Genomic DNA, 72,089 nt, shown 5'->3' with positions numbered 1-72,089 from the left:
GCAGTGACATCAATAATGAATCCTTATATTAATAGTACAGAACATTATTAAATACCCTCTACTTTACTGTGGAGTATTGCCATCTAATTTGTCAGCTGAGATTTTAACACATCAGCTTTTACACTATTTATTGGGGGGTGAAAATAGAAGTATTTTTTCAAATACATAATATCAGTCCCTACTAAGGTTAAGTAGAACTTTGTTTGGCAAACTTTAGTATCTTTTATTGGCCTATTAGGAAGAATTTTGTTCAGTAAAGGACATTGTTTTAAGCAGGAAAAAAATACTGCAAATGGGAATTTTGTTGCTTAAAAAAATATTGTAAAGGTTCAAGGTACAGCTTCTAGACTGGGCCTCCTGGGGTGACCCCAAGAACTGCAGGCATGGATCCACTGAGGCTGCTCCCACAAGAATTGTCCTGGACCTGGCGGCGTGGCCTAGTGGCTAAAATCCTAGCCTTGAACGCCCAGGGATCCTATATGAGTGCCGGTTCTAATCCCCAGCGGCTCCACTTCCCATCCAGCTCCCTGCTTGTGGCCTGGAAAAGCAGTCGAGGATGGCCAGGACTTTGGGACCCTGCACCTACATGGGAGACCTGGAGGAAGTTCCTGGTTCCCGGTTTCGGATTGGCACAACACCGGCCTGTTGCGGCTCACTTGGAGAGTGGAGTGATTTATCGGATGGAAGATCTTCCTCTCTGTCTCTGCTCTTCTCTGAATATCTGACTTTGCAATAAAAATAAATAAATCTTAAAAAAAAAAACTGTCCTGCGAGGCGAGGCAGAATCCTCCCAACATTGCTGTGTCCTCCTCTGTCCATTTGAGAAGCCAAACATGGACACTGGAAAGAAAGGACAGAGAAGAAAAAACCAACTCTTAACTCCTGATTCCTGATACCTGGGAGTGGAGAGAGAGTGGAACACTGGATCAGGAAGACCTCCTGCATATATAATAAAGAGGCAGGGACACAAGATAATATACACTAGGGGTGTCCCTTGGTGGCCACAGGATCCCTGTAAATACCAAAATCCTTGCATGTTGAAGTGCCTTCTATTAATTGTACTTGAATATAATGTACACACATTCTCCCATACATACACTTGATACTATCCCAAAGCATTTACAATAACTAATACAACATAAAGTTACTAGCTATTATACTATATTGTTAGAGGAAAAAATGACAAGAAAACAAATATGTATCTATTGAGTACAGAGTTTCCTTTACAAATATTTTTCCAATCTACGTTTAATTCAATCCATGGACACAGACCCCATGGTAGTGAAAGATAACCTTTCATGTACACATTCAAATTGAATATGCTAAAAACACAATGCATTCTGATAAACCAATACCTCTCGCTTTATCATTTTTTGAGGGAAACCAAGGGCATGTGCTGTGGTACTCCAGTCCTTAATATTATGCTTTCGGATTGTGCTTTCAAGTTCTGATTTTGTGCCTTCAAATACCTTTTATGTATTCAGAAAGACAGCCAAAGATATCTCAGAATAATGCTCCCAAGTCTCCAATGCTTGACTGCCCTACTTGTCAGTTTTACTTAGCTGCCTAAGTTTGTCTTTAAACTTCAAAACTCGGTCTTTAACCTTTATTGTTTTGCAAGACAGGCAGAAATATACACTCAGATAAAACATGATGTGAAGCTGCCATTTAAGATACCCATTCTTCTGAAAGCATCTCATTCACAATAAAAACTGATGCCTTGAAGCAAGCAAAGTAATTTATTATGTGGTTCAGTGGTCTTATTTATGCCTCTGCAGGAAGTCAAGAGACCACAACACAGATTTGAGAAAGAACGAGCCTCTGTTTTTGATTAGACATGTACCACTTAAAATAATAGCACGTAGAAAACAAACCAAAGCCGAAGTATATTGTTAATTCTTATAAGCATTATTTTTCTGAGCCCTCTAAGTAATGAAAGGTTTAAGCATAGTAACAAAGGATAAAAGAAATTCAACACAAGTGCTTCGGTGAAAAGTGCATTCCGCAGCAGTTTTCATTCCTATTTCTTTATTAATGCCTATAAATTTTATATACTCAAGAAATAAGCTGTATCTTGGAAGGTCAACCCAAAATAGTTTATTATCTACATGACTAAAACATGTCTAAGCTAAATCATTGACCACACAATATTTACTTGGTGGAACTTCAATGGAAGGAGTCTGAAAAAAAGAATTATTCCTTGAAAGTTGTGAGTTTGTTCTGGATTGAATTTTCATCTTTATGAGTCACTCACTTTTGAGTTTACCACAGCAAATATGCTGGCTTCAAAGGCTGCAGTGAGGGGATGCACAGGTGGAAGGAACCTTCGATATATTATATATGGTTACGTATTTAGAAGGAATCTGAGATGTGTTATATCTAGTGTAATTCTTCACATAAACATTCAAATTAAAAGAAACTAAGAAGGGGCTCTTAATTGTAAATGAGATTGCTGGGATTGGTGAACGCTTCTCCAATCAAACTCAATGTAATTTGATTCTCCTCAGAAATTGGACACGGAACTGACAGAGCTGATTCCGTACATCTTGAGGTTTTCATACGATCATGTGATATCATATGGCTACGGTCTTTAGCTGTATTTCTTATGACTACTGGCTGCAAATAGACAAAAACCAGAATCAACAAAAACAATGTAACTTGTTTTAAGGGTCACTGGGATAACTACTGAGTTACTGCTGTCCAAGTCTTTCTCTGACAAGTATGAACTTATAGCTGTAGTTTAATTACATTTTGAAATTTCCCTCCTCCCCCCAAAGTAATCAATAGCATTTTAGTCATGTTCTCGTGCCCAGTGGCTTTATTTTTCTTAAATTATTTTTCATTTTCTTCCACAATACATTTTTGTAGGTACTGGTTTTCAGACATGGTTTCTCAAAGCTACTTTTCAAATTTCCAGTCCAAACTACTGATATTGATTTAATCAGTTTTGTGTTTTGCATAAATTTGAAATAGTTGTATGAATTCTCAGTTTAAAGGTGATTTTGAGAATGTGGACATAGTCCATAGTGTCTAAGGTTCTGACAGATTGAGCTATTTTTCCAAAGGTATTTGGGTTAGATAGTAGAAGCAAGATTAAAATAGAAATATATCCAGAAAGAAATTCTACATAGTGCCATTGATAATATGTGTTATGATCTCAATGTGAACCTTATTATTTAGTGCAATAGGATTGGGTGAGAAATAGTGACTTTTGGGGGGAGATTCAATCATGAGGCCTGCACTCCCACAATTGGATGACTGCCATGGGGCTCGGTAGAAAGAACAAGGTCTGAAACTTGCCTATCCCATTCCACTCACTGCGTAGCACAAGACCCCAAGCAAAAACTTGTCATCATCTTGTATCCCAGCCTCCAGAATTGTAAGAAATAGAAATCTGGTTTTGGGCCCAGAGTGGTAGCCTAGCGGCTAAAGTTCGCGCCTTGCATGTGCCAGGATCCCATATGTGCACCAGTTCCAATCCCGACAGCCCTGTTACCCATCCAGCTCCCTGCTTGTTGCCTGGGGAAGCCATCGAGGATGGTCCAAAGCCTTGGACCCTGTACCCACATGGGAGACCTGGAAGAGGTTCCTGGCTCCTGGCTTTGGATCAGCGCAGCTCCAGCTGTTGCTGCTACTTGGGGAGTGAACCATCGGACGGAAGATCTTCCTCTTTGTCTATCCTCCTCTCTGTACATCTGACTTTCTAATAAAAATAAATAACTCTTTAAAAAATCTGTTCTTCAAAACTTAAAAATAAGTAAAATTCATGATTAACAAAAATGCTCAATTTTGTAAAACTGATTAAAATGTAGGTACAATGTCCATAAGGTTGAAAATCTCAGCTGTCTAAACAACTAATCATTTGTACTGTGTACACATCAAGCTGTCATGCCATTCACTTAGACCAAAGTTGGAAAATATTGGCAGTTCTTTGAATAACTAGTCATCAAATACAAGTATTTATATACACTAACATGGGTATATATTTTGGTTTTATTTTCCATGTAAAAGTTTCCTGTAGGAACATAATTTTAGTTTCCTTGAATATGAGGACATTTCAAAAAAGGTTTTTTGGAAAATGGAATCAATAAATATGCTTATTTGATTACTAAATATTCTTGAAATTCATGCAGTTTCTCATACTATTTCTTTTTCATTATCCGTTTCAAAGACTTCTTGCATGCGTGAATACATTGAAGAACAGAAAAGCACTCCACTTCTGCCACATTAGAAAAGAGTACCTTTAATACTCTCTTAAACAAACTGTTTCTGTTCTTCCCTCACTGAAATACTTACAGTGATTAATCTAAATATTTAATTTCTAGAAAGGGGGAGACTTGCAACAAGCATGCATTATCACTTGCCTATTTTATTCGGTGTTGTGTTGTCCTGCCTCTCTCTCAGATGTTTGGAATTTTCTGGAACTAACTTGATTGGCAATAACAAATTTAGTCTCGTTTGAAGGGAAGATAATTTGGTCTACATGATATGAATCTCTGACTGGTTCAATATTTACAGTTTTAAAGGGTCCCCTTTTGGGGGCCTCACTGAGCACAACATAATACTTACCTAACTATATATATATATGAAACTCCCAAAACTCTCCAGCTGGTTTTCCAAATCCATGTGCATCTGTCAAAAGGATTCCATCTGAGTGCATAACTTCCTAGGGTCACAGTTTCTATGTTTTTTTTCTTTTCTAATGAAGAAATTAAAATGGAGATGGGAAGTCATTCAAGAATGTTCCCTAAAACCCCCAGACAATCACCAGCAATAAAAATCCCCACTTCTTCCTATGGCAACATAATCCAGCAATTTATACTGTAGTCTCTTCCTCTTCTTACTCATGAAATACAGAGAAAATCACCTGACTGCCTCTGAAGCCAAAACCAAAAGTGACTTAAATAAATAACACATACTTACCCCCTCAAGATTAATCACTGTGGATACAAAACTGTCAACCCAGACTTCACAACCACATCATCTAAAGCTTATGTGGCACACACCTGTGGAATTCTAAGCAATCTACATGTTGACCACTTCATACCACCTCAAGGCCAAAGAAATTGTCCATGTAAGTAGTTTCTCCTTTGAACAATTACACAACAAATGATTGTTCTATCTTCCCAATGAAAGAAAACGGGGTATGTATCTGAATAATTAGAAATCCTAAGGGCTCCTTGACTGTTAACCCATGAAAATACACTTCTGCTTCATTGAATTTTATCTGAATTTCTGGATTATGTGTTCATATTTTTATACCTGGATAGCTTTAGTCAAAGGAAATGTTCCTATCATTTCAAATCATTCACTTACAAATATGGGGGAAAAACAGTGAAGCGGGGGGGGGGTTAAGAAAGGGAATCCCTCTGCCTTTGGAATCATATCATAAAAATAAATTTAAAATGTAATTATTAAAAATTGACATTTTACGTGGAGCTAGGGACACACCAACACTTTCTCACCCCAAGTTTCCTTCTCATTGAAAGAGGAAGATCAGCAAATTAATAGGTAACCTCAAGTGTTAACAAGAGATGTGGGGTGCTACAGAAATTTAAGAAAGGGTATCTAACTCAGTGATGCGACTGGGGAAAGCAAGATAACACTTGATGCTTGTTTTTGATGGAAAAATAGAAAAACAATGAAAAATGACTTGCATAGTTCTTGTAGGGCAGTAGAAGCATAAAGAGGAACTCAGGGTAGTAGGAAATAAAGTGAATCGAAAGAAGTATATATAGTTTGGAAATGTTTGCAAATGATTAGCAGATGGAGCCCCCCTGGAGAAGCAACCACGAGCAACACTTCATTTTGGTGCCTGGATCATTGACACTTATTCTGATGGTAATTTTTTGGTAGTGAAAATGGAGATAATTGCTCGGTTTTGACAGTGAACAGGAAGAATAGACTTAAATATGGCTTGGGATCTAGAATGATGGGTAGCCTCTTCTATAGCAAGCCGGCAGGAGGTGAATTCTTTATCTGAAATGGGATATATAGAGAGGAGTGGGCTGTGCAGGGAGGTGGTAACTTCAGTTTTTGAATGTTGCTTTAGAGTTATTAGATTCCCATGTGAACATATACTTTGGGATCACAAGTTGAGGGCTCAAAATGAGTTTCAGCTGGCAAATCAATCCCATTGCTCTGCCTGAAGGAAGGAGTTACTAAATGAAAGCTAATTTAAGGCTGTCATAAAACTACACCTGAGGCAAAGTACTGCTGCAACTTGTTGGTTTTTGTTTTCTTTTGTTTTGTTTAATTGGAAGCCATTTCTTTGAGAATTTCAGAAAATACACTTGATTTAATCTAGGTAGGCATTAGTCTGGATAGATAACAGATTACCTTACACAGTTAACAATTTTCACCATATTCAAAGATCAAAATTCTCACTGAATTTGACAAAGGTGGTTATATTTTTATTAAAGGGAAAGAAAAGGTTGAAGCAGGAGATTTTCATACAATCTATTCCAACATGAAAATACACTGGCAAGTGGGGTCTGGGATAAACTGGAGAGATATACATGGTAGAGTGGCAAGTCCTTACCGTATTGAATTTGGAAAATAATATCAGTGACTGAAAAAAAGCACAGAGTTTTACACTTTATTCTGCATTTATTATGAACAATCACAGCTTTTATCATTATTTTCCAAGTCCAACATCTCCTAGTTTTTCCAAAAGGTATGGTCTAAATGGATGTCATGATTGTCTGACTACTCTAGTCAACCTTTCTCTCCTAAGTGATGAGTTTTTAGGCTCTCATCCATGAAGACTATTAAGTGTATCCAATCCACTTTGCTCATGAAATACAAAAGAGACGATGAATACAGTTAACACTAAAAATAAGAAACTGTTGTCTCCAATAATAACTTGCGCAAAAATTAACCCTAGAATCAACCCTCTCTTAACTTCTCATCACCACAAGGAAAATACCTAAAGGAGCTAATTTATCAAGGAAAAGATTGTTTGGCACACAACTATGGAGGTAAAGAGCAGACCAAGTATCCCAGTTAGTCTGGTTTCTGATCAGGATAGAGGCTAACAATGGTGAGGCACATACAGAGCAGTCACTTGTGAGACAGAAAGTACAGAGACAGGGAGCATGCTCACTCATGCAATCTCTACGATGACATAGGATTCCACTACAAGATTCCAACTTAGAAATCTAATACAACTGTCACTTCCCATTAACCCTCCCTCAGATGCTGCAAATGAAAATAAATTTCCCACTCTCTCAACATAAGACACTGATGATCTTTAATATATACGCTTATGGGGAACATTTCAACTAAATCCTAAGTGAATTTTGAAAGCTGAAAATATTGACTCCAAACTCATTGATGCTAAGCAATAACTTAACTCATACAGCTAAAGATTGCATTCCCATTAAAATACAGAAAAACTATGTGCAAGAAGATAATTGCACTCATTTTAATAGTAGAGAAGAAACCAGGTTTCTATACTTTTAAATCTTGTTGCACACAAAATCTAGTCAAGAAATGAACCTTCTTTGGGGATGAGTATTTTCTTATTCTCAGTAAAGACTCAGTTGTGGGAAATATGAACACTCAACAGAGAAGTAGGTAAACAGCAATCTTTGTTTCCCTCAAAAGCCCTTCTCTTGACGTAAATGCAGCTCCTTGAGCTTTCTCAATGCAATCACAGTTGCATGAAACCATATAATAATTTTTAACGACAGGAAATTTAGGACAAACTATGAGCAAACTATTCTCTTAAAACACATGCTATTTTTGAGTCGTTATCATTTATTCAACTTCCTGGAAAGAATAACAAGTCCTCATCATCCAAATCCAAAGTTTGGGCTTCTAAAACGCAATTAAAGAAATGCCAAAGTAATTTTAAGAAAAGCTTGCCAGATTCACTTTCTTCTACTCACAATTTAAGACTTTGTGTATCATCTCATCACCAGAAGAATTGCCCTAGAAGAAAAAATGGATATGGAACAAATAGTTGTCATATATTCTAATGAGCTTATCTTTCAATGATATTCTTCAGATCATTAATAACAAAATTCAACATGCCATAATCTGCTACTGCAGCTATATCATTGCTTAATGGATAGATGAACTAATGTATGTTATCTCTGATGTGTAGAGGATCTGTATGCCCTTGCCATTATGCAGAAGATAGGCTGAAGCCCAAGAATCCTTGGTGAGAAGTCTACGCCCTCACAGGGAGGCAGCTATGATGGCTGATACAGGCAGTATTTTCAAATGAGTATTTTGTTTTGAGAAGCAAACTAAAATCTCTCATCATGTGAACTAAGGATTATATTCTGAAGCACAACAGAATATTTTAACTATTCCCAATCTCATCTGGGGCCCAAGGATGTACATAAGACAGTGAGTTCTCTCCTAAGAAGCAGAGAATCAACAAAAAAAGAATCCAATTCCATCCAGGACACACAGTGATGGCTTTGAGAAAAAGGTGGTAAACCTCCTGTGTAAAAGAGGAAACAATAAAGCTTTTTGGTTTTTAGGGACAAAAAGGAAGCAAAACATTATGTTGGTGCTTATGTAATGACAGAGACACCAAACTTGCACAATGATTTTGTTAAGAAAATTCAAAATGCAACAACTATGAAGTGGTTAATAGTATTCGTCTACTTGTGAGAAGAATTGAAGTTGGTTTCAGAAGGAAGTGCTTCTCGATGAAGCACTGATGAATTTCGGAGGTAAAAGCAATCCGTCCTTCATTTCCTGCAAACAGAGGTAGCCTCTTCTGAGTAATTCAAGCAAGTGATAATTTTTTAGCTGAAATGCGTGAATTGTCTCCCAAACTGCCCACATTTGTTGGAATTCATCAATGTTATGTGCTTTCAGTTGTTAGTTAATGAGTAAATTATATCTAACAAATTCTTTCCTTTCACACACACACAAACACTTAATTTTAAAAAAACGTTTAATTAAGCTCTGCAACATTGTATTGAACACAATTATAACACAAGGCTTTATCTCTTCACACAACAACATTATTAGAATAAGCATTGAGTGAGTCATGATTATCTTTTGATTTGTGCTGTTGAAAGACAGACAGAATCAACCATCGATTCATTCCCCAATTGCCCATGATGGTTGGAGTTGGACTGTGGAAGTTAGCAACTCAATATCAATCCACTAAATGCATGGCAGGAACTAAATTGCAAGAGTTACAACTTCTGCCTTCCAGAGATTTCATTAGCAGGAACCTGGAGTCGCCTCCAGGTAGGTGTCCAACCAAGGAACTCTGTTGAAATGTTGCATATTTGTCTTAGCTGGTGTCATAGCGACTTGGTCGAATGCCCACTGAGCACCATAATATCTACCTGCAATTACTAGGGATACATGAGCAATTCTCTACTTCTTTGATAAAAAAAAATTTTGATTGTATCATATTGACCAAAACTTAATGTGCTAGCCTCAATAGCAGAGAATGCTGAGAAATAGGTCATTGTCTAGAACAGTATCAAGGGTTTTAGTTACTACAGAGGAAGCTGCAACTGTGGCTTTGTGTGCAATTAACATCTCTGACACAAGAAGGAGACCTGTAAAACCCATCAGGGATGATACATCTGTGAGAAATCGTTCTGCTGTTACAAAAATATGTTTTTACGCAAATATGAATTGGCGGTTCCTGTCAAATGTTAGGTAATTATGTAACTGAATCACAAGATGTTAGGAAGTGAGGTTTACCATGCTTACTTATTCCATTAACCAAGAAATTCAATCTCATTTTAGCATTTTCATGTGCCATCATATTATAACCATCATGTAGTAATAATCTGAGAACATGAAAGATTACTTTAAGATTAAAATCAGCGCGTTTTCAAAAGTCCACGTAGTGCCGTAAAACTGAGCACTGGAGTCACTGGAACTGATGCATGCTTCAGGAAATTCTCCCAAAATTTCTTCCAGACTTGTGATAAGGTGAAAGTAACAGATGGAAACAACAAGCAACCTAGAAGCAACTAAATTCTCAGAACCAGAGATGGGAAATTTCTGAAGAGATAATAATTGGCAAAGCAGAGACAATGACCAAAAAAAAAAAAAATAACATTTGAGACTCTTCCTTAAGCAAAGAGACATGAAATGTCAACAGCATCTTGAAAGTAGAAACATGCTCATGCCAGAAAAGGTTTGAAGTTCCCACAAAGTCAAGGAGAAGATCTAGACGGAGTTAAGTTGCTTCAGATATTTATTTCTTTTCTGTAAAAATGAAATTTTTAGATGATTTTAAGATGATACTTAGAGATGTCTGCACTTTGGAGCGGTACACTTTGAGGTTTAATGCCTCTTTCCCACCAAAGATTTACTGCATGGCCAATTGAACATGAGCTTTATACATGAAAGGATGTTATTGATGTGTTGTCCTTCCAGAAAAAAGTTGGGAAACCAAACAAAATACCTTGCAGGCATCAATAAGTGGAAATGGAAAAAACACCCTCAAAACATGTTTTAATATGACATTTTTTAATTTGTTTAAACAGTGCATTTTTACACAGAACAACTTGGAAGTTAAGTAAAGTTTATTTCACTAAATTATGTCATGTATCAGAATGTACCCTCCTTTCTCCACATTGTGACCATTGTCATGAATCCCACATCTTCTGATGTTAGTACACTGTTTTCAAGAAATAACATCATGCATGGACATGTATAACATGCATACATATGAAGTGCATATGAAGTACATTTGGCAAAATGTGAAGAATCTTAAATTTTAAACTGAAGTATTTATAAATGAAAATAACAGCATTTCTAATCATAAGAAAAATGATTTTTAAGATTTATACCTATCATTGGGCTATTTAATATTGTAACTATTACTGTACCTGAGCATGACTGATAAACACTTGGGAAATGAACAATTCCATGCCCAATCGTTAACCCTGGGCCTGAATGCAGATTGGGCTCTTAATTCTTTCCTGAGACACTCATCTTGTCTAACAAATGTACATCTTTCCATTAGGAAAAATATGACTGGGCCTGGTGCCATAGTCTAGCAGCTAAAGTCCTCGCCTTACACGTACCCAGATTCCATATGGCAACTGGTGCCCCTGTTTCCCATCCAGCTGTCTGTTTGTGGCCTGGGAAAGCACTAAAGGACACCCCAAGGCCTAGGGACCCTGCACCCACATAGCAGACCCAGAAGAGACTCTGGGCTCCTGGCTTCAAATTGGTACAGGTCCAGCCATTGCCGCCACTTGGGGAATGAATCAATAAACAAAAGATCTTCATCTCTGTCTCTTCTCCTCTCTGTATATCTGATTTTCCAATAAGAATAAAATAAACCTTTAAGACAAAATAGCTTTTTCCAATGAAATGAGTCATGTAGAAAAATGTACAGCAAAAAGCATGTAAAATAAAATATGTAAAAGTGAAATAAAAATTTCCAGCAATTTTATATTTTAATATATATTAAAATAATCACATTTTAATATATTTATATGAGGCTCTCATCTATTGTTCACATTATGTTGTTGACATAGCTTATTTATACTTGCATTTTATGAATTCTTACTGTACATGTTAGTTGATTTTATAATAGAAAATTTAATTATTTCCAAATACTTTTGTTAAAAATCTAAATAATTATAATAGATGTAGATGAGATTGTATGTGAAACCCAGGTAAGGGTATAGCCTCTTGTGCCTTTCCATTTCTTCCCACATGCAAATTAAAGGAACCTAGGTTCTTTCTCCTTCCATTATGACCACCAAAATGCAGATTGAAAAATGAGAGCAGAGGCTTAAGAAAACAGCCAACTTCGCAAGTCTGAGACAGCTCTGAGACGAACGTTGGCCTTCCCTCCGTACCAGGGTACTTTGCTTCTCATCACTCTTCTACAGTTGCATTCTGCGCTGTCTCCCAGCCTCTAAGCACAATGTAAAATTGTTCTCTCCAATAAAGAGAAGACTTTTTTTTTAAGATTTAGTTTTTATTGCAAAGTCAGATATACAGAGAGGAGGAGAGACAGATAGGAAGATCTTCCATCCAATGCTTCACTCCCCAAGTGACTACAATGGTCAAGGCTGCGCTGATCCAAAGCCAGGAGCCTGGAGCTTCATCCTGGTCTCCAATGCAGGTGCAGCAACCCAAGACTTTGGGCCATCCTCGACCGCTTTCCCAGGCCACAAGCAGGGAGCTGGATGGGAGGTGGGACTGCCAGGATTAGAACCGGCGCCCTTATGGGATCCTGGCACGTTTAAGGTGAGGACTTTAGCCACTAGACCACAGTGCCGGACCCAAGGCTTTATGAATGGAACAGTGTCCAGGTTGATTTGAAACTGTACATGCAATTATGAAGTACCTATGAATAAAGTTTAAATTTCTCTTTTTCATTTCAACATCACTGTATGTGATTTTATTTTAATTTTTCATGATACACTTCCATAAGCTCAGGAACTTCCTGTTCCACACTCTCCACCCGCACTATTTCCTCCACGTGGGTGCAGGGTCCTAAAGCTTTGGGCCATCCTCAACTGCTTTCCCAGGCCACAAGCAGGGAGCTGGATGGGAAGTGGAGTGCCGGGATTAGAACCGGTGCCCATATGGGATCCCAGCGCGTTCAAGGTGAAGACTTTAACAGCTATGCTATCGCGCCGGGCCCATCATTTTTCTGCTTCATATTTGTTTTTTTCAATATTTTACATTTTTGAACACTTACTAAGAGTACAGCAACCTATGTATTTTTTTCATTATTTTGTATAAGAACCTATGAGGTAAAATTAGACTCACTTGGTTTCAAAATTAAAACTATCTGTCAGTAATGTCACACTCTTTGCTTGAAGACTACTGAATAAGTCAATTGATAACCTCCCTATGCACCCCAATGGAGGACTGATATCTGGATTCTTACAAATGAAACCATAAGCTTCTTTGCAAAGTGTTTCTCAAATCCATTCATTCCACAGAGACAATGCCAGCAATGACTGAAATTTCAGAAACATCTCTCTTTTTTATCAATATGTATATAAATGAAATACATATATCAAACTATATATTCTACATAAACAGTAAGAACTCTTCCTGTGTTGGGTGGCATTATGTTCTAGAGTGTCAATCATGGCTACGGGGTACTTGTACATTCCATCTAAGCCGATGTTTGGAAATGCCCTGAGATCGCTATATCACCCTTCATCACTTGCACACATAAGTTTGATGAAGTAAGTTCAGATCATCATTTTGCAAATACCTCAATTCATTTTAAGTTAGGGTATTTTATTTCAGGTAATGGAAATCTTATTCAAGATAAGAACCTTAAAAAGGAACTCATATCTAGGACCACACTGGCATAATCCCTAAATTGGAAGGAATAACCACAGAAACTACAGCCCTTCCATCCTGTATCTCCCACCTCTCTCTTCCCAGTTCTTTCTGCAAGCACCTTCTCTGCCAACAACTTGGCACCAACTCCCTAAAAAGAAGGAGAGGTTCCACATGTTGACATTCGACTGAAACATTACCCTGCTTGTTCCTACTTCATACATATGACAACCATTGGATTGTGATTTCTCCTGAAATCATGTAAGGAAGACACTCAGACAGGGGACCTGCAGAAGCCTGAGACACCAGACTAGGCTTGTCAGGATCTGAGAAGACAGCATATTACACTCACTCAAAATCTGAGTGCTAACCAGTTGATTTGTGAAATGAGACAGTATCCACGAGTCGACCGCTGATGATTCACATCATGACTCATACAACATCCATTAGACACAGATTTTTAAAAGTCGCAGAAAAACAGGAGATGGAATACCAGCTATAGGGATAAAATAGGCTATGATTGCATCCTTTGTCTCCATTCCTGTTCAAGGGACTTCTGTAAAAAGAATTAAGTTTTGCTTTTGTATATTTCCATTATATTATCACATATAAACTATTTCTGCTTCTTAAATGTTGTGGAGGATCTGATTTCCTTCCATTACCTTAGATTTTCAGAGATCATTAATTATAACAGATTTGACTATTCCCTTCCCATTCTTCCCCCAACTCCCACCCATTCAAAAGTCCTGTCCTTGGGGCAGTGGGATAATGACTCAATCCCAAACTTGTGGCACAGGCATCCATGCTCCACTATTGAACCAGCTCCCAGCTAATGACCTGGGAAAACAGGGGGAATGGACCAACTCCTTGGGCCCTGCACCCACATGGGAGACCTAAGAAGAGGCTCCTGGCCCCCAGCTTCAGACTGGCCCAGCTCTGGCCATCATGGACATTTGGGAAGTAAACCAGTGCATGGGAGATTCTCTCTCTCTCTCTCTCTCTCTCTCTATCTCTATCTCTATCTCTTTCTCTCTCACACTGTAGGGGGTGTATCTATCTTCTTTTCTCTATGTAACTCTAATTTTCAAATAAAATAAATAACTCTTTTTAAAAAATAAAACAACGAAAAGCCTTATCCTCAATGCTGAAGGAACCAAATTTGGAAAACACTCCTGGAAGCCACAAGTTCTTTGCTGCCAGAGGCTCAAGGACAAAATGGTGGAGAAGCAATCAAGAGTGAAGATGGGAGGAGACAGAGCTGACGGTAGTGGTAACTCTGTAGTTCGTCATTTTGTTTTTGCTTTCCTCCCCTGTGTAACCCCATCTCCTCTGTTGCATGTGATCATGATTTCCTCAGACAATTCCAATGTGAGTTACTTACCGAATAACATGTCTCACCTTTCCTTCTTCTCATGTCATAAAAGCAACAAATGAAGCAAATGGGAAACCTTACTAGGGTAATTTCTCTCTCATGTATGTATCTACCCTATTTTGGCTCATCAAAAATGTATAATGCTTAAAGGAAGTTGAAAGAATGGGTGTGAGGGGAAACATGACCATTGTCGTAAGTTTTCATTTCTAAGACTCCCATCTTCCTCTTCTCCACAATCCTCATGGAGCTTTGGCTGACTTAACCACTTTATAATATGAGCATTTCCTATTCAAAATTTGCCTCATCTTCTAAGTTATTTTAGTCTGCTTCGTTGGGATCAGGAAGACTCAGACCGGAAACCAAGAATAACTTGTGGTGTCATTTAATAAAGGACACAAGAAGTTACGAGAGAGAAATTATCCCATGTAACTGTGTTTATGCAAATGTGAACTATATTTCAGAAAAATCCATAATCTTTAGAATCCCTTAAACCTAGCTGAGATTTATAAAAGACGTTATGAAAGACATGTTCACTAAAGATAAACAGCAATAACATAGGCCATGCTTGCAGTACTAATTCAAAACTCAGAAATACTGTGTTGTGGTAGTGCAGATGAATTCCTCAGCATACCAGGGCTTTGGGAGTCAGAGAGCTCAAGGCAAAAGCTACCAACCCTAGATCAGCAACTGCCAGTGAGTCAGAGTTAAGATTAAGGGCTCAGAGCAAAGCATGCAACACATATCAATGATAAGTCAAAAGCAGGAAAATGGAAAAGAGTCTTAAAAATATAACTCAACTCTGAAGCCAGGGATGAAAGCAGAAACGTAGGTCACAGCTGGGAGAAATGAAACTGAACGTGGAGGAGCATGGAGCAGCTGAGTCACCAGCTAAGGAACAAAAGCCAGAGCAGAAAGCATGGGACAACATGAGTCAGACCATCCTTGGGACATCAAGAGAAGGCCATGGAAGAGACGAACACCAGGGAATGCTCAACAGCATGGCTTTAAAGCTCCATATCATAAGAGACTTAGAGCTGTGTTGGGGTCTGCCTCCAGACATGGGGCTCTGTGGGCATGAGTAGCACAAAAATATTTCCCACCAAGGAAAATGAGCAGCTTTATTCTAAAATGTGCTGTAAAACATAAATAAGTTTAACAGGCAAGTAGGCCTAAGTTGGTGAGGACTGGCATTCCAGGTTAAGGTTTAGGTTACAGAATTCACTAAGTTCTTCTAAGGAGTGGAATAATATTATGGAAGCAAATCATGTTCAAGAAGGAAAAAGTGTTCTATTTTACTTTGAATTTCTGCTTCATTTGTATTGCATAAGACTGACTTAGTACTGCACACTAATGTAAAATAATCAATAGAATATTTATATTACATAGAAATTGTGGAAAAGAAAACTTAAAGTGATTGATAAAGAATGATTGTTTTTCCAACATTTCCCATATTATATTTCATAAATTACTAATGTACCAAGAATTTTCACAAATTTCATGAAAACTCATATTAAGAAACACTGTGCATGGACTTAAAAATTGAAAGACTTGTTCATTTGAAAGAATTTCAGATATAGAGAGAAACAGATGTAGAGATCTTTCCATCCACTGGTGCATTCTTCAGACACTCATAATGGCCAAATCCAGCTTAGGCCAAAGCCAGCAGCCAGGAGCTTCTTCCAGATTTCCCATCAGCAGGGAGATGGATCTGAAGTGGATCGGCTGGGCCGTAAACCAGAACCCATACTGTATGCCACCTAAAGGCCAGCCTGGATTTCAGAGCATCATTTTGAAAAGATCCTCTGTCAGAGCAATAAGAATTCTGCAAAGCTTACGGCCACAGTCTTGTGGGATGCTCAAAGCACTTGACATTGGTTTTTAGAAGACCAAAGAACAGTAACCTCTGCTGACTGAAGAATCTTGAACTTGAAGAGGCTTATATTGAGAGATAGGGTATAAAACATTTTTGCTTTTTAACCTTTTTATTTCATTTCTCATATTTAGAAAAGAGAGAAAGTAATTTTGGATGCAGTTTGTTGGCATGGCAGTTAAAACACAACTTGAGATGCCTGTATCCTGTAACAGGTGCCTGACTGATGTCCAGCATGACCTCTGATGGAACTTCCTACTGATGCACACTTTTGGAGGCAGCAGTTAATGGCTTGAGTACTTAGATCCTTGTGAGACCTGGGATGAATTTCGGGATCCTGGCTTCAGCCTGATTTACCCCACTGTTCTGGCCATTTCAGAAGTGGACTTGCAAATGAAATCTCTTTAAACCTCTCTTTCTTGCTCTCTCTCTCTCTAGCTGGCTGTTTCTCCCTGTCCCTCTCTGTATCATTCTGTCAGATAAAATTTTAAAAAGAAAGGAGAAGGGAAGGTAGGAAGGAAGAGGAAGAGAGGGAGTCATGAAAGGAAGAACGAAGGGAAGCACAAGCAATGGAATAGTTCGGGGTCTTGGACTTTACTAACATTGCCCAAGACACACTTCACTGAGTCGAGTTTGGAGGGTGTAATGTAGAAAATTGCTCTAACACTCTTTATTCATCACTTAACTTACTCAAGGAAGTATAAGTATTTTACAACCTATTCAGTTACATGAAATGGTAGTAATAAGCATATTTTATGTGAAAAATATATTTAACATCATTATGAGCTTTGAGATTTGATCATTGAAATATATGATCAACCAAACACATACTCTCTGGATACACATGTACATGAAAAACAAAGTTGCATTAAAAATGGACAAGTCAAAACTGCTGCAGATTTTTATTGAACTTGCAAATATGCTGTATTAATCTTCCTCTGTGTTAAACTGGGATTACACCTTCTATCTCTAATTCCTGATAAGATACATGGATTTTTCCCTCCTAAGATTGTATTTTTCATTGTACCACATACACGTGCTTTGCAGTGATTCATCCCTGCTGTTAGCTGTACTTTCTCATCTACCACATCCCTCTATAAAACTGCTATGGTGCAGTAAACGGAGAGAACTGGGCAGAATGTCTATGACACAAATATAGACTCATGGTTGACCTAAGCACAGGTTCTGAATTTTTATACTACTCTGAATTAGCAGCATGTTGTTGATGCACAGTGCCTTTGTCTTTTCAAGTTAAAATGCCCACATTCTGAATTGAGATCTCAAAGCTTAATAATTAAAGTGAATCTACTATTGAAAAGTGTCACAACTGAATGTTAAAAACAGGTGCCAACAGTTAAGTTCACTGATATATACCTAATTTCTAGTTTATTTTTCCTGTTGATTTCTCTCTCTCTCTCTCTCTCTCTCTCTCTCTCTCTCTCTCTCTCTGTGTGTGTGTGTGTGTGTGTGTGTGTGTGTGTGATAAACGCTGGTGGCTTGACCAAAAGAATCCTAGGAAAGAAAAACTTTCAACATTTACAATTGGAATCTAAAGCAAATCCATAAATACATGAAAGTATATTTTAAAATATCTGGCTTAAAGCAAAAAAAAATTTCAAGAGAACAATGAGTAACTGGAATACAAGCTTCTCTCTGAGCTTATTCTATGTTTTCTAAAGCTAGGAAAATAAAACAAAATCAGAATATATAAACGTAGGTATTTCCTTTGGATCATGTCTCTGATTTTCATGCCATCATGAGTGAGTGGGCAAAGCAAGAAGATGCTGGAGTTTCTTCAAAAGAATGATGCAAATAGCAGGAAGAACATTAATAAGCAACAGATGCATGCAGAAGTATTTTGTGAAACTGGCTGTGAGTACATCATGTGCTGTTTTGTTTTTACATGTTTCCTTAATATGTGCACTATTTGTAGCTGTAGATATTGTACAAACACCACCATCACGACAGTCTTAGTTTATGAAAGCCACGGTTTTACCACAAAATAGGCAAGAAATATTGAGAAAAATACATATTTTCCTCTCAATTACATACACTCTTTCCTTCAAACACACAGGGAAAGTTGCGATAAGAACGCAAGCCATGATCTGCTAAAAAATCATCGGATGTATTTGATTCTGAGGCAGTTAAGCATGCAAATTACTTCCATCCACCATTACTTAAAACATTTGCCTCTTCTGTATGGAGAGGAATTTTCCAGAAAAAGTCCTCTGTTAAAATAGGAACACCAATATATAATGTCCTTCCCTGTCCTTTTTGATGTGTGTCAGATTAAAGTCCACATCATCTGAAATTAAGACAGCTACCCCAGCCTTTTTTTCTCGTCCATTGGCATGAAATATCTGTTTCCAACCTTTCACTTTCAGCTTCTTTGAATCTCTTCTGGTTAGATGTGTCTCTTGTAGGCAACAGATAGTTGGGTGCTGTTTGATAATCCATTCTGTTAATCTATGCCTTTTGATTGGTGAGTTCAGGCCATTTGTGTTGAGAGTTAAAATTGAGAGGTTGTGATTTTGCCCTGCCATACTTGTTTTTGTGGGTGTTGATATCTGTGTTATTGCCCTTCCTTGTGTGGACTTTAGTGGGGAGACCTTCCTGTTTGCCATCTTTGCTTATGATTCACCTCCTTTTTTTCTGGAATTAGTGCATTTCTAAGGAGATTTTGTAGAGCTGGTTTTGTGCTGGCATATTCTTCTAATTTCTCTTTGCTGTGGAAGTATTTGATTTGGAAATCAGTATGGAGAATATTCAAACAACTCAAATTCAACATACCGTATGATCCAGCAATAGCACTCCTAGGAATATATCCAGAACACTTGTTCTATGAGAAACCAACATGTACTCCTATGTTCATAGCAGCACAATCAGTAATTGCAAAAACATGGAAACAACCAAAATGCCCATCAACAGAGGATTGGATAAGAAAGCTATGGTTCATCTACTCCATGGAATACTACTCAGCTATTAAAAAAAACAAAATGCAGTTCTTTGTGGCCAAATGGGCCAAACTGGAAACCATAATGCTAAGGGAAATGAGCCAATCCCAAAAGGTTAAATACCACATGTTTGCCTTAATTTAAGATGATATGATGTTATGTATAACATGTTATGTTTTGAATGTTATATGTTGTGTATAAACTAAAATTGAAGTATAGGTGAGGTGGTCACAGAAGGTGGCTGGGAACCCGCATTTACTTTTAACATATTGGTTACTCATTACTATGTCAATTAATTCCATAATGATGTAAATTTTTGCTGATGGTATGTTGGAGCTTTCAATTGACTGGGATGATACTCTGCTGGCTCTGTCATCAGACCAGAGAGGGTATACCTAAGAAACCGTTGAACTTGACGGGACAATAAGATGCTGGACTCTATGTTTGGTATACGCTTGCAATGGGGAAATCTCAACTGAACTTGAGCTGTGGTTATGCAATAAGGTGGAGGAATCCACCATGGTGGGAGGGTTTGGGGAGGGGTGGGGAGAACCCAAGTATCTATGTAACTGTGTCACATAATACAATGTAATTACTGAAGTTAAATAATAAATAATTAAAAAAAAAAAAAAAAAAAAAAAAAAAATAGGAACAGGCTATTTCTCTACACTCACTGATTCTTCTGTCTTTTCCATGTCTATCCACTTTAAATGCTACTGATAATTAAGAGTTGTTGTTGGGTTGAAAACATTAATCAGACTGAAAATGTTTGTGTCTATGAAACAAGTTTGAAGATTTAATTATCTTCCTCCTACATTATTCTTTTATCTATTTTATAAATATCTAATAAATGTTTACTGATTGCCACATACCTAGTTTTGAGGGTAAAGTGATGAGAATGAGTGAAATATTTCCATTTTCACAGCTGGTGACCTAGTTGATCAAAAAGGAAAGAGGAAAATATACTCAATAAATTAGTTCTGAGCTCTGGACACACTGTAGCTCCTAATTCATTTCTTGTACATCATTCATTCCTAGCCATTCTTATTTATATCAGATTATGTTAAACTTTAAGTTAATTATAAAGAAATGAAAATATCAGTTCCCTAAAAAATTTCCATCAGTCTTACGAGACAGATGCATGGAAATGTAATAATAGAGTGAGTTAATACAAACATGTACTGATACAATTCCAAACACACAGCAGGTGCAAAAAACACTGTTCTTGATCTGACAAAATTAAGGCCAAAGAACTATAGTGCCAAAGACATGTTGACTAATTCCTCATTTGGCACAATGAATCTAGAAAAGTTTCCACAGAGGAAATGACATTTGATTTGGTTTTAAGTGACAGATACATGTTTCCCAGATGGTGAAGCATAAAAAGACAGTTCTGTGAAGCAGAATGATGACATTTGAAAGTACAGAAAACTACTGAAAATGTCTAGAATATTCACTCATGCCCATCTCAAGCTCTAACATCCTGGTACAGATGGATTTACTCTGTGCATAATATCCTCAGGGAAACTTTGGTTTCCATGCACATGGATTTATGCTCCTTCCTGCTGTAGATAATTAGGGGAAAAGGAACTTAAAAGTTGAGAAAAGGAAGTAGCAATAATTCATGAAGTAAAGAAAAAAGACAAGCAATGCAATGAAACTGTAGCAGAGGGAAAGGGAGCTCTTAGAGGATTATCCCAAACCTTGCAAAGGAGGCTATTGGTTTATGAGTGGAAATATCCCTGGGGTTACACAAAGGGAGGGTCTTTGTTTTGCAGTGATAGTATGTCCAGAATTAGCACCACTGGGTACTTCTCTGGGGAACAGAGGTGGAGAAATAATGAGTACCCCAAAGTTGTTTTCCATCTCCAGCATTCACACAAATTTGTGTGGAAATAGGATGAAACCACACTGATGAAATGTAAATTCAAGGCATAAAATCAGAAACACATTAAAAATCTAAGTAGCATCCAGAACTAGGAAAACATCCACAATGATATAGAGTCAAATAAAAAGATGAAATTTAAAACCAATTTTCACACAAAAAAATTCAAAATTTATGCATAGTGTTTTTTGAGAATACGTTTCCCCTAATCTTTTCTAAATATCGATAGGATTTGTTACAAAGTTTCTTTTGCGCCATGGATGGCATGGAATATTTCTACTCTGTCATGAGTTACCAATTGAAGGTAAATATGAGATAATGATTCTCATTATTTGCTGGGTTATATTATGATATTCCTTTAAGAAACATAAACTTTGCACATCAGAATTTTGATAAAGTTAGCTCATAATCTGATTTCCTCAGACCAATTATTCCTCGTTGGGTTGTTAATTTCTCATATAAAGATTTCAGGTGTCTCTTTCTATCTGGTGAGCAAGGGTTGCAATGACATGTCCAGGGATACGTTCCAAGTGCTATTTAGTGGTGTGCTTAAGCATGTTCACAAGAGAATTGTAAGAAAAAAATTTGGAAACCACAACCAGTAATAAGAAACCTCAGAAAAATACTGGGTACCCTTGTCTTATTTTTTGTTACTGCTATTTTGCTATTTTTTGTTATTACTTACATTGCTATTGAGAAGTTTTTTTCTGCATCCTTTTTATTTGCTTGTTTTTAATGTCATCCATAAAATTTACAGTGGAAATTCCATCATTTATTGAATACATATGTACTAAGGGTAAGATATTTAACAAGTATAAGTATAAAACACAGCTAACAGAGTCTGAATCCTTAAACGCAGGAAATAATCAACTTTGGAATTACTAAACAGCAGAAGAAAGAGAGCTTGTTTTGGGTTTTTTTTGTTTTAATTACCTGCATTACAATTGAAATTAGTTGTTCATACTTGCCAAAGATTTAACATTTTCACACCTGAATCAAAATTCCAAGTATGCAGAAGATCAAAAAAGTAGGGAGCGGGCATTACATACCAATACAGTAGTGATATCCCCAGGAAGGCTTAAGTCCACATGGAACCAATGCATACCATTTTCAAAACCTTCAATTTGCTCCATGTTCATCAAATCTTACAATATTTAAAGTGTTTTTTTCCTCTCTTGTGCTAAGGAAAGTATCTTATTTTTTAAACATCAATTCAAATTACTGAAGGGAAGTAAAATGTGTATTTTGCTCTTTTAATAGTAATAGTAATTAATACTATTGAGGTATGAATTGTTGATTTTAAATATGCTCATATGTTCAGTGTACCTTCATTAATAACTAGATCAACCAGGCTGTAAGTAGGAAATGAAAGACATCCTCAGATTGAATCATTCCATTAGCACTTAACAAAAAATTACTTCTATTCCTGTACATTTTTGGTTCTGTAACATGCAATATCCTCTCAGTTCAAGAAATGTAAAGTTTCTGGATAGTTTGTATCGTCTCTGAGAACGGCCCCAGGTCCCCAGGAATGAGGATGAACCTTCAACAATTTAGTTTCTGACAGACCAGTTGTTTAATTTCCTTGGCCACCAGATAACCACATCTTGCCAGGAAGTTAAAGGTACTAGTCAAATGCCCAAAACTGCAGTCTCAGATTTGGGAAAAGGGTTAGACAATTATTTATATTTTATTTTCCCCATGACAATCTTTGCACGTGATCACCACTAGGGATCTCACACTAAGGTTGCCAAGCCCAGTCTTTCAGGGCAGGCAAATCTTAGACATGCTAAACACTGTCCAAAGGGATAAGGACACTATGCTATGCTACATTCTGAATGTTATTCTGGGGGCAAGCTGTACAAATACAAAACTATATTCACTGTTTCTTGACTGAAACAAGTGGTTCCAGGATCAGGCCAGTCAGAACTGGAATGGCTGACCCAGAAGTGGGTTGTGGAAATCCTAGCCTTGTCTCACCTGGCACTGCATTTTCCACATTGCCACTGAATCTCTTGGGATCATTTGTTCGTACTGCATTCATTCATTTTGTTTCTAAAAGAAGACAGCTTTCCAACTCCATATGTTCATGAGGCAGGTATTCCAGCCTATCCTGCTGTATGATGTGACCACTCCTTTGGACCACACAAGATGATCTTTTTTTCAGGGTAGCCCCAAACACCCAGAACAAACAGCAAAAGAAGAATACAGGTAACCAGCATCACACTCTCAAATGCCTCCCATGTTATTAAGAAATACAAGGTAGACATTTATCTATTCTACCAACATAACTTTATAGTTTGCTTTCCCTGAGAAAGAGTAGACAACAAGATGCACATTAATCTTATGTGGTTGTAAGGGGCTGTAGAACAAAACTAGAAGTGATTATGCAGTTGAATAAGGAAAAATGTGGAGGCAAGCCTTGAAGGAGACTAGCATTGTACATCAAGTGCTTTCCCCTTGTTGGACAACATTGTTAGGTGGATTCCAAGGGCAGCCTTGGAGGCTCTATCTGCATCCTGACATCCATGGCAGCTCAATTCACACTACTTAATATATCGAATCAAACAAATGTCCATCAACTAATGAGTGGATAACGAAAATTTGATATATGCACTATGGTATTCTACTCAGACATAAAAAAAGAATGAAATCTTGTCTTTTTCAATGAAGTTAACCAAGTTGGAAACCTTTATACTTAGTGAAATAAGCCAGTTCCCCAAAATACAAATATCATGTTTTCCTTAATCTGTGATAACTACTACATGGAGTCCAAAAATTGAATCTGCATGAGTGATATCGAGATCCTGAGATTCGATTACTGTGCAGAGCCTTTGTCAATACCCCTGGAGATTAGTAGGTTTTATTTTCCTTGCTAGCTGCTGAAACATTTACTTAATGGAGTGTTAGAACTGTAAAAAAGAAATAAGGAAGATGGGTGGAAATTTGACTGTGAGCAATGGTAGAATGGGAAATATATGCATTGTGAAACACATGAATATTTTTCAGTTTATATAAATAAAATTAAAATAATAACTTTTTTCTGAAGAGTCTATTCAAAAACGATCCAAATCTAACATAGGATACAGTTTAGGTCCACTTAGCATAACCTCTGTCAGTAATGACTCTTTTAGAAATTCTGAATCGTTGTTCCAAGACCACCTATGTAGAACAGACCCTCTCATGTCAGAAATGGAAACAAATGACATAAAAAGATGCAGGCACACACCAATCATAAAAGTGGCATGAGGCAGGTAAGTACTCTTTCCGCAGGTGTCCACATTTCTTGTCTCTGTTGCCTCCTCTTTATTTAGCAGATCTGCAAAATGATTTCTGGTGGAGGAGAGGTTGGTTAACAGCACCATGTGGCTGAAAGCTGATTTACTTCATTTCAGGAAACCAAAGTACCTGGTTGTGAAACTCAAGCCTTTTGAAACTGTCACATAATCACAGAATATTTAATTATAGTCCACTTACTGATGGTAACCATTTTCTGTGAGCTGTTACAGGGCAATTAAATTTCTCAGATTACCATTTTTAAAGAGTTCTCCTGTGTACGTCAATGGCAAGGGATCCATTTTCCAAACCTGTCCTGTTTCTTTAGTGAGTCAGCCCCTCAAAACTTACATTGCAGTCTCTGTTTGTATTATAAAATTAATCCCTAGAGTAAGAAGAACAACTACATATAGCTGCTATGAAATTCCTAGCCTACAAATTCATTTCGAATGGTTTTCTTAAGCATTGCTTAATATTACCTAACTATGATTATTGTACAAAAAATTGTACAAAAAATATAGTCTATAGCAACAGTGAAACTTGGAAAACTTCAGCATTAGGAAAGGGGAAAGAAAGAGGCCAGTGAGTAAGACAGGGAATAACCCTAAAAATGTTGGGAAGGGGGAAGAATATAAGAGTTTGGCATGTCGTGCTTTTCCTGAAGTATGGCTTCATTTAGTAAACTTGGGACAGTCTTTGTTTTTTTCCATTATTACTTGTATGTCAGCAGGCACAACTTGGCCTTCTTTTTCAGAGGCCTGACACTGAGTCAATGTTTAGCATCCAAACCACACACAGACCATTTTTCCCCTACAAAGTGCTCATCCAGTCATTTAATAAAAGTACTTTGATGGCTGGAAGCAGCAAACAGGGAGGTTTTCCTTATTCTTTTCGGTTTAAGGCCGTTTAAGATTTTCAGAAAATGCGGATGGCAGCAATACTCACAACTGGATGTAAGGAAAAGAGAGGGATGGGGGTTGAAATCTTCCCAGTTTTGATCATTGTATCTTTTGCTTATTGAAAGCCAGAGTGGTGAAGCCAGGTTCAGAGGATGTAGCACAGAGGCCAACTCCAGATGCTGACTTCTGATTTCTGGGTAAGGCTTTAGAGTTTGAATTTAGTATTCTCTAAATTCTCCTGAGTTCAGGAAAATTTACTACTGATTCCAGGCAACACAATCTCTGTTAGGATCAGGGAACGGAAATGTGAGAAAAGGCATGAATGATGCCAGTAACACCAGTAATAATATCAATAGTCATCATTTCTTTGAGAATTTATTTTATTGCAACCTTTAGGCTAAGTCCAATGCACATTGTTTTCCTTATTCTGACACGAAACCTTTCATTTCGCTTGTGCAGATATGGCAAATGAGGCTTAGCAAAGTTAAGTAATCCCTGCAAATTCACAAAACTGGTAAAGCATGGTGTAAATGTCAGTAGTCTGTTACTTTTGTTTGTTTGTTTTTCCATGTTATCCAACACCCTGTTCTTGATCAGTATGCAATGCTGCTTCCTTCTCGAAGAGAAGAAATTGGACCAGATGATCCGTGAATCCTGGATGAGCTCTTTCAAGCTTTCGATTTCACAACAAAAAAAGTCATCCACAAGAACTCCACTAACAGAAAAATAGCATAACATCTCCAGAAACACATGGGTACTAAATTATTATCAACAGCTACATTTCTAATACCTTCTCTCAGAGCAACCTGTTGAAATGCATCCTGTGCTCTGAGTAAAGGAATCCCAAGCTGCAATTTCCAAAGTCTTTTTAGGACTCAGACCTTGTTTCCACTGTAATATTTTGCTACTCCAGTATTCTCTCCCTATTGCTATTACCTATATAATCAAACATGTAATTTTCTAACCTACCCACTGTTTCTTATACAAATCTCTACCATCAGCAGCTATTTCTGATGTTCACAGTTTCCCCATACTGACTAAGTCCGTACTGTGAGATGTTCTAGCCTTCTTCTTCTTTTTCCTCTTGTTTTTTTTTTTTTTGTAGCCCACGTACATAGAGGCCACATACTTAGAATTTTAAAATAAGATGTAACTTCATTTTTGTGAATTCCACAAGGAAAGAAGATGTTTTTCTTCTCACCCTTTACCATCACTATTAAAACTTGAACAACATAATAAATGAGGCCATTGTAATTAATATCCTAACAATTTTTATCAGTGATACAGAATTTACAAATGCTATGTAATAATGAATTCTTTCACACAAGGAACAAGCAATCTCAGAAAGATGCTATCAGAAAATGATTCTACCCAAAACTCTAATCAGTATCACAGCCAAATATTGTGAAAGCCTTATTTTTTGGTGGAACATTAAGAGCCTTACTTTGAGGTTATAAGGATTATAAGATTATAATGATATAGTGATAAGGTTATAAGGATATAAAGATTATCACATTTCAGTAATGTCCAATCTCATCACTATTGATTTGGGTTCCCAGAAAAGTACTAAAAGCAAGTGTGACAAAGAAGAATAAAGCTTTTGTATACTATAAAGGCTAATCAGAAAGTACAATAAGCTGGTAATATGTCATTTAAGATAAAATGTATCCAAAGATCTTACATGAAAGATTCAGGTGCTAAATGATTATTAGAGAAGGAGAGGGAATGATAGGTGACTCAGGAAGTGGGGCAGGACCAAAGAGTGAATGTATGATAGGAAGAAAACACAGCTTCCCATCCTTGAATCCAGTTTCTCCTCTGTGAATGCGCTTCGCAGATCTTCACAGGATTTACAAATGAGAAAACATCAAACTAGGGCCTAGGTTTCTCTTTCATTGGGAAAGAATTCAAAAATACAGGTACATTTTCTCTGTTGTACAGCCACAGCAAGATAAAGATATTAAACCCAACTATAGCTAAGAAGTATGACAATTCACGTGAAGAACTTATAATTCATTTTCCAATTGCTAATATGTGAATTCTCATACCAAAGTGGTGTACATTTGTATCACAAAATTAAAACATTTGGATATTTTAACCTTTCTATTTTCAACATGTCCATCAACTTAATAATGTCTTATTCATTTTGCTATAGTTACCCTTGCTAATACCTTAAGTTTTTAATATTTGATAAACATATCATATTTAGAATTCCACTTTAAGTGGCAGGCACATCCAACTGTTTAAAAAGTTTATGACAAATTATTTGGAAGAACAATTTGACCTTTTACTAAATTTCAATTGCATGAGGTTCTTTCTAAGAAAATCACAATCTCAGATGTCTCCCTTCAGATACAAAATTATTTTTTTTCTTTAATATTCATTTATTCATTAATTACATTGCATTACATGACACAATTTCATAGGTACTGGGATTCCCCCCCCTTCACCCCAAACCCTTCCCCCATCATGAATTCCTTCACCTTGATGCATAACCACAGCTCAAGTTCCGTTGAGATTCCCTAATTAAAAGTTTACACCATACAGAGTCCAGCATCCCACTTGTCCAGTTCAAGTTCAATGGCCTCTTAGGGAGGCCCTCTCAGGTTTGTAGGCAGAGCCAGCAGAGCGTCACCTCGATCAATTAGAAGCTCCAACATATCATCAGCAACAGTCCAGGTATGATGAGGCTGGTGCAGAGTCCACTGATTGACATAGTCCGTCTTAGGGTTTCCCCTTGTCCAGTTTTTCGCTGCAAGCATAAAGCTGAGGTGGTTGATTCATCTACTCCATTTTCCATCTTTTTTTGGTTAATGCTTTGATTCCTCCATTTTGTTCAGGGGAATCCCCCTAAAAAAAACTTTGAGGCATTCCCAGTCCAGGCTCCTACATGTACTACTAGTAAGCACAGTGCCCGCCACCGTCCATCACTCCGATCAGCTGATGGTTTTAACCCCTGGATTGATTCTCTTCTGAGCCCCGACCTCTATTGGAACCAATGAGTATCGCATATCTCCCCAGGTCTGCCCATCACACTCTCATCCCTCACCTAAACCAGTGGAAGGAGTGCTGGTCGGGTGTTGCATTCCCCACAGGCCATTTCACCTTGGCATTTTGTGTTTTGTACTGTTTTTTTTTTTTTTTTTTTTTTTTATCGCAACCAAACCCGGCCAGGCCCCCACACAGTTTCAGCACTTGGGCTTGCCAGTGGATGACGTGAACCGACTCAGCCTGGTCTGCCCCAACCCGAGCCAAGTGTATTCCAGTGGGTCACATTCCAAAGCCTCTTCTGGGTTATTTACCTCCATGCTTCTTGCGTTTATTTGTAGAGTCAGTGTCCTGTCAGAGGAACTGTTCAGGTTCCTCCCTCCGACTCCTTCATGGTGTCGGGCTTCACGCATTCCAGCAGGTCCTTCGGCCAGCTCTGCTCTTCAATCCATTCTGGTTCCTGCTGTTGAGAGTTTCAGCCCAGCCACGGCTCGTCCATACCCACGCGTATCTCATATATGGCTCAGATGGGGTTGAGGCCTAGCCGAGCCCGTCCAACGTCTATCCTGGTCCTCCAGAGCACCAAACTGTGCTGTGGTCTAATCCGGCATGGTGCGTCAAAGCCGAATTGATATTTGTGCCAAGGGATTACAACTGTGACCCGACCAGAACTCAGCCTCCCTCCAGTTCCTGTGCCCCTTGGTGGTAGGCTCCACGCAGCCAAGGCCTCCACCACGCTCTCCAACCAGGCCTGTTGCCAGCCACTGTTAACTATGCCAGAGGTTGCTCTGGTCAGCCCAGAGCGTCCTATAGACTGTCATGCCTCCTGCATAGACTCCACCGGCCCTTCTAAACTGTCCAATGGGGTCAGAGTGTCAGGGGATTGGTCCACGCATGCCTCACACAGTCTAGCCCCGAGTATAGTTCTTGAATGCCAGTCAGTGTCATAGTAATGCCTTCTGTGACCCCTCTGCTGATCCCTCATCCTATCAGGTAATGGGGCATCCTGCTGGACAAGCCCGGAATTTAGCCTTTTAGGTGAGCTGATGTTGGCGATCGGCACTATAAAGTGACTTCAGGTTCTTCAGAGGGAGATTAAATGCCGTTGAAAAGCTTAAGGACTAATACATATTCTCAGAGTACTGTGGGTTCAGCACGGAGCGTCTCATGCAGCATATCAGAGAAACCAAATTCCAGAACTTCCTGGCCGGGCGGCCAGCAGGCACAGACTGGCGCCAAATGGCGCACTGGCCGCCCGAGAGCCTCGCACCCCATGTACCTGCGCAGGTGGTGGAAAGCTTGGCTGTGTTAGGCTGGAATCGTGGCAGGGACCCTCGCACCCGGGCCGCATGGCGGCCCGGGGCCAAGCTGCTTGGCCCCCCGCCTGGATCGTGCTAGCTCCTCCCCCACTCCAGCCCCTAGCATGGCGGCTCAGAGACATTCCCAATCCGCTTCTCAGGGTCCTGGGACAACCTTCCCGCCCCAAACGGAGGCCATCAGACCAGGACCCCGGCAAATTGGAAAGCTGCCCGAGAGCCTCGCACCCCATGTACCTGCGCAAATCTGATGTATGAGTACAGAAACAATTGACGTCTTAGTTCTACAGCCACACTGAGAATGAATAATTCACAAGCAATGTCACAAAACTCTGGTAGGTCCAAAATTGAATATATGGTAAAGGAAAAAGGATATTGAAAAGATTTTTAAAAAAAAGAAGACAATGAATTACACATGTTAAAATATGAAATGTTATGTGAAGGAGAGATATTCAAAGACCATCCCCACCCATGACCAAGGCATATCCATGGGATCCACCTTAGATGAAAATAGCTGTCTAAATTTACACTTTAAAACATTGCTGTAGGTATTTGACACTTCTTCAAATGCTTATGTCTCCTATCAGCACATCTGGGGCCACTCCCTTAATGTGTACAACTTCTTAATGTCATCCCCAGGAGGCAGCAGAAACAGCTCAGGTGCTTGGGTCCCTACCAGAAATTGAGATTGAACCCAGGACTTTAAATTTTGACCTCCTACAGATCTGGCTGCTCCAGGCATCTCTTTCTATCTCTCTCTCTCTCCCTATGCTTCTTTCTCTTCCTCTCTCATCCTTCTCTATTTTTCCTGCTTTAAATACATAAAAGGGAAGAATTAAAAGTTTGAAAAATATTTTTTTAAAAAATCAACATGTAACCTTCAAATACTTAGACCTGGAAAGGAAAATACAGCAAAGCCACTCCGATACATTTTTGAGTAATTATTTACTTATTTTATTGGAAAGGCAGATTTACAGTGAGAAGGAGAGACGAGAGACAGAGAGAAAAATCTACCATCTACTGGTTCACTCCCCAAAGATCTCCAACAGCAGGAGCTGACCCGATCAGAAGCCAAGAACTTCTTCCTGATCTCCCACACTGGTGTAGGATTCCAAGGCTTTGGACCTTCCTTTACTGCTTTCCCAAGGCACAGGCAAGAAGTTGGAGGGAACTAGAGCAGCCAGGATACAAACTGCCACCCATATGGGATCCTGGCACATGCTAAGCGAGGATTTAGCCTTTGGGCCATCAGACCAGGCCCACATTCCAATGCTCTTTTGTAATAGATGCAATAAGCACCAGTTACTTCTTCAATATTGATTCTATGGCTTAAGAGTCAGGACTAGCCATGGGTTGCTGTGTATGATTTTACTATTGTCTCAAAAATTTCCCAGTGATGATCTGGGTCATTGGTACCTGAATCCAAGTGTATGTTCCAATAGACTGAAGAGTTTCTTATTCTTCATGCCATTAACCTTTAGTTTTCTTACTTATGATTAACCTCATTATCTTAGAGTCCTCACTAAGGTTAGGTTAAGAAGAAACAACAGGGGTAAAAGTACATAATAATAAAGAAGCTGATGCATGTCATTCAAATTCTGCCAATTTAATTCTTTGTGAATTTTTTGTAAAAATGTTGTAGTACTCATTTTCTGGTAAAATGGATACTATTCCTCATATGTAAATGATAAAACAAGTTACATGAAAACCAGGCCTAAACCAGGGTTCTCAACATGTGTATCAATTTAGAATCATCCAACAAGCATGAAAAAGAATGAATTTCTGGGATTTAACTCCCAGAGCAATCATCTCAAACATTTTCAGGACCAGACATTGGCATTAATATTTCTTATAAAGCTCCTCCAGTGTTTATAATACAAACCAGAGTAGAGAACTATTGGTTGTATGCAATTGTGTCTGAGAAGGCAGTGGAATAAAAAATGGAATTTGCCTACAGACCAAAATTTAGACTCAAGTTACCCAAGGTGATATTTGTGTGGTTTGGGACAAGTGAATCATTCTTTCATTTTTCTAACTTCCTGTAGTGACTAGAAATTCCTCTAGGATTGTACAAGGATCAAATATCATTGAAAACTAGCAAACGGTGCACAAACACTGAAGTTGGGAATCATTCTGCCTCTGTCACTTCCTTCATTCTAATTGCCATTGATCTGATATAAACCTTCCCCAACCAAGTAGTTCTTCCTTCATTCTACAAAATGCATATCTGCCTTTAAAATGAAATGATGTTCAGAAATTTCTAAGATTAGTATGTGCAAAGTTTTTCATTCCATACACAAATTTTAACATACTCATTAACAATAATTCAAAAATATGTCTTAGACAATCAACCATATTTTAATATAATAGTCATCCTGACATTAGTAATCCACACAACGAAATGGATCTCCTGTAACTAAATTCATTCTTTTATACAAAAGACAGTTTAAGAACTCAGAATATTCCTTTTAATTTTTATTGTTATTGTTTTTTCCATGATATGGTTTTGTTGGCATAGGGATTTCTCCCATTTATCTCCTCGCCCTCCCTTCCCATACCCCTCAGCATTTTCCCCATATTATTACAATAGTATAGTTCTTCAGCAACAATCACAGTTGAACAATCAATTGTTCGATTGCGTCATGCGATGTAGGTATGGGTATTAGTAGGAAATCTAGTACTCTATTGTTAACCTATATACCGATTTGCTTTCACTTTGCATAAAGGTAGCCTCATATCAGAGAGAGCATGACATTTGTTATTTTATGATTGGCTTAGTTCAATGAGCATAGTGGTCTCCAGTTGAGACCATTGTGTTGGAAAGCTGGGTCATATGGTAGGTAACCTTTTCTGTAATCTTGGCATGCTCCATATTGACTTTCACAGTGGCTACACTAGCTACACCCCCACAAACAGTAGAGTAGGATACCATTTTCTCTAAAACTATATCGGCGTACTCAGTTCCTTTGTCCATTTATTCACAGAGATTGTTTCTTGTAAATTCTGGAGATTAGTTCCCCGTATATTATGCAGTGCAGAAAGATTTTATGCCACGGTGTTGGTCTCAAAATACTTTAATTCATAGTTTCCTTTTTTCCTTCATTATTCATGACAACTTGACAAAAGATCAACTGGAATGTCAAATATCTTGAAGTGTGTGTAAAACTGCCAAGAAGACAACATGATCTTTTGAAAAGTATACAAATAAGCGAAGAGCAAACATTGTGGGGTTGTAACTCTGCTGAGAGTGAATAACCAATAGCCCCATCCCTGATGAGCCCAAACCCAGAGCTACTGGATGTCATGCTGCCTAATTTGCAGAAGTCTGCCACTGCCACCGCCACCATTATGCAGTATTGCTGTCAGTTAGGATTTGGTTCATGAGATGCTATTCAAGGAACCAAATCACACGGTACATACCCAAGGGCACATTTCTGAAGAAGACTTCCAATCATCAGATGGAAGTATCTGGTAGCATATTTTTCTCTTCTAATTCAAAAATAGGAGTTTTTCAACTGCTGTAAAAGTTTCTATTTCTTAGAAGATGTGAGGACAGGGAGGTTGGTTAAATAGTCAATGCTAACACCTACTATCTTGCCATATTGACTTCCTCCTCTCCTTCCAAATATATATGAATCGTTGGGATTGTTAGCCGTATGTGTGGCCCTGAAGAGACCAAATGTGAAATTACACTTTGCAAGACTCAAATTCAATATTATCCTAATCAAAACAACCAAAACTCATACATAGTATTTTAATAATGAAATTCCCACTATTTAGTCATTCATGTCTTTCATGAATTAATTTACTTATTCACACATCACTTGGTCATTTAAGAAATAAGTATCAAGCCTATATTATAAACTAGATAACCTATAAAAGATTCAGGATAAAGTGGTAAGAGATAATCCTTTCCTCCAGGACTTTACAATCTGGTACGCCAATGCTCAGGGTTGGCGATATTGACATTTAATGGTAGATTATTCTTTATTGTAAAGCATGTAGGTATGGCGTGCTTTAGCATACAGCTGGAGTTCAGAGCTAGGGTTAAAATGCCTGTAAAAGCAAACTTAGTATCAGATCACCACAAAGGGGCTATTGTGGGTATTCTCTCACTGAAGTGCAGGGAACAAAGAGGAAAAGCAAAAGACTGGACCTAAATCCAAAAGAAATTTAAAGGGAAAGGAGGAGTAAACTGCCTAATATGATTACTTTGTGTTGGGTAGAAATATTGAAATATTATACTTTACTCCAAATCTCTATTATGTGCTTCGTGTTAATTTGAAATACTAAAAATAAAAGCATGGATTAGAGTAAAATAATCTCAGTTTTGTAATGTATTCATATTTATTTGGGAAAAAGTAGGAAGGCCAAATTAGGACTCTTGTGATTCTGAGGGCTTTGTATATCACATCAGCCATTGAAAGAAAAATTAAGGTGAAAAAAGCCTAATTGCAACAAATATTTTCTTTTTCATCTCTAATTTTACTTGTTTTTTCTCTCCTTTTTTTTCTAGTATGGCTAAAAGAATTGCTTTTTTCTTCTCCTCTTACAAAAACATGGCTCTTGTTGCAATTTGCGGTTTCTAAGGTTTGAATTCCATTTATTTTTGCTGTGATTTTTATCACTTTCTATTTCCTGTTCATTTTTTTCCTTGAGATGAATTATTAGGTCATTTATTTGAGATATTTCATTTTTATAAGCATTATGTTATCAATGTCCTTTCAATACTGTTTTTGCTAGATATCATGGGTTTAGATATTTTTATTATCATTTTTTCAAAAAGGTATTTTTTTTTCTTCTTAATTCCTCAGTGACACATAAGACATAAAGTTACATCATTTTTTTCCCAAGAAGGCCTTTTATTCTCTTTTTCATACTTCAGTGGCACATTAGTCTTCAGTAGCATGTTATTTAACTTAATGTTCTTGTAATTTCTATTTTTCTCACTATTGCTGATTTTGTTTTATGGCTTTTCTTTTAAGGGGATGTATAATAACTGTGTAATGGAGAGTATTTTATCAAGATGTGAAGATACAATGCAATATACATCTCTACTTTCAACTCAAAGATGAATTCTGAATGAAACTGTCAAATATATGTTGACAATAGAATGCTGGACTCTCTGCCATTATTCATACATGCACTGTCAAGATACACTTAAATAGAAAAACAATGGACGTATGACAGCTTATGAAAGATTATACTTTTGTAACAATATAAAGTAAATGAATGAAAATGGGGGCTGGGGAGACGAGGATGGTAATCCCAAGCCTAGGGAACTATATAAAAATAATAAAAGAAATATTTTTTGAAGTGAAACTATGAAATAACATTATCACATGAGACTTCCTCACAAACATGGAAATCATTGAGGAAGATTGTTTAGTTACAGAAAACAGATAAATTTCCTACTAATTGTCTGTATATTGTTGTAATGTCTTTCTCCTCCATTCTATATTAGCTTCAAAACTGGAGAAACAAATCTATAAGAACACAGAACAAAAATGTTTAAACAGTTCTAGACACAACAGAATGAGTGATGATTAATAATTTTGAGCTGAGGTTAGAGGGTGAATAAGAACAACTCTACTGATGATTTAGAGGACAAAGAGGAAAAGTGAGAATTTCATCATCGGGGATAGATGTGAGAAGCCATCATTATAAAGGAGAATTAGATAAAGTTGCAGACATAATATTCAATATTTAACCAGGAACACTATGTGCAGGCACTCAGTTATGTGCTTTAAACATAATTGTCATTAATTTTCAAGGAAACTCAACTTCAAGGAAGTTATGGTCCCTTGCCCACAATGGGTAAATATTACCATTTTCATCATTACAATCAATTTTTGGGAATTGTCTCGTTAAAAGGAACAGGTAGATAAATTAAGAAGAAACTTCTAAGAGGCCATTGCTACAGATTTGGAGGAATTGCTGTTCTAATTGTGCAGTTCTAGCTATACCATCACCAATTGGGACAGAAAAGATGACATGGATTTGTGGGTCAGTTCAATTAATGACCTAATGGAATATCTAATAGAATTTCGGAGTTGGGAAGAGAGAGGTAGTGAATATGAGGTTGAGATTTTCATCATGGAAAACAAGCCAGTGAAGGGGTGCCACGAAACTGGCCAGGAAGTTGAGAAATAGGATGGAATAATGCGAAGACATGTATTAGGTAATCAGAGAAATGAGAAGGTCAGATTTGCCCTACTGAATTTGAGGTACCAAAGGCAGCTTGAGATAGCTAGTCAGAAAGAGATGGCAAAGGATGTAAGTTGAGAATCTTTTCACCTTGAGATTAAAATTAGATTCTCTTGAATGTATAAGAAAGAGAAGGGAGAAAATTAAAATAAGTGCTATCCGTTGTTGACCCCACTAAAATTTTGTCACACTTTCAACTGGGTGGCACAAGAATTGCCCAGCTGTTTCCTACCTGGTTGAGAGACCACCAACGGGCATTGTCTTCCCAGCAGGTTCTTGCGCAGACAAGGAGGAGTCAAGGAAGGATTAAAACTGTTGCTCCCTCTTTCCTTTCAAGAGCTACTCCATCTCTGCCCTCTCCATAGAGGTCCTCTCTCCATCTCTGCCCTCTCCTTAGAGGTCCTCTCTCCATCTTTTTTCCACTTTCACCTGCTTCACGAATACAGCTCTGTCTGCAGCTGATTTCAGACTTTTTGCTTATACTAAGCTGAGGGAAAAAAAATCCACTGAGCTTTTCTGGTAACAGAAAAGAATTTTGACCTATAAACACCCAAATTACTTTATTTTGTCTTGCTTTTTCATCATTCAATTACAAAAGTAATTCTAATACTACTTTCTAAGTTTTCCTCCAAATAAAAGTGACCAAATCTGAAAACTGTACCTTGGATTCTAAGGTCTTCCTGATACAAACATGTTTAACCTTCATTTTCTCTGTAACACAATGATTAGGTCCACAATATGATTTTTCTATACTTCAAAATACACGATATGTCAAATGTGTATTTGGATACCAGGGTTTGGATTTGACAAATTTGGTGGGTAAATAAAACACTGAGTCCTACAGTTTGGAACCATGAATTTAAATCAGTCTAATTTATTGAAATGTGTCATCCTTGCTCTTGGGCTATTGGAGCAGGATATGTGGCCCAGCAGATTAAGCCACCCACTGCTTGGGACATTGGTATCGATATGGGAACACCATTTGAAGTCCCAACTCCTCCACTTTCAAACCACCTCCCAGCTACTGTGTCTGGGAAATCATCAGAAAATGGCCCATGTGGTTGAACACCTGCCACCCACAGGGGAGACCTGAATGACATTTTGGATTCCAGACTTCACCCTGGACCATCCCTGGCTATTGTGGGTTATGGACCCCCCCTCTCCCTCCCTTTCTCTCTCTCTCTTTCTCTTATTCTCATTCTACTTCTATCTCTCTCTTCCTTCCTCTCTGTAACTCTGACTTTCACATAGATAAATATTTTTAATTAGAGATTCAGAGGAATATAACAAATCCTTGAATCAATTTTCCTCATCATCTTCAGTTCATTAAATTCTCGCTTGTAAGTACCCTCTTCCCAATCCAAAACTGTCAAAACTCCATCATTCAACTTCTACCCATAGTAGCATCTTTAAGTAGCTATCTGTGGGGACTGTGTTACATTGCAGTAGGTAAAACCACTGGCTACAAAGTTGGCATCTCACATGAGTACCAGTTCTTGGCTGCCCCTCTTTGTATTCAACTTCTTGTTAGTGGTCTGTAAACAGCAGTGAAAAATGGTCCATTTCATGGGATCCTGTATACAGATGGGAGGTCTGGAAGAAGCTGCTGGCTTTGGCCTGGCTTAGCATTATCATTAAGGCCGTCTTCGGAATGAGTCAGCAAATTGAAAAGTGTGTGTGAGTGTGTGAGTGTGTTATTCTCTTCCCCCTCTCTCTATTACTCTGCCTTTCAAATAAACCTTTAAAAATTAATAAGCTTCCATCATAATGCTCAAAGGGAAATATTAATCGCTCTGCCATTAGCAGTTTGTATCCCTGTTGAAGAACAGTGCTTTCCATGTTTCAGTGGTGTGCATGTGTGTTTCTGTTTGTGTGTGTGTGTGTGTGTGTGGTGTGTGTGTATGACTGTGATGTAACAGAGACTGGAGTCATTGAAACAGACACATGATCATGCAAATAATGATAAATAGAAGAGCTTTATGAAAATAGAAGCCACACATCCTTCTCCTAAATCTGCTATTTTTTATTGAAAAATTGCAGCTTCAGTAGGAAAATTTTCATTTTCAAATAGTAGCAGTAAAATTAGTCTCCAATTTTCTTTCCTTATTGGTGATGTAGCTGTTTCACCTTCCACACAATGCAAGACAGAAATGGACATTTGAATAATGAATTGGAAGCCTTCCTAATCCAAACATCTGGACTCTTCCACACATGCCTTATTAGCTGTTACCACAAAAGCCAATATGACTTCCATGCTGATACAATTAAAAGTGAATGGAAAAATACAAGGTTCTCACAAATTTTTCACTACAGTATATACATATGCATTATATATATGCGTGCATGTATTTGGCATTTAGCTCAATATAGTCACAGGAATTCTTTTTAATGAAAGATTTCTATAGCCAGGTCTGTGAACCATCATTGTGGGCTGCTGTCCCCCTCAGTACATTGCCATAGTGAAAGACTCTCTAATGCATAAATAGATTGAGTCAGGTGTCAAGCCTTGTCTTCATGATGGGAAAAATACACTCACATTTGAAACTGCCCAGAACTTAATAAAAATATTTCATCCAGCTTGTCTTAATTTGCAAGAAGACAAAGCAGCTTATCACTTGTAACTCTCATCACGCTCAGTCTAAACCAGTTTGAAAAGCATGTGGCCTACATGAAGTCAGAATGAGAGCACAGCTTTTAGCTTCACAGCACTTGGTGAACCAAGCTGGAGTTGATTCCAACACTAAAGGGATTGAGAGAATGAGGCAGTCCTCTTTCACTTTCACAAAAAAGTCCCCAATTTGTCCTTTACATGCAAAATAAAAAGTAGTCCATGACCTGTTCATTTGGGTTTTTACTCACAGGAGAATCTCAGAAATAGGAGGTATTAGCTCATATTTCCCCTTTTATAACTACCTGTAAAGAAGAGGATGCAATCTTCTTCACCATTATTTGGTCTTCCATGGGAAAATACTGCATTATATAATATTTGTGTTCTCTCTTCCCTGAAATCCCATACCTTCATTACAAACCAAGTAATTGCTTCACCAAAGATGGTGGTATGCAAGTAACTACAATTTCCTAAATGGTCCTTTAGGTTAATAAATCAACATGCTGTATTAGATCAGGTTATCCAAATGTCGACTTTGAGTTTGTGTGCAGGAGGTTTATTGTAAATATCTTACCAAGAATAACACATTTAAGATAATGATAGAAGTAAGGCTTTGTAGAGGTACAAATTGAACTTTGGTACAGTTGTACCAAAGACTTCAGCCTATCCCACCAAGAATTTATTTAGATCTAAGTTTGGGTTGACTATTCAGAAAGACCCAAATTGAGACAAGGGTGGCCAGGCTTTTGAATTCCCAGCTGACCATTCATGGGCTATCAACCTGCCTCATTAACGATGATTGAAAGAAAGTTCTTCAATCAAGGAAATTCCAAAAGAAAAATTAGCTAAGAGCTTCCAAAAACCAAAACATTCGGGATTGAAGGACAAGCGTGTTGGCTTTCTCAGGAGTCATCTGGGTGAGCATCACAGTACCCACTCCATTCCACCTGAATTTCAGATGCTTGGTTTTATTTGACTTGCATTATAGGTTATCCCCACCAAGAGACATAGCCTTCAGGAGGCTAGTTGCTCTCATCTTCTCATGAAACAGACAAGGTTGGTAGGATGGATTCTTGCCTTCTCCTCGTGAGCTAGTTTGAAGGCTGAAAAGAGTATGCATCATCAAATGTATGCCTTTCCTGACTATTCTTTATATTCTAAGATTCTACTTCTATTGACTGTTTACCTCTTGTAGTGTCCCACAGTCACATTTTTTGAGGTATCTGAACTCCTAATTCTCATGAAATTCTTGTGTTGTGTTTTTTTGCACTTGTTTATTACTATTCATTCACAACTAGAGCACGGCATGAGCACACTAGCTGATCAGCAATACCAATATATGCTTCCCTACTGCAAGTGCCAAACATCCACTCTTTCTGCACCTCATGATCAAATCAGCTATCCTGACATCATGTCGTATCTTATTTCCTACATTAACAAGATGATCAACTCCTGTAAATTACCAGGCACAAACTAACAAGAATATCTCATAAATCTAATGAGTTTTTTCTTAATATCAGGAAAAATAATCAGTCTATGGGTTCATGTCCTCCCATTGGCCAAAAGTTGGTGTCATAGTGTCAGCTGTTATGTGTTTTCACTTTGCACATGACTGAGGGCCAGGTGGATTTCCAACAAAGACAGCTAATCAATTCTGTGACAAAAGCATGTGGGATCAGAAATCTGTAGTGAATTAATGAGATATAACTTGAGCATGCTATTTAATCACTTGACACTTCTGTTTCCTCATATATGATGGGAAAACATGATCTTTAATAAAATATTTTCTTTGAAAGGATTGAACATGATAATATTTCCTAACTCTTTTGAAAACTGTCCCAAATAGAGTTCCTAAATTCAGGGAAGCAAAGTTCTTCCTCCAGAATATCTTCATCAGTCCCTCTCATTGTACAGTCTTTTTCCAAACCCCCATTGATCTATGAAAGTGACCTTTGAGTCACATGAAGGACAAGGACTAAGATTTGCATATACAACTCAATGAAATCAATCACATTATCTTATGGATAGGTATTCTAGGTGTCATTATTGAACTCCTAGGTAGTTGTTCTGTTCTCCTAATATTCAAAATTCATTGGAAGCAAATATGGATTGTTTCCATGTCTTTGCTGTTGTAGATTGTGCTGCTGCAAATATAGGATTATAGAATGTATAATTCTTTTCTATTTATTTAATTACTTAGTTTTATTTTGACTTTTTGAATTATGCAGTACAAGGTCATATAGACTACTTTCAAACAAGAGTGGTTAAAGAAACTGTGATACATCTAATCCATGGACTATTGTTCAACTTTTAAGAAGAATGAAATTGGGCCCGGCAGCATGGCCTAGTGGCTAGGGCCCTCGCCTTGAACGCCCCGGGATCCCATATGGGAGCCGGTTCTAATCCCGGCAGCTACACTTCCCATCCAGCTCCCTGCTTGTGGCCTGGGAAAGCAGTTGAGGATGGCTCAAGACTTTGGGACCCTGCACCCGCGTGGGAGACCCAGAAAAGGTTCCTGGTTCCTGGCTTCGGATCGGTGCGCACCGACCGTTGCAATTCACTTGGGGAATGAATCATCGGACGGGGGATCTTCCTCTCTGTCTCTCCTCCTCTCTGTATATCTGACTTTCCAATAAAAATAAATAAATCTTTTTAAAAAAAAAAGAATGAAATTATACTATTTACACCTAGGTAGTCCCAACTAGAGACCATTATGGTCAGTAAAATGAGTCAATCACAAAAGAACAAATACCATATGTTCTCTCTTCATATAAGGAAATCAGCATGGAAAGTGTGACTTCAATAATCCAATCCATACTGCTGTTTGCTTGTTTGTTGTTTGTTTTCGCTGTATCCCTATGTGTTTTGATGTTTTTATTTCAGTTTCATTTCTTCCAAATATTTTCTTTTATCTTGTCAAATTCATCACTGGCTCATGGATTACACGGTGGCATCATTTTTCCCAAGAGACTTTTATGTTTCCTTTTTGTCACCCATGTATTGGTTACTCAGTGGTGCATTTTTTCATGGTGATATAATTTGTTGTTGTTGTTGTTGTTGTAGCTGTTTTAACTCACACCAGTTGTTGACCTTGTTTCAAGGCTTCTCAATTATGGAAATGTATAGTGATGGAGTACTGGGCTCTACCATATCCAGATGTGGGGGTATAATGGAACATGCACCCCTGCTTACAGACGAAAGATGGATTCCCAATGAAACTGTTGGAAATGTGTAAACAATAGGATGTTGGACTGTCTGACATTGTCTTTACCAACAATGTCAGGGTACACTTAAATAAGAGACTGATAGAATTATGATTCCTTATGAAGCACTACACCATTAAAGTAAAATGGGGAAAATCTGTCAGGGGGTGGGAATTTGGGTAGGAATCCCAGCCTATATGAAATTGTACCACATAATTCAAAGTTCAAAATAAAAATATGTTTAAAAACTATTAAAAATTCAAAAGCTTGACTCCTACTAGATATTTTAAAGAGAAAAAAATTGTCAAATTATAATTGGTTCCCTTATGTATATGATGAAAGATTTTTTTGCTTCCCTGAATAGTGGTCCTTGCTAATATAATTTTGTTTAGCAATTCTATGCTTCCCAATCAAATGGACTAAATGGGCCATATAGAGTTGAGATCACATCAGTTTCAGGGATTATTGACTCCGGCATTTGACATCAGTTGAAAATCTGAGCCAGAATTTATGAGATGTTTAAAGACATGCTTTTAATTTCTAGGAACTGAATGTTCTCATAGTAGCAAACATGGCTGGAATTCCATCGGAACTTAACAGAATTGCTAGCCTGGGAGGTGGATATGCATGATTACCCAAAAGATTGGAGAGCGTAAGAAAAATATTAATGGTTCTGAAAAATTCAAAGTTAAAGAATCTGGGTATGTGCTGCATTTGGATAGAATCCAGAATTAATAACTTGGTGAGCTAAGCTCTATACATGGTGGTATTGAATATCATAGTAAACAAACAATATCTATTTCATGAGTGAAAATATATTTTAAATAACTTCAGAGCATTTTACTTAAGAAATATGTCACTATTATGCTGTAAGAAAATTCCTTTGCAGGTAGAAACCATATTTGTTTCATGATATAAGTCATTTTCATGCAATAGTTAAATTTCTCTATATATGATCTTTGGGATTTCTCCACCTCCCATCTTGAATAATCATACTAGTTCCTAGTTTAGTACAATACTGCAGTGATGATTTCCAAACAGAATCTTTTCACTTCAAAATGGCTCTTATGTCAAAGTGGAAAGGTTATAAATTTTTCCTTCATGTAAAGAAAGGCAGTCAATTCTCCCTACTCTTCTGTGGGGTTGGACACTGCAACTCTTTAAAAAAAGTCTTATGGCAAAGGATCCTATTATGTTCATTCATCTACTAATACCCCAAAGATCTCCAAGGACAATATCTGATAAAATTTATATCTGTAAATTTTTATTGTCATCACTTACTCCAAAGAGCTAGAATGAAGTGAGACATTTAATCAGTAACTTCAAAAAATTCATATTTTGTCAAAAACATTTAGTAACTAATTAAATTTTACAAGATTTAGAAATAATTCAAAACCAATTGTTAGATATTACATATCCCTATGTTGATATAAGTATACTTTTTCATCAATTAACAATAATTAACTAGTGAAATCCTAACTATATTGTGTTCAAATTCTAAGCTTTGGGATTTTAAATTAGATTTATTCATTTGTTTTAGTGAAGATGTATTAGTTTTTTATTTGCACCTAAGCCACACACAAAAAATAACAATACACTGCCATATTTGCAATTAGGTGCCAAAAAGAGATGATGGGATACAGAGTGCAAAGGAAAAAGTCATATTACCACCTTTGTTTAGGTGACATTCTCCAATCCATAGAAACTCAAAGACTTGTCTAAGAGACTATTGGAGCTCATAAGAGAGCTTGATAAAATTGAAATACATAAAATTAACACAGAAAAGTCAGTAGATTTTGTATGCACAAACAATGCCAAGGCTAAGAAAGGACTTGTAAGATCATTACCATTCACAATAGCTACAAACTAATTTAAGCACCTTGACATAAACTGAATTGAAGGTGCAAAACTCCCCTACAGGAAAAATACAATACTGAAAAGTAATAGAAAAGACAAAACAATGAAAGAATCTTCCATGTTCATGCACTGGGAGAATTAATATCAAATATTCCTTCTAACCAAAAATGGTACAGATTCAATGCCGTCCTAACCAAAATGTCAAAGATATTCTCAGCTATAGAAAAAGAAATGATGTTAAAATTCATATGGAAACATAAGAGGCTCCAAATAACTAAAGCAAATGTAAGCAACAACATAAACAAAATTCAAGGCTTTGGGCCGTCCTCAACGGCTTTCCCAGGCCACAAGCAGGGAGCTGGATGGGAAGTGGAGCGGCCAGGTTTAGAACCGGCACCCATATGGGATCCCAACGTATTCAAGACAAGGACTTTAGCCGCTGGGCCAACACACCAGGGCCCCAGTAGTGATGCAAGTTTCACATCAACTTCTCTTTATTTGTGGAGATAGTGTTCTTAATTCTTCTGGAATTCATGGAAATTAGCTTAGAAACTAGGTCAGCTTTAGTTCAAAAAATTTACATTTTGGATAGAACTGAAACAAACATCCCATGGAAGCAACCAGCAAATTATACTATTGTCTTCCGTAAAATCTGTTAAAATGTTTCTACCATTTTTCTACTCTTCAAATTACTCAGACATTTGCCCTGTTTCCTCCTTCAGAATTTTATTTACCTAAAATTTTGGTGATCCCTTCCAGATGCTGTTCAAATTGCAGTATCAGCATGTGTAGCACTGTCATTACTTGCAGTATTAGAAATGCATTACATACAGCCAAAATGGTGGCCTAGCGATTAGAGTCCTCAGATCCCTTATGGACTACAATTTGTGTTCCAGTTGCCTTACATCCCTTCCAGCTCCTTGCTTGTGGACTGGGATAACAGTCAAAGGTGGCCCAAGACCCTGAAACTCTCCATCCTCATGGGAGACAGAGAAGAGGCACCTGGCTTGGATCAACTCAACTCCAGCTTTTGCCGGCACTTGGGGATGAATCAGTGGACAAAGGATCTTTCTCTCTGCCTCTCTGTAAATCTGTCTTTCCAATAAAAAACAAATAAATCTTTTTACAAATGCATAACTTAGCACCACACCACAAGGGCATTCATATATACGGTAATGTTTTGGAAACATTTTATTATGAGTAATTTTTATTACAATAAATAATCTGTGTGATTAAAATATTCTTATTACAACATGAAATAAAATTTTCTCTGAGAGTGAAGTGAAACACACACACACACACACACATAGGCACACAAGAAAAACAGCTAACAATGTAAGAGATTTCATTGTCTTACATCCATCATGAAAGAAACGAACTAGGAATCTATCTAACCCTTGTCTGTGCCCTTCATGACAACCACCACAGGAGAGTCCACAGGAAGGATACAGACTGGCCTGAGGCGTAGCACACGGTACGAAGCATCTCAGGACCATGTTCAATGCAATGCGATCTTATAAGAATAATTCATTTCCTTTTTCTTATTGACTATTACAGACTCTCTTATTTTAATGCTAATATTGAATTTCTGAGACACCAAACTATTTAAAATAGAAAATGTTTGAGGCTAGAAAAAAAGCAGAGGTTTCCCACTTTAAAGAAAAAATCAGCTAATCTCTTTAATTTTTTTTGTTGAAGATTGAAAAAAGAGAGAGAGAGAATGTGGAAACAATGGTTTACCCATTTTCCTGTAGGCTTTAATCCTTTGCACCCTAATCAACTATGTAAAGATCATCAAAATAAAAAACAATAATAATAAATGCAGTGGGAAAAAGGATTTTTTCTCTTATTAACCAAAAACATACTAATATTAAAGACTGTTTACCTAGCCTTCTGCAAGAAAAAATAACAGAAGATAAACTGAGTCTCCATAGCTCTTTAAGAACATGGACTAACGCTGATCAATAAATATTCTACCATTAAGATTTTAAAAGAAAATTATGGGCCCGGCGGTGTGGCCTAGTGGCTAAAGTCCTCGCCTTGAAATCCCCGGGATCCCATATGGGCGCCGGTTCTAATCCCGGCAGCTCCACTTCCCATCCAGCTCCCTGCTTGTGGCCTGGGAAAGCAGTCGAGGACGGCCCAAAGCTTTAGGACCCTGCACTCGTATGGGAGACCTGGAAGAGGTTCCTGGTTCCCGGCTTTGGATTGGCGCGGATTGGCCCGTTGCGGCTCACTTGGGGAGTGAAACATCGGATGGAAGATCTTCCTCTCTGTCTCTTCTGCTCTCTGTATATCCGGCTTTCCAATAATAAAACCTTAAAAAAAAAAAAAAAAAGAAAATTGTATTATTGCTGCTTTAAATTGTGTGAATAATCTCCAATGTATTGATGCCCATTAAACTGTTTTTTCACTTGAACATTTCAACATCTACTATTGTTTCTTTTGTTAAAGTGTCCTAAGAGGTGTTACTTAATGATTTTAAAATTTGGATCTGTGGGCAGGGGTTTGACTTAGTAGATACAATGTTGGAATATCTGGGTTGGAGCCTCAGGTCCAGCTCCTGCCTCCAGCTTCCAGCCAGCGGAACATCTTGGGAGACAGGAGGCGATGGCTCAGGAAGACCGGCTCCTGTCACTTACGCTGCAGACGCTGCAAACTTGACCTGGCATGAGTTCCTAGCTCCTGACTCCAGCCATGGGCATCGTGGGAATCTGGGAAGTTAGTCAGTGGGTAGGATCTTCTCCTCTCTCATTTTTGTCTTAAATTTAAGTATAAAAAATGTAATGATTTACTACAATTTTAAGATAGATGTGCATCTTCTCCCACTTTCATTTCCACCTAAGTTTCTATTTCTGCGTCTCTTATAAAGCTCTACGAGTGTAAACAGATATAAAAATGATATTAAAGTAGGAGAGAAAATATATTTTTTGAATATAGGCATGCCAAATTGATTGAATAAACAGAGGAAAGTCAGAAAGAGGAATAAAAGGAATACAGATAAACATCTAGAGACTTGGAAATTGTATATATTAACTACCTCTGGGGCTCCAAGTTAGAATTCTGTAGTATATAAGCTCAGAATGCTTTGAATACAACTGCAGGGTATAATGAACAAGGAGAAACAGAGTTAAAAAAAAAAAAAGACAAAGTGACGATGGCAAATTTGCTACCAGATAAGTCGGCAGATGGCAGGAAACAAATGTGGACTGCAAAACAAGGCCTGACTGGAGCAGGTGTGTAACCCAACAGTTAAAGTCCACAGTAAAATGTCCATGTCCCAATCAGAATGCCTGATTTCAATCCCATCTCCTGACTCTAGCCTACTGGTAGTACATATAAGAGGGGAAGTAGCTGATATCACATCTAATAGGGCTTCTGACACTCAAGTACAGGATTTATGTTAGAGCATGTGCTTTCAGCCTGGACAACTTCTAACCTTCACAGGAATTTGAGGAGTGAACCAAAGTATGGAAGAGCATTCTTGCTTTCTTTCTCTCCCCCCCTCTCCTTCTCAAATAAGTTATTATTATTTTTTACTAAAACACACCTGATATTTCCACCATGACACTCATTTTTTCAAGTCATCAAATATTTGTTTCTTTTTTTTTTATGTCTTGCTCATTTTACTTGAAAGTCAGAGTTACAGAGACAGAGAGAGAGAGAGAGAGAGAACAGAGTCTCCATCCATTACATCATTCTCTAAATGGCTGCAATGGCCAGGGCTAGGGCTGGTCTGAAGCTGGAAGCCAGGCCCTTCTTCTGGGTCTCCTATGTGGGTAATTGGTGCAAAGTTTTGGACCATCCTCCACTGCTCTCTCAGACCATTAGAAGAGACTTAGATCAGAAGTGGAGTAGCCAGGAGTCAAACTGGTACCCACATAGGACTTCAACACCACAGGTAAAGATTAGCGTACTATGCCTCCATGGCCTCCACATATGTTAAAATCTTAAAAGAGTCAACTTTGATACCTACAGTAACGATACCTTGTGCTCCTCACATTGCCCCTATCATGTCCTTCTTCTTCTAATTTAGCAAATTTAATAGCTATTGGGGCTGACGCCATTGTGTAGTATGTGTCTGTTGTGGCTCCACTTCCAATCCAGCGCCATGCTTATGACTTGAGAAAGCAGCACACAAGATGGCTCATCAAGCCTTTACCATCAGGGGGTACCTTGAGATTCCATAATGCTAATGGGATTCGTAAAATGAAAATGGAGGCTCTCTCAAGGAGTGCACCACAGCTCTGATTCAACTATGCGCCATCTTGGCTCAGGCTGGGAGTCAAACGGGGTTTTCCATCCACCCACTGCCTTCAGCTGGTGGGAAGGAGCTCGGCATACCATGCCAACTGCTTAAAAGTGGCTGAATCCATCCTTGCTCCAGTTGGACTTGCAAACGAGTAGTTTGTGGGTCTCTATTTTAGGCTCTGTAGGAGAACCAAACCCTAGGATGTGTTAAGAGCAATGTCAGCCATAAATGCAAAGTCCATGCTGTCTCCCTGGGAACCACTATTCCCTATTTCAGCACTTAGCTAATCTCCCATTCCCTTGAATCTGCTATATTCTCAAAGGTCTCCTTGTTTCTCTATTGCTCCGTATTCACCTCTTTTCAGGATACAACTTGCAACTTGTACCTGGGTTTTACAAGAGACAAGGAGGAAAATGTATTTACGGCAATTCCAGCTTTATTCCTCGTTGTTGCCACCTCCACTTGGCTCAAGCAGGTCTGTCTCTGCCTGAAGAAGGTGAAAAGGAAGACAGCAGTCAGGCATGTTGGCTTTTCTGCCTGATCTGTTCCACTCCTAAGCAAACATTGTCATTACACAAAGAAAATGTGGTTTTCACCTGGAGCCTGTCCAGAACAAAATGAAAATGACTCTGTACCCTAGGTTAGGTTCTTTGGGATAGTAACCCCAACATACAAGATCTGTCTTACACAATTTGCAACACCTTCTTCAAGCACTGGGCGAATAAGCTTGAGCATCAGGCAAACTTTCTATTCCATAAAGGCCACTATTTTCCCTGGTAAAAATCCCCTTCCAATTTGCAACATTAAAGCAGGAGAATTATTTAATTATTAATGCCATAAGTATTTACTGTAGCAGGTTCTTCCTGGACACTGAGAATAAATAATAAAAAATAAAATCTCTTACCTTTATAAAATTGTGCACTAATCATGAAAACAGACTAGGGAAAAATGAATATACAATATGTCAGATAAGCATAAGTTCAAAGGAGAAATTTTAATTGTTTGAACTGTCATCTGCCAGGGAATAGGGTTTAAGGGAAAAGAAGAAGAATATGGCCACCGGAAAACCTCACCTCCAGAGTCCAGGTATATCTTTGAGAGTTTTATAAAAAATTGTTTTAACTTATTTGAAATGCAGAGTTACAGATAGAGGAGGAAAGACAGAGAGAGAGAGGGAGAGTCTTCCATCTACTTGTTCATACTCCAAATGGACACCAGAGTCAGAGCTAGGCCAGGCTGAAGCCAGGAGCCTGGGTTTTTCAGGTTCTCTCTCTCTTTTTTTTTTTTTTTTTTTTTGATAAGCTTATCAGTCCTAATTTCTCTCTTTTTTTATCTTATCAATGCCTTTATTTTTTTATTCATTAATTACATTGTATTATGTGACACAGTTTCATAGGTACTTGGATTCTCCCCACCCCTCCCCAAACCCTCCCACCATGGTGGATTCCTCCACCTTGTTGCATAACCACAGTTCAAGTTCAGTTGAGATTCCCCCATTGCAAGCATATACCAAACATAGAGTCCAGCATCTTATTGTCCAGTCAAGTTCAACGGCTTCTTAGGTATACCCTCTCTGGTCTGAAGACAGAGCCAGCAGAGTATCATCCCAGTCAATTGAAAGCTCCAACATACCATCAGCAAAAATTTACATCATTATGGAATTAATTGACATAGTAATGAGTAACCAATATGTTAAAAGTAAATGCGAGTTCCCAGCCACCTTCTGTGACCACCTCATTGACATTTCAATTTTAGTTTATACACAGCATATAACATTCATAACATAACATGTTATACATAACATCATATCATCTTAAATTAAGGCAAACGTGGTATTTAACCTTTTGGGATTGGCTCATTTCCCTTAGCATTATGGTTTCCAGTTTGGCCCATTTGGCCACAAAGAACTGCATTTTGGTTTTTTTTAATAGCTGAGTAGTATTCCATGGAGTAGATGAACCATAGCTTTCTTATCCAATTGTCTGCTGGTGGGCATTTTGGCTGCTTCCATGTTTTTGCAATTACTGATTGTGCTGCTATGAACATAGGAGTGCATGTTGGTTTCTCATAAAACAATTGTTCTGGATATATTCCTAGGAGTGCTATTGCTGGATCATACGGTATGTTGATTTTGAGTTGTTTGAATGTTCTCCATACTGATTTCCATAGAGGCTGTACCAGCCTGCAGCCCCACCAGCAGTGGAGTAGGGTTCCCTTTTCCCCGCAACCTCGCCAACAAGTATTGTTGGTGCTTTTATTCATGTGGGCCAGTCTTACTGGCATTAGGTGGTACCTCATTGATGTTTTAATTTGGATTTCCCTTATTGCCAGGGAACTTGAGCATTTTTTCATATGTTTATTTGCCATTTGGGTTTGTTCCTTTGTGAAGTGTCTGCCCATTTCCTGTGCCCATTTCTTGAGTGGCTTGTTTGTTTTGACATTTTGGTTGTTTTGTAGTTCTTTGTATATTCTGGAGATTAGCCCTCTATCATTCTGGTTCTCTCTTATGGGCTCAGAGTCCCAGAGACTTGGACCATCTTCATCTGGTTTTCTAGGCACATTATTAGGAGGCTGGGGTGAAAAAGGAGCAGCCAGAACTTGAACCACTGCTCACATAGGGTATTGCTATCATAAGCAGAGGCTTAGTGAGCTATGCCACATTGACCCCAATATATATGTTTTTAGTAATTAGATAAAGCAATGCAATGGAGAGAGGGAGGAAGTAGTAAATAGCTGGAGTGTAAGAGCATAAAAATTCTTTGGAGCCTTAAAAGTAGACAAATAATGGGGCTGATATTGTGGCATAGCAAGTTAAATCTCTGCTTATGGCGCTAGCATCCCATATGGGTGCTGCTCCACTTCCAATACAGCTTCTTGTTTATGACCTGAGAAAGCACTGGAGAATGACCCAAGTCCTTAGGCCCCTGAAACATATGGGATATTAATAAGAAACTTCTGCATCCTAAGTTCAGACCGACCCAGTTCTTACCATTGCTGCCATTTGAGGAGTGGACCAGTGAGTGGAGGATCTCTGTCTCTCTTTCTTCCTGTGACTCTGTATAAAGGTACAAGAATTTTTTTTAAGTAGCCATAAAAAGAATTGGATAAGCTGGTATTTTACCTGATTTTACTTCTTCACTACTGAGATAGTGCCTAACCTCTACTTTCCTGTAACCAGAAAACGGGAGGGTCATGACCTACTTATTAGAGTAGGTCATAAGGTTGGTATCATGATCCCTTCATTGGGTGTTAGTACTGAGATTATGAACTCAGCTTCCAACTCTACCATTCTCTGAAACAAACAGAGCAGGGGGTTCCACTGTGGACACAAGGCGGATTCATTTCTCTTACCCTTTTTTGAATTTCCTGAAAGATCCTCACTAATATTTTATTTCTGTTGCTTTTTCTGGTTAACCTTTGTAGGTGTCGTCATCCAGAAAAATGTAAGTCCTCACTTTCATCATTCTCCTTCTGAAACTAAATTAGACTTTTTGTTATCATAATGTGGGGTCTGATTCCCACATAAATAACCCATTTGCATCTACATTCTTATTCACCCATGACCATCAGTGTCTATTTTTATATAGTCACTCTGCTAAGCAACGGTGTCCAGATACTTGGTCAAACATTATTTGAATATTTTGTGGGGGATAAAAAGATTAATATTTCAATCAATGAGTTTTCAATAACTAAGATTATGTTTCAAGATGTGGGAGGACCTAATCCAATCAGCTGAAGGTCGTCCTGAATAAAGTGAATCTTGCCCTCAGAAGAACAGCTGTTCATCACATCTCCAGTCAGCCAGCCAACCCTGCACATTTTGGATTTAACAATAAAACAGTATCCCATATTTATGTGAAACAATTCTTTGACATAAATAAATAATGAGGACAACTCCTGCCCTAATCACTGGAAAGAGCCATCTGTGTTTAGCCCTATGACCTAAGGTGGAAAGTAGGTAATCCTATTTCTTTTACCTTGTTTATCAGCCTCAGTAATATATCATGAATTGATCTGACACATAAAAACATGCTATTCAAAATTGTGTAAATTCTTTTATTTTCCCTGAAAGAATTAGAGAGAGAGAGAGAGAATCTTCCACTTGCTTGATCACTCCACAAATGGCAGCAATAACCAGAGCTGGGCTCATGCAAAGCTGGAAGCCAGAGGCTGCTTTTAGGCCTTCCATGTAGGGGGAGAGGCCCAAATGTTCGAATCATCCACTGCTTTTTCCCAGGCCATTAATACGGAACTGAATCAGAAGTGAAACAGCCAGGACATGAACTGATGGCATTATGGGTACCAATGCCACAGGCAGAGGATTAGTCAGCAAAGCCACCACATCAGCTCGTAAAGTGTGAACCTTTAAGGGCATGAATCAGCACAAGTATTGCCACTGTAGCCCAGTAGCACCTATGGTAAAATCTCACAACCTGCACACAGTCTAGAAGGAGATGAGGGAAAATACAAGCAATTTGTACACTGAGAACCTAGAGCAGAATGTTGACCCAGTTTAAGCCCAAGAATAACCTAAGCATACAGGTGTATCTAGTTCCTCTTTTGCATACCATCCCTGAAAAAACACTGATCAAGCAGAACTTCACACACTGTGGTTATGACATGGCATATCTTCACCGGCTCTAATTCACATAGTTTTAAACAGCATTTTGTTTTACTTTGGCCTTTATTTTAATTTAAAACTCCAAGAATGTGAAAGCATTTGAAGCAAAGCAGATGCTCATGTTCAGAATACCCATCTGGTTCCTTACAGTCCTCTTCACTTGTCAAATAGCTGAATTTCATTTCTCTTCAAATAAACCCTCATCTAGTATTGCTGGTTTCCTTAATGAGCTTTCAGATTTCTCTGTCGCAAAGTATGTTCTGGGAAAATGAATAATCTTAAAAAGAATTTTTTTTCCTTTCTCCTTCTCTCTGACAATTATAAACTCCAGAAATACATGAGTATGTGTATTGCAAGGTATTATATTTTTGCATACATAACTCATATTATATTATCCACTTAGTCTACTGAATTTTAAATGGGCCTATAATAATATACCAGTTGGGGAATGATGTCTGTCTTAATGTAAATAGAAACACGAGAATCAAATTTTTGACTATTGCATATATTACTGCTTGAGTATGTAAGCTCACAATGTGGTTGGCATATGATAGGCAAATAATACTTGTTCCAAATTCAACTCATAATTCCAAACTGATCTAAGCATTGAGTGACTTCAGCTTTTGCAGCCTAAAATTTACTTTGACCTAGGAAACAACTGGGTTTACAACAGTGTTATATTTTCCTTTACCATTCCCCATTTCCATTAACCTCTGCTTTGGATAACTCATCTATAACATAAATAACCCAACACTGAGTGATAAGATTCTGGCCTCAGGAAAAAATAAAATTTCCCACCCAAATAACAAGGTGAGTAGACTCTATTATGGAACGATCTTCTAGGTTCATTTAAGAAACACACACTTAGTAAGTATAAATTTTTATACAAATAATGGTCAAAAGATGGGAATGTCTCTGTACGGCATCTTCTTAGGAAAAAATTATTTTATTTTACAAATGTAAATGCAATAAGATAGAGTATGGGGGTCTGGCACTGTAACACAGCGGGTAAAACTGCTGGCTACAATGCCAGCATCCCATATGGTTGCCAGTTCAGCTCCCAGTTACTCCACTTTAAATCCAGCTCCCTGCCTACGTGTCTGGAAAAGTAGCAGAAGATGGCCCCAGTGCTTTGACCCCTGAGTCTGCATGGATTCCTGATTCGTAGTTTTGGCTTGGTCTAGCAAGAGGAGACAGAAGCACAGACTTACTGCTTTCGTACTGACCTAGCCACCCTAGAGGACTTCAGAGAGACATTTCTGCTTATGGTTGATGGTTCTGCCTGGATAGTCAGCAGGCATTTAGATGACTAAGAATGATCACATTTATTCCATGTCTACTGTACACCAGGTGATTTGAAAAACTCATTGAGCCTCTAAACTATCCTTTATTTACAAGTTGGTTTTATGCATTCACTTTTTTTTCTTACTAGGAAACAGAGGTTAAGAGAAGCAAGCAGATTGTTCCAAGAATGACAGAACTAATAAGTGACAAATCAAATCAAATTTTAGAATGACTTACTCTGTTTTCTCCTGCTGTACTCTGAAACAGCAGGGTCTTTCCCTTTCTTTTTAAACACGATTCTACTTCACCACCTCTTTCTTGGTAAGTCCGGGAGGCTGCATGTTTCCTAGACCATATAAATTAAAGATCCTTAGCCTCTGCTTCAAATAGGAATCCGAAGAGCAAACTCTACCCAGGAAATAACAAGCAGAAAGAGAAAAACAGTATTAGAGCTTATAAAAATAAAGAAAAGTAAATTTTTCTTGACCTTGTAGAAAGTTATATTGAGGCCTGGTGCGGTAACCTAGTACCTAAAGTCCTTGCCTGGCACGTGCTGGAGTCCCAAATGGCTGTTGGTTCATATCCTGGATGTTCCAGTCTCATCCAATTCTCTGCTTGCAACCTGAGAAAGCGATAGAGGATGGCTCAAAGCCTTGGGACCCTGCACCTGTGTTGGGAGACCCAGAAGTGGCTCCTGGCTCTTGGCTTCAAGTTGGCTCAGCTCTGGTTATTGTGGCCACTTAAGGAGGAAACCAGTGGAAGGAAGATCTTCCTCTCTGTATCTCCTGCTCTCTGTGATCTGACTTTCTAATAATGACATCCCAAGTGCCACACCTTGGAATGTGACCTCACTTGAAATATGGTTTTGCACAGATAATCAATTAAAATCAAGTCTTAACTATGGACACTAATCCAACAGCACTGATGTCCTTGTAGAAGGAAAAAAATAGACAGAAATTTAGGCAGAGAGAGACTATCATGTGAAATCACATAGGTAAGGGACTGGCGTGATGCAGCCACAGCACAAGGTGTTGTGAAACCATCAAGAGCTCAAAAGAGACACAGACGTATTCCTTTGCAGGTTTTAACAGGAAAGCATGATCCTAGAGACACTGATTTTGGACTTCTATCTTCTAGATCTATGAGAAAATAGCTTTGCTGTTAGTTTAAGTCCTGCAAGTTGAGGTGCTTTGCAGTAGTAGGTCTAGGACAACCTGCAAGCAAAGACATAAATGAGTACAAAGCAGGTGAAAATCATAAATACTGTGAGCCGACCCAATGGCGGTGGGGAGGACTGAGAGGCTGGTCAAAAACCGAGTGGAATCATTGATCATCAAAGCCCATTTATTGATTCCTGGCACGTGGCATTTGCCCTTTTAATTAAATTTTACTTTCCCAGAAGCACTGAGTTGAGAGTAATTACCACAGGGAAGCCGTTAATTGTGAGTTGCTTTCCCACGGGTGCCCTGGGTCGTGGCATGGGCTGCACGATCTCTCTGCAAAGTGTTGACTCAAACTGGACCCAGTTATTTGCTGGGCTGTGGGCACTTGCCCAACACACACAGGAAAGTGAATGACATGAACTAAGAGAGAAACTGCTAGTCCCAGTTGAGATTTGGAACGAAGTGTGAAAATGTCAATAGTCTGTTCCAGATGGCAAGGTACAGGGAAGAAATGTCTGAATGTTAGGCCCAAGGCACAGAGATTGTGAAAAAGATGAAATACCCAGAGACTAACACACAGTGGGGAAAGGGCTAGAATCAATAGACCTCAACAGCTGCTTTCTGCTAAGCAAATCTGCTCCCACCCCAATGACAAAATGCTAATCAGCACAGAAAATTGTTCATCGAAGTTCAAGTTGAGGGCTACAGATTCTTCATCCTCTTCATTTCCTGTTTGTGAACATCACATTCCAGCTATCGATGCAATACATTATCTGAAGAAAACATTTCTAGAAAGAGTCCAAATCTCCATCTTTGTCTACAAACTCTTAATTCTTATCTTCAAATAATAGAACAAAGTGATGAGTCATAGGTAAGCTTTTACTAAACTCTGAAAAAATCCAATTATCGATTCATTTTTAATTCTTCACTTTTTAATTTTGTAACAATTACAATATTCACATTAGAAGAAAAATTCTAAAATGCACTCCAGTGGAAAATTGTAACAGAAAAAGAAAGTGTATCTGGTTTGTAGATTAGAGTGATTACTGAAAATAGTTGTCTACGATGATTGCATATGAGTTTATTTGGGATCACTGCTTTTTGGAATAACAACCTGAGGTGCCTAAAATCTACCTGCATAATTGTTTTTGATGAGTATTTTGAATTGCTCCATTTCCAGAATAAATGAAATCGGTGTGTATAACAACACTTAATAACTATAATATGAACTATGAAACACTAAATAGCAGAAAACGAAAACCCTCTGGAAAGGCCATCTTCCACAACCCTCCCCCACACAAATACAGCCAAGATGCTTCCTACTTTGCTAACACAGGAAACACTGTGGGACAGATGTGGAGTAGGAAGAATCAGATCATGCTACCAAGTCAGCCAAATTTGAAATAAATCAGAAGTTAAGGTCACAGAAACCCTTGTCCTGTTTCTTTCTCTCTGCTTGCTCATTTTTCAAGATCAAGGCAAAAACCTGTAATCTTCCAAAAACTTGTAACCTTTCATGACCTCTCTCCTCTCTCTGAATTTCAATTTTTAAATTTCAGAGACAATATTTTGTTTCTTTTGTTTGAAATGCATTTTAATGCATATAAACGTGCGCACGCGTGTGTGTGTGTGTGTGTGTGTGTGTGTGTGTGTGTAGGAAAAGACCATTAAGGCCTCCAGGCATTGTCTGAGACTATATCACAGACTATATCCTTGTATACTGATGTTAGCATCTGAAATAATATGAATCAACTACTACAAAAGATTTGAAGATCAGACAATGTGTTTTAAGTAGGGAAACTGCAGCTGAAATTTTCTACAAGTATTAGCCGCATCTCTTCTCCATGCAGTGAACCACATGAGGTATCAACCTGTGCTGGAGAGAATCCCATTCTTTGCCAACTTCTGAGGCTGAATCAACCACAGAAGTCCCAGTTGTTATTTTTTCCCCAAAGTCCTTGCTTTTGTTTCATCACTGCTCATGTATGTTTTCCACCATAGAGCTTCCACTTTTCAGGGAAATCTGGAATCACTCACAGTGTTGAAGACACACCTTCTCAAAAAGACAGAGTTCAATCCAACATGCATAAGGAAATAAGGAAATAAGCTTAAAGTTGCCAACTCTCCTTTAGCTAAATGTTCGTGTATAACTGTGAACTCATGACTTAACATCATCTTATTCAGTACTCTCCAGATACTCCGAATGAAGCATGGAAAATCTTCTGATGTGTTATGCGGTTATTAATAGGCCATCACTCCAGATACTCCAGCATAACCTGGAATCGCACCTTCCCTCATAGGATACAACCATTATTGATTACCAGAGCCAGTCTCCTCCTCTCCCTCTCTCTCCCCTCCAAAACAAATCTCTTTTCCTCCCATTCTTGTTTCTCCACCCCCCCAAACCACCACCACCATGTACAATTATACATGTGATAATGTTAACAATGTTAAAAACAGAGCTATGTGTTTTATAATTTCTCTGGCATTGCTTCATACTAAACGTCAGCCATTTCTGCTCTCCAAACCTGATGAAATCATAATGATTCATAAGCTTTGGTTGGAATGACTGTGACACTCTTGTAAAGGCAATAAGCCAATTACATTGCCCAAATAAATGGGTTTAACAATAATAGAACAGCTTCACCATTCACTAAATCGAATGTGTCAGGGAGTCATATAAGATTTTAGTCATCGTTGACACAGTGGAAAGGAAGCCAGCATGCATGCATTGAGCTTTGGAACTAAAGGGGATGAACAAAAAGCATTAAATCATGTGTCAGAGATGTTCTAAGTAAGAAGCTGGACTCTAACCCAGGCACCTTCAGATTCCATGGAATCAGGATTCTAACACAGGGACTAAAAGCGATTGGAAATAGACAGCAAAACAAAGATTCTGAAGTAAAATAATTTTAATGAGGCCAACACAAAATTACATCTCAAAGAATCCAATGGATATAACAGGGAAATTGACCAGAAGCTGATTCAAAATGAAGCATGGAGTTCTCTGGAAGATTAGAAAGAAGGAGAAAGAAGAAGAAGAAGGGAGGGGAGGAGGAGAAGGAGAAAAATGAGAAGGAGAAGAAGGGAAAAAAGACTTACAATCTGTCTAATTCCTTTGAAGATAAGAAATTGAGCAAGAACATGCAGCAGTCTATCTAAAGCCATCCAGCTATGAGAGTAGAGACAAACTCAAAACACCAACACCAGTTCAATTGACTCTCTACCATCAGAAGAATTTCATAAATTAAGATGCTCTGCAGGCAACACAGACGGTAACTTTATAGATAGCTAATAATTACTATGTAAGCGCATTTCATAGTCCCTGAGAATAGACTGCAAACCTAGTATTTATTCCTTTTGAAAGCTGAAAATTTCCATTATCAAGTAAGCTTTAGGTTTTAACATCATTCTCTGTCAAACACAGGAAAGTGATACAGGAAAAAAACAAGTCACTTCCACTTTGTTCAGACAGTGCCTTCAACGCAAGGCATCTCAATTCCAGTATCTTTCTAGTAAGACTAAAATCCAAAAGCAAATCTTTGCAATTCAGTTTCCCGATATTTTGATAATTTATCACTTGACATTGAAGAAATTCAGTCTTTTCTCTCTCCCAAAAACCTCTTTGAGCAGAAAACACAGTGTATCCTGTAAAATATCACATCCGCAGCATCACAATTGGGAACCATGTTGCAGTCTTATCTTCTTTGCTAGCACCATGTCCAAAATTCACAATCTGCTGGAAGATATTTAAAGGTTACAGATTTGCTCCAGTGACACTCTGTTTGTGAGAAATCTCAGATAATTCTCGAGTCCTCACAAAGCCAAATGCTCCATCCTTAAGAAGCTTGTCAACACCCAGGCTGCAAGGATCAGGGCAGCTGTGAGATGAAACATGAGACTGGTCAGAAAGCACCCAGGAAAGGATGATAAGAATGCAAGGAGCCCTTGAATAAATCAGATTTGTGATCAATTGCCTAAGTGTCATTCTTTCTATTAAAGTAAAATTTTAGGTAACCAAAAGAGCAAATTTGCCAACTGCTAGATTCACGCCCATTTCTCCCAACTGCCTAATGTTGGCTACAGATTTTTACTCCTGTGTCTTAGGCAAAATTTACTTTCCTTATTGATCCCAATAATTGAGAAAATACCTTCCGGTGAATTCACCTATTCTGATTTTTGGTTTAGGTGGACATGGATAAAACTTCTGAAACCAAACTCAGATATAAAACATTTTGGATTCCTAACTTAGCCTCTTGAGGTATGTAACACTGCTGTTGTAAGGCAGAAGTAGCCACAGACAACGTGCAGAGAAGGCCTGGATGGACTTGGCCCATAGGCTGTGGACTAATAATTCCTCTTCTAAACAATAAAGTGCCAAAGTAGGGATATACATTCGTTGAAAATATGAAAACACCATAAGGCCAGCCTCCATTAATCGATTTTAAATGCAGAATCACTCATACATTTGCCTTGGATCCCTCCTGAGTCCATTCCCGAAGTCCATTAACCCTTATTGATCAACCCCACTTTTGGACATTGTTTTGTTAATCAATTTCTTCCACCCAGTTTCCCTTTTATGTTTTTTTAATGATTTATTTATTTTATTGGAAAGTCAGATATACAGAGAGGAGGAGAGACAGCGAAGAAGATCTTCCATCTGATGATTCACTCCCCAAGTGACCGCAACGGCTGGAGTTGAGCCAACCAAAGCCAGGAGCCAGGAGCGCAACGGCCAGTACTGCGCCGATGCAAAGCCAGGAGCTTTTCCAGGGCTCCCACGTGGGTGCAGGGTCCCAATGCATTGGACCATCCTCAACTGCTTTCCCAGGCCACAAGCAGGGAGCTGGATGGGAAACAGGGCTGCTGGGATTAGAACCGGCGCCCATATGGGATCCCGGTGTGTGCAAGGTGAGGACCTTAACCACTACGCTATCGCACCGGGCCCCCCCCCCCCAGTTTCCCTTTTAACAGCCACTTTAATACTTCTATCCAAAATATCAGTTCAGCGCTGGTGAATATGTGACCTGGGACTATCATTATAAAGACAGGCATAGGTGCTGGCGGGGGTGGGGGTGGTTATAAAATTTCATGCATAAGCATTGTAGTGCATTGGGTTAAGCTTCAGGTTAGGGTTGCCTGCATTCCATATGGCAGTTTCTGTTTCAAATCCTGGCTTCTCTTCACTTCCTACTCAGCTTTCGGCTGAAACCATATGGAGGCAGCAGATGATGGCTTAAGGTTCCCACCACCCATGTAGGTGACCAGTGGACATTCCCGGTGGGCATTTTGGGCAGTGGGCATTTTGGCTTTGACCTGCCCTGATCGTGCCCTGGCTGTTCAAGCCACATGAGCCAGAAGAGGGAATGTTATCTCTCGATCTTTCTCTCTCTCCCTCCCTCTCTTTCCCTCTCTGTCATTCTTTCAACATGTAGAAATATCAAATCACAATCTCTAGGGGTGTGGCCTAAACATGCACATTACATTTGGAAAGTTTAAAATCTGCTTGACAGGGAAACAGGGAAAGGCCAGCAGACAGAAAGAGAGAGCTCCCATTTTGCTGGTTCACTCTCCAAATGTTTACGATGGCTAGGCCTGGATGAACTGAACCAGGAGCTGAGAATTTACTCCAGGTCTGCCCATGGGGACAAGGACCCAGCCACTTGAATCACCACGTGCGTTCTCCCAGAAGGCACGTTGAAAGGAAGCAAAGATTGGGAGTGGAGCAAGAACTCTAACCCTGGCACTCTGACATGTGATGCAGTTGTTTCAAGTGGCATCTAAACATCTAGGCAAATGTCTATCCCTGCATTTTATTTCTCAACCCTTATCCTATCCTCTACCCTGCAGCAATTCTGTTTACAGTGAGCTTCAAAAGCCATGGTCATAGAGGAAAAGATCAAACATCTGCCTCTACCACTTGGTCCATTGTCACACACTCAAATTGATTCACTGCACTGCTTTTCCTGTACTCAAAGATCTGGAGAAAATGAGATAGAACTGGTTGCCATGGCAGCTGAGTGTTTCTTCAGGTTTTTTCTGGAAACATAAGCTGGAACACTCAGGGGTACTGTTTGTTTTTGTCTGCGGAACAATTTTCCCTCCCATAAGCCCAGGCCTCATCTAGACAGCCCCATACTTGCTCACAGGCTCCAGTGTGTGGGGGGAGAGTGGGAGACACAGGACACAGAATCTAAGTCCGGTACAAGTTCTCTACACCAGCACTTTCCATTGGCATTCAGTGGGCTGACAGGAAGAGGAACCACTTCAAATTGCAGAGGTAGGGTCTGCATGCCCCAAAACTGCACCAGTAACTGCCTCAGCTAGTGACTGCCAAATGAACGCGTAACTTGAAGAAGCCATCAGTTAGTCAATGAATAAATAGTCCAGAGCTGGGGAGTAAGCGAGCTGAGTACTTGGAAAGGCATTTTTTGTTGTGCAGGGGCCTGATTTTTGACAGAGTAATTCAACACATCTGCTTGTTGGTTTCCAGAATGAGATTCTGGAAAAGGCTGCGTATAAGAAATCGCATGAATTATACCTTCTTTTTTGTGATTATTCCCTCTGTGATTTCACTATTAACCAAAGCCAATAAATAGTAGCCTTCTAATTTATTCATTATTCCTACTGTTGAAATTATGATGAGGCTCCAACACAACAGTTTTCCTCTATCATCATTTTTTTGGACAAGCAGGACATTCTTTAGAAACATATGGGCATGTGGGTGTGGGTCTGTGGTGCGTGGTGGGGAAAAATATGGAGGCTTGGAAAAAGTCATGCATGCAAACTCAAAAGGCAAATTGCACCTATTTCAGCAAATTGGAAATTGATGGTGTGTAACTCTGAAGACCTAGAAGTGGCTATTCTTTCCATCCAGGCTATTATTAACTGGTAATATTTCTCTTGTAAACATTCAGTTCCCACAGCAACAAGAATCGTGTCCTATGGACACAAGAGCTCTCTGACTTTGCCAGAGAAATGGATGACGTTTAAAGCAGATTTTATAGGACGTGTAAAGGCTTGCCAGAAGCAATATTTTTGAAATACTAAACTCCGTTTTCACTTGCGATAAAGAAAAAAAGAAAACTCTGATAAAGCGACAACTGAACAATTTTTGTAACTTTTGCTTTAAAATTGTTATAACTAAGGTCTTCTCAAAAACATAAAAGTGACTTTCTTCCTATCTAAGCCACATATCCCTCCTCAGAGCAAAGTGTTGCCTCTACTTCTCAGTGATCATTTCTCAATAAATTTCAACCAGTGTCTCTCACTAATATCTCCTTCAATACTTTTGCACTGATCACTATGTTTATAAAAAATGCAAATCAAAAATAGATAGCTCAGGCCTGGCGCAATAGCGTAGTGGTTAGTCCTCGCCTTGTACGTCGCGGGATCCCATATGGTGGCCAGTTCTAATCCCAGCTCCCTGCTTCCCATCCAGCTCCCTGCTTGTGGCCTGGAAAAGCAGTTTAGGACGGCCCAAAGCTTTGGGACCCTGCACCAACGTGGGAGAACTAGAGGAGCTCCTGGCTCTTGGCTTTGGATTGGCGCAGCACCAGCCGTTGCGCTCACTTGGAGAGTGAATCATCGGATGAAAGATCTTTCTCTCTGTCTCTTCTCCTCTCTGTATATCTGACTTTCCAATAAAAATAAATAAACTGAGAGTACCCACGTACTCTTCCTATTACCTGCAAGGGAAGCACTGGAAACTGATTTTTAAATCAGTGTAAATATTTTTATAAATAACCTTTTTCATGTGTAATTAGTGTCTGCCTTCATCCACTCAAAGCTGCTGTCAAGAGAATAATATATGTTGTTACATGAAATGCTCATTTCATGGCTGTTTTAGTTTCCTAATGGTACTGTTTCTCAACAGGAATTGATTTCCTTAACCTTCTAGGGTCTAGCAAGGTGAGATCAAAGTGTTAGTGGGTTTGGTGCCTTTCAAGGCCAAAGCAGCAGTCACTGCTTCATGCCTTTCTCCTAGTTTCTGATGAGTTGCTGCCAATGTTTGAATTGTCATTCTTTGCTTCTCGGTGTGGGAATCTGCCTGTGTGCACTTCTCCTTGTTTTGTGTGATGTGGTCACCAGCCACATGGAACTAGAAGCCCATATCACTTCATGTAACCTCTTTTTAACGTAACTACACATACCTACAGTGATCCTATGTCCAAATAAGATTAGATAGCAGAATGATGGACTTGTGATTGTAGTTGAAGAACTAAACTATTGTTACACTACAGCAGAAAGCAGTGGGGCTATGAAGGTAAAGGAGGCTGGGAGGAGACATTCCTGAACCTATGGAACTCAGCATGAAAAGTAAAGGATTTTTTTTTTTTAGTTTATATTCTGTAATATCAGAGCTAGGGTTTGGTATGAATTTGGTACAGAACATACTTCAAGTCATAACACATAAAATAGTTTGTTACATGAAAATGCTATAATTTATCAATGCATGGGACTGTGAAAGATGCTTGGTTGTTCTCTGTAACACAAGGGATCATCTTTGATCTTGGACAAAAATACTGTGGGATTTGTCTCTGACGTTGCTCGTTTCCTCATTCTGTACTTCCCTATACACCTCCCTAAATTTTCCTCCCTCTTCAATGACTTTTTCTCCAGCAAGTTGGATCACAAGACTATTAAGAAGACGTTCACTATCTTCAGAGATTGCACTTCCGCCCACACTTCCATTTACAAGGAAATTCTAGAAGAGAGTAAGACGTTAAACTCAGCAAAACAGATATCAAAATTTGAGTTAAAGGATATTTGAGGAAATATAACCAGAAAATATTTTTAGAAACTTTGATGTGCGGCAAGCTTTTCTCAAGTCAAACAAAATAAAGCGATGCGATGATTGTTTCTTTGCCTAATCTGACACATAGATGACATGTTAATAGATGCTACAAAATAAAATGGTCACATATTTGTATGTCAGTGATTGCCATTATAAGAATATTCCCCCAAAGTGTATCCACCTTGAATATCGTGAACTTTCTAACCATTGTTGTGGTGCATTGAGTTAAGCTACCTACCTGAAATGCTAGTTGCCATTCTGGTTGCCCCCATCTTTGATCCGGATCCCTGCTAATGTGCCCTGAAAAGCAGCAAAAGATAACTCAAATACTTGGGGCCCTGAGACTTATGTTGGAAACCCATACGGAATTTTTGAATTCTTGCTTCTCTGTGTGGTAATCTGCCTGTGTGCATTTCTCCTTGTTTCTCCTTTTAACATCAGCCTGGCCTCACTCTGGCTGCTGTGATCATTTGGGCATTAAACCAGTGGATACAAGATCCCGTCCCCCTTTCTCCCTCCCTCCATGCCTTCCTCTCGTAAAACATCATTTCACAGGTCTGGAAGTCAGCGGCAAATTAGGTAAACCAGACTGTGCTCCAGTGTTACGCAGCAGTATGTACTCACTACACTTCTGCGTCTGTGTCTTTTGAGGTTCAAAGTTTAAGGCAAGAAAAGCAAAGCTGGTGTACAAACATGTCTCTGGATTCCATCTGCCAATACTTCAGTAGCTACCACAGGTACATTCCTTGCACGAAGATAGGGGGAGTGAATATTTGCTGAGTAAGGAGGAAATCTACCAAGGAAAGATAAGTAGGCTCTATAATGGTGATAAAAAGAGCTGGAATTATCTCTCATTGGTCTGATGTTTGTTTCAGGTCAGCTAAAGATTTCTAGGCCACAGAATTCTTTGATGAGACAATATATAACTGTGCTTATTAGTTTTCTAGGACTACCATAATGAATACCACAGACAGTTTACTTAAACAACAGAAATTAATTTTTTCAAAGTTATGGAACTTTCAGGCCAAGATCAAGATCAAAATTTGGGTAGGCTTGTGTCTTCTGAGAGCTTCGTTATTGATACGCAGGTGGTCACTCTGGTCTTTCCTCTGAACCCATGTCCAGTCAGTCACATGGGATTAGGACCCACTCGAATAGCTTCATTTTAGCTCAATTTCTCTCTTGAAAGTCCTTCTATATACAGTTGCATTCTAAAGTCTTGAAGTTTAGAATTTCAACAAGAGAATATTGGGCTCTACAATTCTTGGCCTTAACATAGGCAAAAGCAAATACTCTTAGATCAAAGAGCAGTGGGTTTGAAACCTGCACACATCTCCAAGGCTCAGTTTACTCATCTCTAGGATTTGAGATTATAACATGGCTTTGCAATTATTTTCAGAGTAAATGAGACAATGCACATAAAATGCTTATCATAGTGTCAGAACAGCAAAACTCAGAAATAATCATGATTACTGTTATTATTTTAAAATTAAAATATTTTTTAAAGATTTATTTATTTTTATTGGAAAGTCAGATATACAGAGAGGAGGAGAGACAGAGAGGAAGATCTTCTGTCCGATAGTTCACTCCCCCAGTGACCGCAATAGTTGGAGCCGAGCCAATCCAAAGCCAGGAGCCAGGAGCTCCTCCGGTTCAGGGTCCCAAGGCTTTGGGCCATCCTCCACTGCTTTCCCAGGCCACAAGCAGGGAGCTGGATGGGAAGCAGGGAGCTGGGATTAGAACCAGTGACCATATGGTATCCCAGTGCATGCAAGGCAAGGACTTTAATCACTACACTATCGCACCAGGCCCAATATTAAAATATTTTAACAAAACATATTCTATGTCAGGAGCCAAAGGTAACAAATATTTCACTTAAGAGGGGCCAATTACAACATGCTTAATTTTTCTCATATTACTAGGATAGGCATTTGGCCTATTGACTGCATCGCATACTGGAGGGCCTAGGTTCAAATCACCACCCTATTTCCAATTACAGCTCCCTGGAGGTGAACCAGGAAGGCAGAAGTGACGATTCAACTGCTTGAGTCCCTGCCAGCCATGTGGAAACCTGAGTTGAGTTCCAGGTTTCTGGCTCAGGGCTGGTACAACTGTGGATCTATGGGCATTTGCAGAGGAAACCAGCAGATAGGAGATATTTTCTCTCTCTCTCTTTCGAAAAAGAACACTATGACTCAGTGCCAAATAAAATAATATACTTTACTTTGTAGGCCAGGAGCACATCCCAAATATTATTAAGTCTTTTTTTTTAATAGAAAATTATCCTTTACAAAAAGGCTAAGAAAAGTTCTTTTCAAAAATTTTCTTAACCAGGTCACAGGCAATTGTGTAGATTTTGGAGCTAATGAAACTGGGACACATGACAGTTTCATGATCTTACTGTCAACTTGAAGTTACAGGAAGATAAGCTGCTGCTAGAGTCCAGGTTTTTCCTACGAGTGTGGCTCCTAGACATAAACTGAACTGACTTTACTTGTGCCTTTTCTTTGATGATGAACAGCTTGATTGGAAAGTTTCACTCTATAATTTCACAGTGATTACATGCCCCTGAAGATCATTTTGTAAGGAAATGTTTTGAAACCAAAGATAATCATTGTTATGCAACCATAACCATTTTTCTTATGCCATTTTACCCAAGCTGGAGTTACACTTGCGAGTCTCAGCAGCTTGCTCCGGGCTCTGCTCTGCATTTCTGCAGCTCTGTTCCAAGGTGCTATCTGGAGATGAATCTGTGAGCTCTGGCATCCAGGATAACCTGGAGGGATAAGTGTGCAGCAAGCTGCCACAGTGCATGTCTCACAAATATTGGCAAGCAGAACATCTAAGATAAATCAGAACAGAAACCTTGCATAATAAAATATATCCAAAAGTAGAACATCCTGTCCAGAGCTCTGAAATAGATCTCAGCTTTCTGTATATCTCAAGTATCCTCTTTTCTGAGAATTTTCCTAGCTGTGTAGTGACAGTATCTCCATGAACATCTCCAGATTCAAGAGTTCTCCACTCTAGGTGAGTAACTCAGGGCTACCCCTAACTGATACCTCTAGGATGCAACTTACAATGCCGGCCTTTCTTAGTTCCCTAGCGACAAAGCACTAGTATAACATGAAAGAAGAAATCGTTCCTCCAGTTCTAGGTAATCTGTATAAGTCACATTTTCAAATCTACCTGAAAAAACCTTAGCAATTTAACCTGTACCCACGTACTGGCTTACAGAATGACTAAACAGGTAATATCACACACCATAGTTAATTCCTACTTTGACCACAAGGCCATAATTGCCCTCCAGCATCCCTCGTCCACCACCACAACCACATACAAGCGAGTCTTGTCACTATGTTGCTGAAACACTCATGGTGGCACCTTTCCAGGTAAGGAGCGGGCTTATAAATTGGGCCAAATCAATCTGTTTCTTCTGGGATTTTGAAGTCTGAGGTTTGCACAAGCTCAGAAAGAAACACAATTATTCCAGCTACAACATCCTAGTGAAATTGTTAATCATTTCTCTCTACATTTCCTGTACCCTTTTTCTAAACCACATTCTTCAGTGTTCCCTTCATTGAGCTTCCTAGAATTGTGACATTAGCTTGTGTAACTTGCCTACATTAATCCAATTAGTACTAATTTCGTCAACACGCCTACATACACAGCTAAGTACATACCCCACCGAACACCACTGTACATGAGCTCCCATATTACACAAAAGTCGTCATATACATTATTCCTTAAAAACAGAGTTTATGATCCATGGTTTCTCAAACTGCAACTAATTCAAACAACCCCTAATAATGGCCTCTACCAAGTCTCTCACTTCAAAAAAGAAATATTTGTCAAACAAATTTCTGTATATAGCATTCAAACTCAAATCGTCATCCATATTCCATTCAAGACAGAATGGTTAATTCTAGATATCTACAGATACACAAGATACCCTGAGTACTTTAACAACAATTTTCCACACAGTCATCATAAAACTTTGAAATAACTATCCAAACATTTAGTTCTCTAGTGGGGAAACAACCATATTAGGATTTCTAGTAGCTTTGTCTTGCTTCCCTCTTGGCAAAATCCTAAGCTTTGAGTTCTCTCTAAGATACATCAACTACAGATAGAATGCATTACATACTTGTGTGAATGAGATCAAATATGGCTACTGTGTTGGTTTTAAGGATCATTACTCGATTTATCTAATTTTTCCTTCTTCAGAAAACCACAGGAAAAAGGAATCACAGATGCGTTTTCACATTTAGCATTTGAAAGCCTTAAAGTCAAAAAGAACCACAAAAGCCATGATATTCCCTAAGCCATGACTCATTGGCAGCTTGAGCTTAAGTAGGCAAGCTATTTTGCAATTCATCAGGGTCTATACCTATTTCTGTTGAAAATTGAGCCAATTATCCAGATATCACAGGCTTAAAACACAGTTCAAAGAAAAACTCAGGACGGTAAATTATAAATTGCAGCTGACAGTAACTGTCGATAAATTGTGTTGATGATTTCCATCCTCATTTCAGAGTGTACAAAGAATAATCCATAAATCCATATGGTGGATACCATAGTGAGTGAAAGAGTCAAGTAGGATCGGACAAACACAGGTGATTTTCTCAATCTGCAGTGTTATCATTTGCAAAATTTAAACTTTAAGATTTAGCTAGAGGGCTCACTGTGGTAGCCTAGTGGCTAAAGTCCTCACCTTACATGCTTCCAGGATCCCATATGCATTCCAGTCTATGTCCTAGCTGCCCCATTTCCCTTTCAGCTCCTTGCTTGTGGCCTGGAAAGGCAGTAGAGGATCGGACAAATACTTGGGACCCTGCACCCACATAAGAGACCCGGAAGAAGCTCCTGGCTGCTGGCTCCTGGCTTCAGATCATCTCAGCTCCCATCGTTGTGACCATTTTGGGAGTAAAGCAGTGGACAGAACATCTTTCTCTGTGTCTCTCCTTCTCTCTGTGAATCTGACTTTCCAATAAAAATAATACATCAATCTTAAAAAATTAGCTACGTTTATTTGCCACTTAGCATAGTATGGTCTTACTGGAACAAATATTAAATATTTATAACATAATTTAATAAACAAAAGAATTATACTGACAAATATGTCATTTCTAATAGTTGACAAATTCCATACTTTGTGGCTTCATGAGTTTTATTACAAATATATACAAATAAACTACCCATGCTTCTTTGCCCACAATGCATATCCCAATTAGAAATTAACATTTATTGTGTATTAATTTATGGTTATCTTTTACATTTCTCTAACAGGCCTTCAACTTTATAAATTTATGTGTAAATTACATATACTTAAAATGTTATGCTTATGTCATAATTTTCTATTTTAATTTGCCTCTGAATTAATATTTGTACCTTAATTCTTGTGAATATTAGTCAAAGAAAGTATTGAAGAAATCTATTTTAAAAAATATGTCAGCCATTGTCAACTAAGAAAATAATTTTATTAGTCAAAGAAAGTATTGAAGAAATCTATTTTAAAAAATATGTCAGCCATTGTCAACTAAGAAAATAATTTTATTGTACCAACAAAGGGACTATCAATATTACTGACTAAAATCAGATAATTAGCTTCAGCCATGTAAGACGCACATTTTTTGAGTATTAAACAGTCATGCACCCTTTAACAACTGTGACATGTCCTTAGAAAAGCATTGTTAGGTGGTCTAGCTATTTTGCAAAAAAAACATAGAGCACACTTGAACAAACTGAGGTTGCTATGACACCACAATGCAAGATAAGGTATAAGACATGATTTTTTTATAGACTGAAATATCATGATGTAGTGTATATCAGCATAGTTACTCATACGCATGAATTTAAATTTTGTTTTGCAAGAACAAGAAAAGATCTTTTAAATTCCAATTTTCTATGTCCTTTTTTGAGAAAGAGTGAGGAAGGCAACCAATGTACAACACTCTGCACACTGGGCCAAGTTCCAACTAGCAGAGCTTTATGTGTTAAGAAACACTGGTTGTACTCAAGCCACTTAGTTTTGAACTGAGTGATGGTCTCCAATCAGTTGCCATGTTGTAGCAAACTAAGCCAAATGATGGCTGCGCCAAAGATATCCACTTTCACAAAAACTGTCAATATGCTGCAAATGTCAAAATACTCTTTGCAGATGTAACTAAATTAAACCTTCTACAAAGCAGTGAATAGCAAGGATAACCTGAGTGTGCCTGATCAATCCCAATGACTCTTATAAGAAGAATTAATGACAGATGTGAACAGAAAACAGGTTGACAAAAAAGGATAATCATTTCAACATGCTAAAATGTTGATGTTGAATTTGCACAGAGGTGCCGTGAGCCATCAAGCGCTTCTGAAGCTGAACATAAAAAAAAAGAAAAAAGACCCTGCCCCTGAACTTCCAAAAGAAATCAGCCTTCCAGCACCTCAGTCGCACCCATTGAGACTGCCTCTCTTTTGATCTTATAAACTGTAAGATGGCAAGCTCATGTTGCCTTGTCGCTATAATTGTGGTAATTTGCCACAACAGGAATAAGGAAGTGATTCCACTTCAGTTGGGACAGAGTAGTATTCTGAGTTTGTCTTTCTGCCCTCTCCCACCTCCATGAGTGAATCCTTCATTTCACAGGGCAGCATGCACCATCCTCCAGCACCGGAAACTACAGCTACAAGGTATGTGCCTCCCTTCACCTCCCTATTCTGTGAAGATTGGTGTCTGATGCATAATGGTAGGCTCAGTCTTCATAGATGAGCAACTGTTGAGATACTGCAGTCCCCAGAGGGCTACAGCTCCAAGAAGCAATCGCATGGGAATGAGCTTCCCAGCTTCCCCACATCTGTGGCATCTCTGAGATAGGCTACTTTACCCTTATTCTCAGCCTTCTGGAGATTGATGTTAGAATTGAATTAGGAAATGTTTATTCCTGAAGGAAGAACATAGAGAAGCTTAAAGTGGCTGTGTATTTAAATATGATATTTTGATATTCTCCAGAGCTCTCAGTTGTAATAAAGCAAGCATAAATTCATATGGTATATACACATACAAACACTAATACTTAGAGGGTACCTAATGTGTGTTACATTTCACACATGGTATTGTTTAATCTTTACTACCAGTTTGGGAGTAGTTAATACCACCCTTTACTCTTAGACATAAAATACTGCATCAGAAGTTGCTGGGTCTTGGCATTGTTCAGTAACTCACGTGTCTCCCTAGCACTGGGGTCTTCCTACACCTTTCCACCCTAACGGTGCTCAGACTCAGTTCACTGATGTTCTCTCATGGAAAGTCAGTGTGGTAGACACAGGACTAAGAGCCAGACCTCCTACACACATGACACACTTCAGAAGATCTTTCTCTCTGTTTCTGGATGACCCTACCTGCCTGTAAATTCCAGTGTAAAGAACAAAAAAGAAACATCTTGACAACCACAATTATCTTGAGCATTAATAGTAAATTATATAGATCAACTACCATCTTTCCAGAGTCACAAGGTTAAAATGTGACCTTCTGTTCAGATAATCCCAAAGGCTTTCTGGTTTAAATTTCTTAGATATCTTCCCCTTATTTCTCTCTTTTGCGATCATGTGGAAAACCCGTCTGGTGAACATAACTGTTTACATTGATTTGCCTTATAATCTGTTTTCACTTTTCAGCACGAAGCAAAGTTTTAGGGGTTAATAAGTTTTTTTTTTGACTCTTTTCATTGGCAATCTTTTTTAGAGAAAGAAAGGATAGTTAATCCCATATTCACATTTCTCAATAAACTTGTCACCAAGTTTGCAGAGAGGCTTGATGAATCACTTTCAACCATCCCTTCCATGTAAATGAGGAACCCTTTATAATTATTTGAACTGTGCTCATGTCAATAGCAAAAACTGAAAATAATATTGCCTTTTAAAAAGCATTGAGTATATCCGTTAGTTCCTGGGAAGTAGAGAATCAGTCATTCCTGAAGAAAGAAAAAAGGGCTGCATATTAGGTTTGAAGCAGACAAAAATAAAAATTAAAAAAAATGGGGGGCCTGGGGCAATAGCGTAGTGGTTAAAGTCCTCACCTTGTACGCACTGGGATTCCATATGGGCGCCGGTTCTAATCCCAGCTCCCTGCTTTCCATCCAGTTCCCTGCTTGTGGCCTGGAAAGCAGTAGAGGATGGCCCAAAGCCTTGGGACCCTGCACCCACATGGGAGAGCCGAAAGAGCTCCTGGCTCTTGGTTCTGGATTGGCTCGGCTCCAGCCATTGTGGCCACTTGGGGAGTGAATCATC

The sequence above is a fragment of the Ochotona princeps genome, chromosome 3, assembly GCF_030435755.1.
Source record: "Ochotona princeps isolate mOchPri1 chromosome 3, mOchPri1.hap1, whole genome shotgun sequence".
Classification (NCBI taxonomy): Eukaryota; Metazoa; Chordata; class Mammalia; order Lagomorpha; family Ochotonidae; genus Ochotona; species Ochotona princeps.
Note: the sequence above shows the minus strand (reverse complement) of the source record.